Below are 72,089 nucleotides of genomic sequence, written 5' to 3'. Positions count from 1 at the left end.
GAAAGGGTGCCCCTACTGCGGTAACAGTTTCCCTTTTCTACTGCAATGTTTTCCCTTGCTGTTGCAATGGTTTTCCTTGCTGTTGCAATGGTTTCCCTTGTTGCTGCAAAGGTTTTCCTTACTGCTGCAAGAGTAATTGAATAGTTCCTTGGGATATACTTTGCGGGTATTGGTAATTCCCGAATTGAATCTGACCATATCCACCATGAATAGCAGATTGACCAAGCTGGACATAAGCTCTGGCTTGAAGAATGTAAGACAGATTGACCAAGGCTTGTAAACCATATGGGACAAAAGCCTGTTGGAGTGGAACCTAAGCCATATAAGGCTATTGATATTGGATGTTACCTGACCCACATGGATCAACCAGTTAGGAATACCATATGGGAAAAAATCCTATTGGAGTGGAACCTAAGCCATATAAGGCTATTGATATTGGATGTTACCTGACCCATATGGATCAACCAGATTAGGAATACTTCCATAATAAGGTTGATTAACTCCAACCATGTAAGTTTGTAATCCACTCACAGTGGTCTCACCTAATACAAGAGGAATATTCAAATTTTTCCCCCTCAGGCAGTGGCACATTATGTCCACTTGACGAAGGGGTAGAAGAACTAACTAAAACTTGACCTGAAACAGTCAGTTGTACCAGAAGAGTCAGTTGAAATGACGATACAGGATGCGATGGAATCGTAGGTTGTACAGGAACTAACGTGACAACAGTTTGTACAGAAGTTTGAGAGGTCATGTTTGGAATGAATGGAATGGGCGTAGGCATCGCATTTGAAGACCAAATGGGATTTTGATACAAAGACGAAGCACTAGGAGTACCCGAAACTAACTGAGCTAAGGTTGTATAACCGGGTGGAAACATGTGTCCACTAGTTTTAGGAAGCATGAGAGATGGGACTCTTCCTGTAAAAGGAAAGCCTTCTAGAGGAAATTCATACCCTTGTTCATCATCGAAATGAGGAGTATGGGTAGAGGAAACTTCTGAATGACCTAGAGAAGAGGTTGGAATTTCACCCTCTAACACCATAGATGGAAACATCTAATGAGGAGGAATCTGAGATGTGCAAGGAGATAAATCCAAAGGAATACCATGTCGATCGTAAGGACTAGACAGACGCTAAGGAGATATCACAACAAAATCGAATAACGGATTTAGTAGATGAATAACAAGCCTCTGCGGACTCTTAGGGGTTTGCGAACTCTCAGGGGTCTAAATAGAATTTTCTGGGGTCTCAGGATTAGATTCTTGAGGTGGAAAAGAATCCGATGGAGGTGAACGAGAAGATAGGGATTGGATACTTGGAACAATCCCAAGTTCAAAACCTTGATCTTTAAGTGACCCTTCAGTATCAGACAATGAAGGGGAACTGTGAGATGAACTCAATGATCTAGCCACGATGACTTCCTCTCAAGAGCAGAAAAGGAAAGGAGATTCATTGAGGGCTTATCAACAATCTTGAAATTAACAGGGAATTACTCAATATTGGTCCAAGAAGCAACTACTTGGGTTCGACATGTTCATCGTGGGCAGTTATTTTTAGAAACAAAAACTTTCCCTTTTCATCGTTTAAGAGTTGAGAAGAGGACGAAAAGGTGACTCTAGTCGCTTTCAATAGTTTAGCGAGCTTGAAAGGACAAGTGCTCGATGATCTCTTAAAATTTAAGGGGTCAGAAAAGATCCAAATGACCACTTAGGTAACTCTAGGAAAAAAGGAGTACCAAGTAACCGTGAATTGCAATATACACCTCAGCAAATAAACTTACCAAGGACTTGACATACGTGCAGGAAATCTCCCCAAATGTTGTGTTTGGTGTATCATGTTTACAGGGCGGCAGACTCGGCTTCCTATGGATAAAGGTTTGCAACCTATGAGGGTCTCCCTTTATATACTCGACAGTACAGGGAGCACAAGTCCGTGCTAGTGTTGTCTAATGCAAGAGTGAATGACAGTTGATAAGTTTTATAGATGCCAAAACATGTCTCTAGCCTAGACCACTAAGTATGAACGTTGTTTCAAATGCTCCTTAGATTAATTGATAGATTTCAAAGTTGATCTTGAAATCGTGTTTTGATTTCAAGGCCTTAACGATGTCACCTGTTCCTAAAATGCAGCTAAATGATGAAATTGAAATCCTTTCATTCAGTGAAAATTACCTATTCAGGGAAGAGAAACACCAAAAGCATGCATCAAAACAAGCAACAATGCATCAATGACAATTTTCAAATACTAAATTCAAAACATGAAATCTAATCTTTCATATTATAAGCAAATGAAATGCCAAAACAAAATCCTAAAGCGTACTACCTTAAGATATAATGATGAATTCTTTTTCACTTTAATGTAATCAATGTAATCTAGTGCAAAAATCAAAAGAGAATGGAAAAAACTTCAATAATCATGAAAATATCTTTCACATTAATGATTTTGAATGCAACAAATGCTTCGAAAACTACTTAAAAGATAATCACTTTCGCTTTCGTTTTTCGAAACACAAAATTCAAAGAAAATATTTCCTTTCAGTTCAATTGAAACAAACAATTTTGTAATATATTTCTTGCCAAAGGGAACTAAAGGGAATTTCAAATCATCTACTCAATTCGACACTAATGAAAACAACTTAATACCCAAGAACCAACAGTGATTTGCAAAAGACGTCCAAACACAAAAAGACTCTTTTAAGAAAGGTAATTGATCTCTGAAGAGAAGACCAATGAGTGAATGAAGGATGACCTAGAAGACCTAAAACCCTAGAAGGCATATCAAGCTCCAAACACACTTAAAACCAAATAAAGAGGCAATTGTAATCAGAAAAACATGTCAAACAAGACAAGGACACTAAAATCACACTGGTAAGCCACTAACAGAAGGAAAAAAACTAAAAGCAAGAAGACAAACCCTAATTTTCTTTAACCTTTGTTATCATTGCACCTGTTAAGAGAAAAGCGTCGATCATCACTAGTGTAATCAACATATCCACGATGTCATCATGATTGTGAGGGATAAAACCGAGATGGTCGAGAAAGATAAATAAAAAACAAAAATTCTTCAAGAGCAATACAAATCAAGAACCTTCAAGCAATTACTAGGAAGTGAAATAGTTACAGACAAGCAAACAAGTCTAGAATTGGACGGTTGGTCAAACTCATCACAAAAGCGAGGTGAAGGATTGGATGGAAAGGATCATAGGGTCCCCAGTGGAGTCACCACTTTATTGTCTAGATAACTCCTCTCTGTGGATAGAGATGAGCCCTCTAGCCCAATTAGTGGTTCTAGAAATCGAAGTGACAATCTACTAGACACTTTCCTAAGTTGCAATTGAAAAGAGGGATGAAGAAGATGGCCTACCTCATTCTAATGTTATCTCGATCTCCTTTGTTGAAGACCTTGAATCTCTTGTGCCATGAGCTCGTTCCTACTTCTCTCAATGTTTATGTGCCTGCACAAGAGATCAAGACACAACAAGGCATGCAAATGTGAATAGCATATCCAAAAGTAACCTACTTAACTGATAGAGGAATGTTAAGCTAAATGATACATGAGCATACGCATTTAGTGAAAATGAACTACCAATTGTGTATTAATAGAAAATAAGGGGAAGCATACAACCAAGCCTTGATGTTGATAGGCTCTCCTTGAATGAATACCAAGTCAAAGCTAATCTCTCCAACCACTCCTTCTCCAAGCCTAATGAATAGCATATAGGCACAATCTTAGCATAAGGGTGCAAATAGGCATAGACCAACCATTTGGGAATGGGAGAGGTTGAATATATAGGGTGGGAAAGGGAGTTAGGACCTCTCCAAAGATAGGATTAAGCCCTCATCTCAAGGAGGTATCTCATAGGGATAAAACCAAGAGGTCAAGTTGGGATAATTTGACCTCATTTATGCCAAACAACCTCCAACTCACCGCTCTAGAAGCTTCTAGATCACGAAGCTTCTCATCCTCTTAAGAAAAGTTTCCTTTTCGGGATCATCGCAAGTATACAAGGGAACAGAGCGTTACCATTGTGGATCAAGTTCAGTGCAACATGCGATCATTTCCATTTTGAGTCTCATAAGTGTGATGATGCTCAAATTAGGGTTTTAGAGGTATTTTTTCCAGGGAAAGCTCAAGGTATTTTCCAAGCAATGACTTCGGAAGGATCTGAGTTGCATGTATGAATGAGTACACTACATAATGATCACATTTCAGGCACTTCGGGCTATGTCACAGGGAAGTGTAGGAGGTGTGACAAAATACTATGTAACAGAGAGCAAGAGGAATCTTATAAGTTTCCTTCCCCAAGAGTAACCACGAAAATATCTTCCTATCTTTTTAGGGTAGAGCTACCAATTTCAGATTCTTACCAGATACCAAGGACGACTTATATGAGAAAAAATTCCTTCTTCCACAATATTGTTACATAATTGTATCATGTAATAAAAAGGGAAGAAGCATATAGTTGTAGTGGGAAGGTTCCTCATTCTTTTTGAGGAAATTATGATGATATTAATGAGTATTTTTGGAAAAACAAGTGTTTTTATAAATTAGGATGGCTTCTCAAGGAAGGGAGTAATATTTTTTCTTAGGAACAAATTTTATACACAGCCATTTTGATGCTTGGAATCAATTTGAAAATTTTCATCATTTTTATGAGCCAAATAAATTGGATGGAAATTTCATTTCTGAGATGCATCTCAGGTTGCAGTATTTGCTTTCAAATTTTACACCGGGATTGTAGATGATTGTGGATTGTTGACTCCATAATTCAATGAATAGAACACTACTATTGATTTATTTTATGCTTAAATATATCAGTTCACAATCCATTGCAATAGGTGGATGTTTGCAATGAAATTTCAAATTCAAAACAAGATACAAGTTTCAGTGGGCAGGTTGCATGTTGCAGTATATGAATTGGCATCAGTTTGATTATATGAGATTGCAAGATACAGGTGGCAAGTGATTGATTATTTTGTGACAATGACTCCATGCCCAACATATTCAAGGCACTTGGTATACAAGTTATCTACATTCCACAGGGGAATACTCCCCAATTGCAGCAAATATTGTAGCATTTTCTTGCACCCATTATCGAGTGAAAATGCTTTAAAATTTTTCAAATTTGTTTCTGGCCATAATCTTGGGCATATGAAAATTTTATGGGAAAAATGGTTATTCTACAAGTCACTAGGTTATTTTGAATAATAATTTTAATTTTAGTTTTAAATAAATATAATTTTATAAAAATGTCATTATATTATTTTTATCAAATTATTAGTTTAAAACATAAAATTGTTGCAAAAAATATTGAGTTGAGCCCAATCTCTAGGTCTAAGTCTATTTCAACATAGAGGGTTCATCATCCAAGAAGTTCACCTAAATTTCCACAATGGTGAAAGCCACCAATCACAAGCTAAGGTAGTGCCCAATGCCTCAAGCACCAAGTTGGGGAGAGTACACTTTGCACTACTTATCGAGTTGGTTTTGAAGGGAATGATGTATATAAACACCATGATATTTGTTTACACAATAAATGTGTGATTATTTCCCATTGTTGGCTTATAGGGGCTTGACCCAGGTTCAGAAGATTTATTTAGCCCAACAAATCCCGCAGCTACCGGTCCTTTTGGCAATAGCCCGCGGAGCGTAGACTGAGGCCTCACTTGACGTAGTAGGGGAGGGTGCTAGAACCAGGTTTCCGCACCCTTGGGATGTCTTGATGTGGTCTAGAGGCTTCGCGCACTGTTCCGTGGCTTTGCGCCTCTGCTTCACACAGATCCTTCCTAAAATACTCCTTACTACTTATAAATGCGTTGTTTATAGATTCAATTACGTTTTATGGTATTTAAGCAAACATTTATTAGGATTAACCCATTTGTGCACTTAGAATAGATACAGATTCACATATATTCATAACATAAGAATATGTGCATAGACCAAACTATTATATTAACCATACATTAGCCAGATCCGCGATAATTCATATTTAACAAGGAATTTCAGAATCAACAAATACATCCAGATCCGTCCTACGCACTCAGCTGTAGGGATCCGCGCACATAGTTGCGAACTCTTCTAGGCCTCTGCACACACAGTTGTATAGCCTCTATCTACTACCCAATACCCTTGACTCGGACTTACAAACGCTTCAAGACCTTTCCTCTCAAAAACCCACTACATATCAAATCCAAGATTACATACCAAAAAGCTACCTTCTACCCATAGAACCTCGCTCTATTTATACCTTCCTATGGTCTGCGAATAGACTTACTTCCTATTATTCTATATTATTTCTTGGGCGGGCAACCCTTTGACTTGACCTTTTACATTTCGCGCTCTGCATATTTCAGAGTTTTACAATATTTTTACCCTAACTTATAGGCTCTCAGCCCCAAAACTATTATGTGGGACCTGTTATGCTCCTATACCAATAGGTGTCATATTTCATGATTGACTAGTAAAAGTCCCCAATATGTTCATCCTTTCTTTACAGCAAAGATTTTCATATTTTGAAAAGATCAAAAAATTAAAAAATGAAAAGAGGGTATGCCCTAAAAGAAAAATCAAAGGGCAAAAAAGAATGAAATGGTCAAAAAATCAAAGAAATGAACCCCAAATCAAATGGACCAAGAAAGTGTGCAAGTCCAAATGCCACTACCACTTCACTTCTTGTAAATAAAGCATCATGTGCAGTTTGCTAAACTTTATGCTGCAATTGCTGAATGGCCAAACAGTTCAATCTTGGCTAGTTCATGTTTCAATTTCTTGTTCTAGTGATAGAGAATAAAATCTGTCCAAAATGTTCAATCTTGGCAGAGAAATAGTTAGGTAGAGAAGCAAAGGATCTCAACTGTTAAATCTGAGCCCTTGGAAGAAATAACAGCAGGCTTAGATAGGATTCCCATGAAAAGAAAAGAAAATTTGTAAGGGATTGCTAGTCCAAGTGCACCCATATAAGAAGAAGAAGAATGTTAGGTAATAGGCTGGTGTTGTGTTGTACAACAACCCCCCCATTTCATAAAATTTTTCTTAATCATCATTATATGAAATGGGTCCCTTTTAAATATAGGTGTGTGAATAAATTGGTATTAACTTATTATCAAAAAAAAAACCCTCATCAAAAGGTCCGACTGAAATATGATATCCCTTTTAGACAATGATAAAAGAGGCCTTTTAAAACAAATCATAAAGCTTTTTATTATTATGATGAAGTAATCGCAAGATCACATATCGCAATAATAAGAGAAACATAAATAAAGGCTCATTCAATTACTCCGATCCGAAAATGGAAATCGCTATCGGATATCGGGGAAAGTCAAAGTGCATCAATAATAAGGCACCCCCTCCTATTCCTCCGATGCGATAAAAGGTATTGCTATCGGCAATCGGCTGTGGCAATCTATTTATTAACCATGACACTTTCAAATCCTCCGATGCGATAAGTCGTATCGCTATCGGAGATCAGCGATTTCGCAGTGGCATAAATAAAGTGACCCGAGCCCTGTCCCGATTGCAATGCATTAAATTAGGGCACGTGTTTCTAAGCATATTAAAGGTTGGCATGTATTATATCACCTTTGGTGATTGACGATACTTTGGACTATTATGAAAACCCTCCCTCTCACGTCGCCAATCATCAAATGCGATTAACCGCCAAAAATATAAGTCACGCTTGAATCAAAAGACGTTATGATAGATTATTTAAAAGCCCCTTATCATGATTGACAGGCGAAGCGGCCAATTAATGAAGTAGTTATGCCGAGATTTTCCACTTAGATTCTATCTACAGCAATTTTACCACGATCTTTGGTTATTCATTAAAAGATATAACTCTCTCATATTGGCTCTTACTATCTATTTCTCTGTATCACGCTGGTTCCCTTCCTTGTGCAGAATTCCGTCGAAGAATCAAGTGTGAAGCAAATGGGAAAGAAATATAAGAGATCTGCTGCGGCAGCAGCCCCTGCAGTAACAGTCCAGACCACCAGTGACCCAGGACCAAGCAAGAAGGGCCTAATTTCAAACACTACATGTCTCGGCCTTGGAAATACAAGCTGGCAAAGCATCTATAATTTGATTGAGGCAGAAGAACCGGAGGAAGTGTCGGAAGGAGCTACGGCAGATTCAACTAGCAAATCAAAAGCTTCACTGAAAGATTTGGCCGACTCATTTTTACACAGGATAGCAGCTCGGGAGAAAATTCTTCCTTACACTGATGTGGTCAGATGGGTGGTTGAACAAATTCCTGTTTCTAATAGGACCTTTTGCACAGTGGATGGAAGAGTTTTTGGTTCATTTCAGCCCGACGACTTGAGGAAAATGTACCATTTGCCCGAACCTGAAAAGAAATATAACAAAGCATTTCTAAAGAAATTCGCAGAGGAGAATGAGACGGAATCAGCCCCGATTAGACAATGGAGACAGAATCCCGCAAAGCACAAACATGAATCATCAGGTAAGTACTTCGTGGATTCCTTGGCATCTCCTTACTGTTATGCTGGGGCAATGATGTGCAGGATATGGAGAATGCATGATTCAGCAAGATTTACTATCGAAATGGTTCCTTTAATGGAAGCGGCAACTAGTAGTTATGTCATGGATTGGGCCAATATATTGTCTGATAAGTTGGCCTCTGCAATTCTTCATTGTAGATTTAATTCATGCAAAACCGACAGGACTATTTCCCCCTTCTATTACAGTGCTTATGTTATGGATATGCTTTGCTTTAATTCCGAGTACCCGATACTTGGGTGGAGGTGGACATCACAAGACCCTAAGCCAATCCACATCTATCATCAGATGTTATGGAAGGCACATTATAAATACCACTTGTATCAAATCTGTAATGGTTTCATGTTGCCTATCTATTATGCCATTTTTGATAAGCCCGCCCCAAATATTTCCGAGGAGGCAGAAATTGACTTAACTGCTGTGGGGAGTTGGTTCGGGGAAGATAAATTTACATATATATGGGTGTTTGGTAGTACTACAAAACCCCATGTTCTCCCATTGTATGTACTGGATAAACTATTGGCACGAGAATTAGCTTACCAAATCACAACCGCTGGAACGTCCAAAACTCTTAGGACTTCCAAAAAGAAGCTATGGCCCGTATTCCCTTTGAGATGCGGTGTTTATACCATACTTGATTGGAAACATGCTGAGAAGGAGGCAGGAAAAATAAATATGCTCAATCTTGCGACCATCCCTAGCAGGCAATACGATCCCCGGAAGGTTGCCTATAATGTGCTTAAACAGGCCAAGCTTACTAAGTTCAACCATGAAAAAGATGAATTTGATGATTTATTTTCTTCAGCGAAATCATTGTCTCAGGTTAAAACATTGGCCAAGATGAAATATAATGATGAAGGGCTGGTAGAATTCAATAGGCTCAGAGAACAAAGGTTGCAAACTCTGCCTCTGGACTTGTTGGCTACTACACCAACAACTAAGTCAAGCAAGCCTGGACAAAAGAGTGTTGATTAGTCTCCTGCTACAGAGAAAGAAAAAGAGCAGGAAACAGAGCAGGAGAAAGAAAAAGAAAAGGAAACAGAGCAAGAGAAAGGAAAGAAGAAGGATTGTGAACTTATTGATTTAGAAACTCAAATTGATCCCAAAATCCTCGAAGAGTGGCAACAATTTGACTCTATTATAAACAATCCTGAGAATTCACAAGAATTCAGCACACCTTGAATGACAATTAGTAAAGAAACAACCACAACTACGGCTCCGATGGAAGGAACTAGCTGCCTACCCACTAGTAAAGATGCGGAAATAATTCCCAAAGATCCATCCGATCAGATAGTTTTACAGATAGAAGACATACCACCATTAGACGTCTTTTACAGTCCTAAACACAGGGCTGTAGTGAAAAGACAAAGGAAAAGGAGAAGACTTGATCAATCTTCCCTTTTGCCAGATCAAACAGAGATGGCTAATGTTGTGTGGAAGGAGGAATTGAACCCTTCCGATGACCTTACAAAACTCTCACAATATGCCGGAGCATATTCGGCAGCCACCATGGATAAAGCCTCGGAAGTAAGCAGTCTCCTTAAGGAAAAAGATCAAATGATTGATTCATTGCAGTTGCAGGTGTCTGAAGCACAGTGGGAAATAGAACAATTGGAATAACAGCTATCAACATAGCAGCAAAACAAACAGCCAACTAAATGAGCAATTACTCAAAGAGAAACAAAGGATAGATATGAGTGCGGTACAAAAACAGAAGGAATTGTCCGAAGCATTGGCCAAATTAAAAGCAATGAATGAACAAATGAGTAACACTAAAGATGAGCGAATCGCTCAACTGTCACAAGAAGTAGAAAAGTTCAAGAGCCTTCCTCAAGTAGCAGAATTCATAACAGAAGCTCTACAAATCAATAAGGCATTGATTACAGAGTTAAAACTACTATGTCGTAACATTTCTCTAACAGAACCTCTTTGTGAGATTACTACATCGATAGTTGACAAATCAGTTGAAGCTAGGCAAGATTTAGAACAGGCCGATGAGACCTTAACCAGCTTCCTTTCTTTTCAAGACTCCACTGAAGGACAGGCTTTGGATCTGCCCAAAATTCTAGAGTCACACAAAGACATCCTGTTCCTAGAATGGCAGATGCAACTAATGAAGGCAGAAAGAGAAACCTCAAGATGTCGGTTATCTACTAGCAATTTAATTGAATTTGTCAATAACACTCTTTATCTGTCTAATATGATTTCACAGTGTAATCCAGGTAAATTGACATCGGCCAAAGCCTTGGAACAAACATGCAATCAAGAATTGGAAAAGAATGGAAGACTAATCGCTGGCATCCAAAGTTTAACTTGGGATGCCTTTTGGTTTTTCTTAATCAAACCATACAGTCAGAGGGCTGCACTCAAGTGTTTAACTGATGCCATCAGTTGTATCATCCCCGAGATCCAAGATGCCACATATTCAGCTCAACTGAATTCTCGCCTAAGTTGCCCTCTAGAGTTGCAACCGATGTTAGATATCTGCCAGCTCAAGCTGAAGGGAGATCACCCGAAACAATGAATCATGCTGCCGACTGTGAATAAGCAGACTTTGAGAAGATATTCATAATACAGTTATACCAATTAAATAGCACTTTTATTTTGTAATTAGTTAGATTAATTAGTATTTATATGCCCTTTCATGCATTTAGAATGGGTCCTCAGTTTTTGTATAAACTCAAATTAGGAAGTCACACTATTGTGCTTCTGATCTATATTTTTTTTAAAGACTGGGCCAGTGTTCTAAATTTTGATGAAGAAAGATTTAATGATATGTGCACTATTGCCTTTTGTGGAAGTATTTCTAAGTTAGAAGAAGGAATTTGAATGCGATTGATATCGGGAGTGATTCAAATAACATATGGTACTATTATCTATTCTCTTGTGTCATTCTTTTATGTGAATCAGCATTTATTTAATCTTGCTATCATTGGATATATATATGTGTTTAAACAGCAGTCCTTATGCTTATCACTATTGAATGTTTAAGGAATGTTATTCTTTCATTCATATCTATGTTTATGATATATAGGAGGATAGTGTAATAATGTTTGCTTAATTGCTTTGTTCAACTATTTGGGCTTAGTAATTATCATATGAATAAACATCTTTGCTTGCAAACAAGAGTCATCTATATGCCTGTTTGTGGATGAAGACTATCACAACTTACACTAAAAAGCAGCAATCTCCCGGGATAGGATAGTTGTTTATCATTTTAGATTAGATCATTCATCCATTATCATTAGATATAGAAGTAACTCTGATTTATATGGAATATGGGAATCCAACATGCCCATATACTACCTCCCCTCAGTCAATGTTTTCCCAGATATTATCCACCTATGCTGTGCTAATTATGAACCTGCCCAGAGAGCAGTTATGACTCCATTTGGAACTGTCCTCTTTTATATAACTCCTGAGTCCATCAATGAGATGTTACACTTCAAACCCACTCAGCCTCTGGCTCCTCTTTCTATGGGATTCTTGCTTGAGCAGGGCTCTAAACTGCCCAATTCAGAGATAACCCGTATTGCTCAAACGTTTATGAGACCAGATTGCCAGCACAGAGGCCCACCTCCCTATATGCATGTCTGGTTCAATGAAGCTGGAAAATTCATTATTGATATGATATCCTACATCCTGGGATTTAAGACAAGTGAATATGTTGATGAGACCACCTTATTTTTGTTGTCCATGTTTACTCCAGGACAGCCCCCTGCTGTCCAATATGACTATGCTACTTTCATTGCCAACAAGATCCATGACCAATTCATGAGTCTAGATAGAGAAGGAGTCTTCAAGTATACATCTTACATATATCATCTGTTTCTATATTATCAACCAGACAGTTTCTAGTTTCCCATCAGAAAATTGGATTCTAAAGGAGAGCGGAGGTCTGTGATCTTTTGGACCTCAGTCTTCCACAATGTCCATGACTCCCCTTATACCTACTGTGAATTCATTGACTTGTTTATACATCTGGTCTCCTCTCTACTGATGAGAACTCCTCCTCCTAGACTCTCTGGTGATATGCAGAAGATTTTACAGCTCTCCAAAAACTACAGAATAGGTGATTGGTATCTTTACCAAAATCACACTGAAATCAGAATATATGGCTGTGAGTTGTGCCCTTATAAGCTGCCCAAATATGTGCCTATGAGACTGTTTGCACTAGAGTATTTCAGGCAGCTTATCAATGCAGATTTAACTCACTTTTGCAGTGCAAAGAAAAAGGTTCAGCTGAGAATAAAAAACCATTTAGGTCCTTTTATCATTAATAAGAGGGAAGCATGGGAAGATGCTGATAGGATATTGGGGGAAGAAGTTGAATTGAAGAAAAGTTTCTGGTGGGTACCATATGACCCAAATAGCTTTATAAATGACAGAAAAGTAAAAAATAGGCTATTGGCCTATAAACATTCTAGGATCCTTGAAATAGAGCAATTTGCTAATCAGGATGAGTGGGTAGAGGGTACATTGATAGAAGAACTTACTGAACAAGAAAAGATGGAAAAGGCCATGAAGGATCTTGAAAAAACTCTTGACCTGGACTCTTTTAGACAGGTATTTTTCAAGCTGCCTCAGCAAACCGGAGTGGGTACATCTTCTGCTGGAACTTCACAGCAACCTGTACAAGAAACCAGCGCAACAGACACAAGGGCTTTAAAGGGCAAAGAGATAGATACTACACAGCTGCCAATACAACTGACCAGCCAGCAATGTCAAAGGAACAAAGTCAGGGGCAAGTTTCTCAAGACCAAGCCAAAGCAACAGAGATCCCTGCATTAGAGAATCCTCTAAATGAGGAAAAGGGAAAGAAAAGAGATAGGGAAGAGGCCACACCTGTCAGTGGGCCTGCAGAGAAACCAGGTGCAAAGAGGCAGAGATTAAATCCTCACTCTGAAGAGGAAATCTTTGAGGAAACAATAGACAGTTTGAGAGGTGAAAATATAGCCAGCCAACAGACATCCCTGGTGGTGGACACATCCACTAGCTGGCACAGACAAGAGCTAGAAAGACAGCATAGTGTGGAAGTTTCATCTACTAGGCCGCAAAGTAAGCAATGTTCTGATATCAAAAGAACATTCACAGAAATAAAGGCCCAGAATGACCCACTGAGGCTGCAACTTTATAATCAGTTTCTCAAGATGACCCCCACCAACCAGCAAAGGTTAATGTCTGCATATGACATTAAAGAAGGTAAAATGATTTTGAGCCACTTTAAGCCTAAAGTACAACAGCCACAATCAGCAGCTAACTACATCAGAACAAATCTTGAGGTCCTTGCCAAAGACATTCATCCTATGGACCAAATTGAGCTGCATAAACAAACTAGAGAGATGGTCTACTCCACACTGGCAGATAAAGCAATGCTAGCTCACAAATTGCAGAACTCATTGAATAACACCTCTGCTCAACTGGATTTGGAGAAGGCTTCCTCTCTAGCCAAGGACAACAGGATCAAATCCTTGGAAGATATTATTATTGAACTGGGACATGATCCCAAAGATGCCAAAGGCATAAAGGCATTGATGAAGAAGAAGGAAGAGGACATTGCTGCCCTCAGGAAACAATTAAAACTACCTCTTACTATGCATCCACAAACCACAGAAGTTGTACAGCAGAAGTCAGAGGAGGACATGATGGACCTGCTTATGAGAATGAATGAAAGATTAAGTGAGACAGAGCAGGCTTTGGAGAAAGCAATAAGAGAGAAGCAGGGAGAGTCAACCTCCCAGCCACCTGAAGTAGCTCCAATAGTCACAACTGCCCCTCCTACAGTTATAATAGTAGTGCCTCCCACTGTCCCGTCATCAACAGCAGAAACCACCACAGGTACCCCAACAATAGCACCAGGCAGCAGTACAGCTATGACTATAGATCAATTAATAAAAGCCATGGAGGATTTAAAACTCAAAGTATCAGAGCTGAAGCAAGTCAAAGAACATTTGGCAAAAGTTGAACAAAGCTATGACAAATCCAAGATGACTATGGCAGAAAAGACAAGAGAGGTAAAAGCATTAGAGAACAAAGTAAGAGCCTTAGAAAAGGATCTCTCTCTGCATAAACCCCTAGCAAAAATCAAAGGAATCTTGTGGGCCAACATTGATTAATCCCTTAGTGATGTGTGGAGATCGATACAGGTGATTCATGAGCAGATTGACTTGGTAGCAGCAGCCCAAGTGGAAATTCAAAAAGCCAGAACTTTATTGGAACATATGCCCGAACAGGGCAACAGGCTAATACATTTTTTGAACACCAAGACCAGTGAAGAACTAGTAGCACTGGACATCAGAGACAGGACAGGCACCAGTCTAATAGTCAAAAGAGCTCTGACCATGAGAACCTTGATGCAAATTTGGAGAGGAGGTGCCAGGACATGCAAGTGGAAATAAATTCTTTTACAGAAAGGTTCACAGCTTTGCAGAAAAAGGGTCTGCCTAGTTTATTAACCAATAATTACAGACTGATGAAACATGCAGATTATGCACACAGGTTGAATACATATGTTGCTGATCAAATCACTGCATCATCAAGTACTTCAGGAGAGAAAGCACTCCCATCTAGCCAAAGCCTCTACAACAACTTAGAAAATCTATTTTATATTGAGCATGAAGTGAAACATCTATTTACAATCCAGCCTAATTTCTTCAGGTAAATAGACGCTGATGAGACTTTGAGAAAGTTGCAAAGACATAAGTTACCAGAAGAGCAGTGGTGGAAAAGCATGTTAGAGATCTTATAAACTTATCTTTGGTCAATTCAAAATTTTGGATCATCTGCTATAATATGGAGAACAGAAATAAATCACGCTCATGTGGGTCAAAGCGCATCACATAGCGTTAAAGAAAATCGGCCAAGGCAGAATAACCAACAAAGAGGATCAGTAGAAGACGGCTGGGAACCGACTTGCAGCACCTACCTCTAGTACATCTCATAAAGACGAATCAACCAGCGCAGCTTTCATTTATTTATCCCTGTTTTCAAGATCATTTATTTCTCCTTTTAGTAGGTAGGAGTTATTGCTAGATATTATCTCCTTCAGATATTTTGTAAGATACTTTTTTTATAAATACCCCCCCCCCAGAAGAAATATTTGTGGTTGGTTGGTGAGCAATGAATGTTCATAGTTTTGACTGTAATACTGAAGAATTTTGGAATAAAAAGCTCTTGGAACCATTTTTTTCTGGCTTACTGAATGAGGAATTACTGTTGAGGACTATGTCATAGAATTCTTGAATCATCTTATGGATCAATAAGTCCCTTCTAACTTATGTCTTACAGTTTCTGTGTTTACTACATCATATATGTTTCATGATCTAAATAATAGGGAAAAAGAATAGATCAGAATTTGCTTGTTTGCACTCTGTGTTCAGTCTCTGTTATTATTAATGTTTTCTTCAGAATTAGCATAAACTGGAATTCTTAATTGCTCCTGTTTCCCCTGGTTCTTTCATCTTGAATATTAGCTAAGGAATTCTTAATTGCTCCTTGGCAGTAATCATCCATTTTCCCTCTGTCAACATGATGAAGGATTCTTGATTGCCCTTCACCCATTGACTCCATTCCATCTTATTCCAGCCTATAAATTGTTCCATATTCGAATACCTTTCTCTGTGATAAATCCTCTAGTAAGAAACCTAACCCAGCAAGCCATTCCTCTTTGACTCCATCATGCCCAATGGACTGAAATGTTTCAGTTTTACTTCACTGTACTATTAATTCCCCATCCTTCCAACCAAACTCAAAACAAAACCCTTGTACTTCATAACTAGCCTAATATACCTCAAAGCAAAGCTAAATTATAAAGAGAGAGCCCTCTCTGGATGCAGGTTGGCTAGAACCTGTGTCTAAAAGATTGGTCTGTGATTAACTCGGCCGTATTCCCTTTCTTATAACTTTAGGGAACAACCTGAGTGATAACAGGACCTCCGCTACCCAACAGCTCCCCAACACAATCATCGTGACTCATCCCGAGTCACTCGTCGATGTGGCAAGAAGCGCCACCTTGGCATCGCTGTTCACCTCCCTTTGAGTGACGCTCTTCATCCTACTGCTCCTTCGTTGTCTTCTGCAACACATCATCCAGCTCCTATTTCGTTGTGTCTACCACGTCGCGCAACCGAAAATGTTCATTTTTCTCTGCTCGGTTAACACAGAACACCCCCTCATAGGATTTTAGCTCTAGCGGGGGAGCCGCATACGGGACATCCTTGTACCACTGCAACCACTTCCTATCTTCGCATCTTCTTTTCGCATTGTCTGCTACAGCTTGTGTTACGATTTTGTAAGACCCGGGCTACTATCCACGAGATCCCAATCCACAAGGTTCATCAGAGATGACTTATTAACTGCACTTCGACCAATGGTCTCCATCTTTCCATCCTTCCTTTTTTCTGTTGTGGTTCGTCAACCCGCCCATGGGCGAGGCTACGGCATCCGGACCAGTTCTGCTTCGTGTCTACCATTTTCCGGTACATCCCCTACCGTCGATGTTGAACTCTGCGTGGTGCCCGCAACTGTCAACACCATATTCTTCAAGGAGCCCTGCATCTCCATCGTCCATATCACCACCCTCGGGCTTACTCCTTGTGCATAGATAATAAAAAGTTCCATAGCGATAGGGAGGCACAATAGCTTGCGGTTCTCAGAAGTGTAGCTCGCTCGGTGGAGGCCCCCTTGTGATTTATAAGTGTTTCGGATTTCAAATTTGCTAGCTCCCGCCTATTCTGGCGCCCTCACATTAAACCTGTGGCATATCGTGCCATATCTGGTTCGTACTCCTGCTCTTAATGTTCCGTCGCCCGCTCCCTTTTTCCATGAGGCAAACATATTGTCATAAATAGTGACAGCAATGGTCACCTCGTTTCCTATCCACGCATCAGCGCAACCCTTTCCACGCAACCGTGACCCTTGCGAGATGAAAAATCTATGCCAATCCTAGCAGTCACACCTCTTTCCCCCAAACTGCTTTATCGTCCCGCGCTCTCTTTCAACTAGTTGGAGCGGTGAGACTCTCCTTCGAGCAGTTAGTCAGGCAGTCGGCCCACCCATGTAGAGTTTCAGGCGACTACCATTCACTCGGCTCGGGAAGGGGTCTCCATTGATCTTGGCCAGCTGAACCATGCCCCCATCTGTAACTTCTTTGACAACATAAGGTCCCAACCAATGCATTCAAAGATTGCTAGGGAATTTCGTGAACTTGATATCATACAGCAATACTAGATCATTTTCCTTGAAAGTGCGCACCTTGATATGGCGATCATGCCACGCTTTCTCTCGTTGTTTCTATACTTGCTGATGGAATCCAGCCAAAAATCGGTCCTCCTCCAGTTCCTCTAGTTGCGCGAGCCATTCCTCCAAAGCCCCGCAGTCAGCCATGCCTGTTATGGCCGCTATTCGCAGACTAGGGACAATGTATTCCATCGGCATGACAACCTCCTTGCCATAGACTAACCGGAAAGGTGTCTGGCCTATCAACTTCTTGCACGTAGTTCGGTATGCCCATAGCACAACAGGGATGTGCAAGTCCCAGTCGTTTTGCTACGCATTACAGACCTTGGTCAACATGGTCTCCAAAATTTTATTGAATGCTTCCACGGTCCCATTCGCTTACGAGTGGTAAGGCGTACTCTGTTGATGATATATCTGGAATTCCTTAGTGAGTGTGCTGATCGTTTCATTTAGAAAGTGCATACCCTGGTCACTCATGAGGATTTTGGGGCATCCAAACCTGGTCAACATGTTCTCGAACAAAAACTTCGCAGTTGTAGCAGTCGTGCAATCCTTAACCGGTTGTGCCTCCGCCCACCTAGTCAAATATTCGGTTGCGGTGATGATATAGCGCGCTCCCGTCTTCCCTCGAGGGGCGATAGGTCCTACGAAGTCAATTTCCCACTTCTCGAATGGCTGTAGCATCATCTGTGGTTTGAGCGGCATTTCATCCCTCCGCGATGGTTTCCCGGTGCATTGACAGACGTCGTAGGCCCGACAATACACTTTTAAGTCCTGATGTAGAGTTGGCCACCATAGTCCTGCGTGAAGAATCTTTTTTGTTGTAGCGCGACCTACAAAATTTCCTCTAGCCACCCCACCATGTGCTTTGGCCAAGATTTGTCTGTGCTCAAATTCAGGCACATATCTATGTAATATTTCGTCGTTGCCCATTTTGTAGAGATTCCCTGCAATCACAGTAAAGTCGGTTGCACGTATTGCCAATTCCTTCTTCTACTGAACAGAATATCCTTGCGGCGTGGTTCACGATGCGTCAACAAGCACATGAAATTCAATGTCCCATTTCGGAATGACCAATATAGGGGCGGATTCCATCTTTTCCTTAAGAGTTTCCAGACTTTTGTTACATTCCTCATTCCAACAATAAGTAGCATCCTTCTTCAGAAACTGTTCCATTGGAGCCGTGATCTGGGCGTAGCTTTTGATGAACTTCCGATAGTAGCCTATGTGTCCCAGTGTGGCACGTAGTTGTTTGACACTTCGCGGCGCTTGCAGATTGAGTATGACAATGATCTTTGTCGGATCCACCATCAGGCCTTGCTTACAAACCACATGGCCAAGCAGGTTCCCGAAGGGGACGAGGAAAGTACACTTCTTTAGGTTTAGCACAATCTGGTGTCATTGGCAAGTATCCAGCATTAACTGTAAGCTCGCGATATGTTTCTTAACCAGTCTGAATACGGTCCAGTCATCAAGATAGACCTCTAAGAACTTGTGTATAAATTCCTTGAATGCTGCTACCACAATGCATGAGAATATCGTCGACACGTTCTTCAGTCCAAAGGGCATCACTGTATACTGAAAAAAACCCCATTCAGTGGTGAACGTTGTTTTACTCCTGTCCTCTAGTGTGATCTTGATCTGGTGGTATCCTGAGAATCCGTTAGTGAAGGAGTAGGCTTCCTGCCCACCCACATTTTCCAGTACCTCATCTGTAAAGGGTGTTGGAAACGGATCATTAACATAGGCATCATTGAGCTTCCTGAGATCCACGCAGATGCGAATCTCACCCTTCTATTTCTTCTCTTGCACAACCATAGGACTTACCCAGTCAGACTCCTCAACTGGTTCAATGATTCCTGCTGCCAGCATCTTGTCCAGTTCTTCGCAGACCTTTACTTTGTATTTTGGATTCAATCGGTAGGGTCGCTGCTTAACTGGCTTTGCATCTGGCTTCAACATTATCTTCATCATTCCCAGGTCTCCTAGGATCCCTTTTAGCTCTGTGATTTTTGTTGGGAATAAATCTCGATATTCCCGAAGCAACTCAACAACCTTTTCCACCGTGGCGTCGTCCCAATAGTCCCCAAGCGTTGCATACTTCAGCTCTTCTTTTGTTCTGATATTTACTTGTTTCATTTTCAACAGCGTCGTGATATCTGGATCTTCGATTTCAAGTCCACGCACCTCATGGCTCCCCTCTGATTCTGGAATATTGATGTTTCGCGGGTCGTCCTCATCATCTTCTACCTGGACATTGTAACATTCAAGGGCCTGGCTCAGTTATCGCGACCAGTTGGGCTACACGGTTTCTTCTGGTTCCAGTGGTGTTTTGAAAATGGCGGCCTTCACTAGCTGTAACGTGTCATCCACAGTGTCCATCCATTGATCTTCAAAGAGGAATGTCGACAAAAACCCTTCACGCAAGCTATCCCACTCGCATGTGCCGTGTCGGAGCTCTGCCTCAGTAAACTAGTTTCTAGGAATGACGTCCAGGGTTTGATAAAATAAGTGTACCCACTCTAGTTGAGGTTCCGCTCCATAGGCTTTGTTCCATCTGGTAAGGTGCATGCGCGGGTCATCACGTCCATCACATTTCTCTGTTATTCATAGTTTTGGCTTTCCAAATCTTATCTACATCATGCACCTGCAGCCGCACCAATCTTCGAAAGTCCCTTCATGTGTACCCCACCATGGCACAAGTGTTGCACGCAACACCCATCTCAATGCCTCAAACCGTTGGTGCTCTGGTACCGTGCTTTCAAATTTGTTCAGGAATTCATCTATTATTGTCAGCTCATCATACATTGGAAGTTCGTGATCCTGGGCCCTCACACAGTACAGAGATTTCGTCACCATATTGCAATGTAACGTGGTTACTCCGTTCAACCTGTTATGCCATCGCTCACCTTCTTCATCTGAATTGGTGGTGCAGGACTCTGCATAGCCCCGTGATATTCTTCTATCCTTCGTTGGCTTAACCCATTCTTGCCTTTGTGCAAATATTTTGAAGATACAGTCTAATTTGTCGTCACTTTCTTTGTTGCGTACAGGTTCAATGTAGCGCGGTCCTTCAGTCGGGTCTAGCGGAATGACTACACAGAGCGACTTCGTTTCAAATATCATTGTCCGCTTCTTTAAATTAATAACCCCATTCATGTCAGTGGCCCAGTATATCCCTAAAAATGCAGGATAAGGCGTACTTTCATCCACGATTTCAATTACTTCAAAGTCTATTCTAGTACTCGTGCCTTCTATATCTACCGTAACTCCTTGCAACCTTCCCATGGGCAGGATCTTCTGTTGGTTCGCCATCCGCAATTGAATAGGAGACCATTGTAGTGTAGGCCTACCCATGAGCTCCTAAGTTATTTTAGGCAGTACATTTGCATCCAAGCCCAAATCCAGAATGATCTGATCCATCTTATAGTCGCCAATCTGTGTCGTTAATCGCATCTCTCGCCCCATCCGTGTTGCATTTTTTCCTAGTTTGCAAACCACACTAGTTTCTCACGTCCCCGCACACCTGTTTATTAATTCTTGCAATCCTGTAACCACCCTATTGTTGCGCAGCAATTTTATGCATGTCTCTAAAAAGGTAGCTAGCATCAAGGGATCCCTATCCTGCTTAGGTTGATCCCCGCTACCTAGGGTAGAGACCTCCATGAAGCTCTCCCTAGCTTCCAGATATGTCTCCTTACCAACCCCTGTATCTTCCTTACTTAAGTTCCTTTTATCCTCTCCTGTGGCCGTGCCACTTCATAGTACCATGTTTACTTTGGGGTCTTAGTCACGAGGTTCGGACCTCATCATCTAAATGTTTTAGGTCGTCATCGGTTGCGCTGCCCTTTTTTCACGAATCTGTGCTATCAGTGTAGGGAAATCTATCAGCTCATGATCGAATTGCTCACAGTAAGTGCATGAAATTCTAGTTGGGTTGGTACAATCCCGTGCGTAATGTCCTGGTCCTCCGCAGTTATAACAAACTAGCTGCCCGTGACCCCTTCCTGGCCCCATTTTGCCCTGCCCTCGTCCACGTCCCTGGAACCCACCGCGCACGATCTGACCTCGCGCCCCAGTCTAAATTCGGTAGGTAGGTGACTGGTCCATTAATAATTGATAGCTACGATAGTCTCTTTCCTCGTGGCCCACTGATCTGCAAAAGTTTCAAAAGAGATATTGGGGGGTCTGGTTTAATTTTGGCAATAGATGATAGTTATATGTGTTAAGATTTCCTCCCACCTGACAGATTGTGCACCAGAGTGGGGTTGTCGTGCTTGGCGCTGCTTATGCCTCTGGTCGCAATGGTGTTGGTCCTCCTGTTGCCACATAATTCGCCAAGACCGAGTAGTGATCTTTATCATGCCCCTGGCTCCTCCACTTTATGCACCATACTTCCTCCCGGACTTCTGGGTGAGATACCTATTCTTGTTTTAGTTTCTTCATTTCCAAACACAATTTTTGTACCTGTGCTTAGATTTACTGAACTCCCAACCCCGAGTCCTGTAACGGAGTTTCATGGAACCTCATCGCTGTCTCCAATGCTTTGGCCTAGGTTGAGATTTTTTGTTGTGACAAAGTCGTCCTAAGATGTGGTGTTAATGATGCCATAAACCAAGCGCAGTGCTACGCATCCATTAGTGTCATGTTTGCTTCGTGGATGGTACTTTTCAGTCTTTGATCTAAATCCCATGGGGTTTCACCAGGCATCATCGCGATCTCCTTGAACCCTATGATCGATTGTGTTTCTGACTTCAGCTGGCTAAATTCCTTCTTTAGTTCAGTCTGGATCTCTGTTGTCCCTGCAGTCGGGTGATCACTTGAGTACTTTATGTACCATGTCAGCACTCGATCTTGTAACGTGCTAACTAAGGTAGCCTTTCTAATATTATCATCCATAATTCTTTGTGCATTCCATACCGATGTTAACACGAACCAAAATTGTTCTGGATCTTCACTTCCTACTCCTTTGAATACCGGTAGTTGGATCGCACTCGTCATTGTCAACCTCGTCAATGTACTCTGAACTACTACTGCTCCTGGTCCATTCGATCCTTCAATTTATTCTTTATAGAGTCCCTGTGTTCCATGTCAGACACCCCTTAGGCAGATCCCGGTCCCGGCAACGAAACCATTTTTTGGCTTATAGGGGCTTGACCGAGGTTCGGAAGAGTTATTTAGCCCAACAAGTCCCGCAGCTACCAGTCCTTTCGGCAACAGCCCGCAAAGCGCGGACTGATGTCTCACCCAAGGTAGCAGGGGAGGGTGCTGGAACCAGGTTTCCGCACCCTTGGATGTCTTGATGTGGTCTGGAGGCTTCGCGCACCGTTTCGTAGCTTCGCGCCACTCTGCTTCGAACAGATCCAATCCCAGAATACTCCTTAATACTTATTAATGCATTGTTTATAGATTCAATCTACGTTTTATGGTCTTTAAGCAAACATTTATCATGATTAACCCATTCGCGCACTTAGAATAGATACAAATTTCACATATATTCATAACATAAGCATACGCACATAGACCAAACAATTACATTAACCATACATTATCCAGATCCGTGATAATTCAGATTTAACATGGAATTTTAGAATCAACTTATCTTTATTCAATTTCTTCACCAATACATCCAGATCCATCATGCACACTCAGCTACAGGGGTCTACGCACACAGCCGCGGACTCTTCCAGGCCTCTGCACACACCGCTGCATAGCCTCTATCTACTACCCAATACCCTCGACTCAGACTTACTGACGCTTCAAGACTTTTCCTCTCAAAAACCCATTACATATCAGATCCAAGATTACATACCAAAAAGCTACTTTCTACCCATAGAGCCTCGCTTTATTTATACCTTCCTATGGTCCGTAGTCCGACTTGCTTCCTATTATTCTATATTATTTCTTGGGCGAACAACCCTTTGACTTGACCTTTTACATTTCGTGCTCCGCATATTTCAGAGTTTTACAATATTTTTACCCTAACTTATAGGCTCTCAGCCGCAAATCTGTTACGCACGACCTCCACTACCCAACACCCATGAGTAATCAAATAAAAAATTTGGGTTTGTTGGAGTTGTTAATAAAGTAAAACACACCCAAATTAGCTCCCATATGGAGTTTCAAATGAACTCCAACAAAGGAATGTTTAATGCCAGTAGTAAGTCACCAATAGATTAATGCAAGATGTCAAGTATGTTAGATAAAATTTCCCAAGTATATTATCCAAATGTCGAGTGTTAAAGGCCAATGGTAGTAGTGCACGAGTAAATTGCAAGCAAGTTTCAATGGTGATTAGATGCACCTGTAAATCAACATAGGTGATTTCGCTGCGGAAAACACTGGTGGTTCCACATATAACATGGCTCAATCTAGAGAAATGCACACCCCCTTAGCAAAAACCACTCACCAGCTAGCCCCCCCTCCCCTGCAATCCACTTCTGGTTTTCCTCATACCATGTTTTGATTTTGTCAACTTCTACAAGTTTTGAATTATTTGCGAAATAGGTGTATTAGTGTTGGTCATAGTAGATCATGCCTCTATGACATCGATATATCCATAGTGATCACACAATGTCTATAAGAAACAACACCTTCACAAACAGGTAAATGAAATTTGATAATGCAGAATTTCACAGGTTAATGGTCAATAAACCAAAAAAATTGATGGATTGGATCGAATAGATAAATTAGTTCTCTGAAGATTAAGAAATTGTTGAAGAGAATCCAAGGAGATTAAAAATGGGAAAGACGAAGTTGAAGCAAGAAGCAACTTATCATAAGATCACCTGTAGAAGAGGCAAGAAAATCATGAACTTGTGCCAAGTTGGTGGAGCAATCAGGGAGAAAACATTTTCCTACAAACTATTGATAAGCATTCTCTAAATTTGAGACGGAGTGATATGACAATCTAAAACAATATCAAACGAAGAAGCGTTTTGTAAGAGGAATAAGAGAATTTTAATACTATATATCTTAATAGTTTAAGGTACTAGATTTAGGATGAGATTGTTGTGAAGTTGATATCATGTACAAAATTTAATGTGAAAGCACCCAGTTCTAGACACGAGGAAATCTGCTAGAAGAAGTTGTTGCAATAGATATGAAGCATCAGGAAAAAGAAAAAATCATCTAAATTCACCTAGCTTAATGAAAAATGTGTTCCTTTCAATTTTTTTTGCACAAGTTGCCTTTCAAAAATATCTCTCATAGATTTGGCTTGGTGGGAAACCTAACTGTTGTAGCGACTATAGCCACCCTCCAAAATTTTGGCTCACATGAAAATTTTGGAGCCTACCTCAGATCATGCGATTGATTATCATTGGTCACTTGATTGGTAAGTTGATGATTTCAATCTCCCCTCCTTGATCTTAAGCATTTTCTGTGTTCTCATCTTCATGCAACATGTGTCAAATTTGGGCACAAGGGTTATTGTTTGTCATGCAAAGAGGATGTTGTCTTGCTTCAAGGGAAGTGTGTGCGTATGAGTGGTTTTCATCACATATACATGTTTCTCACCCACCTCATGCACTCAAATCATGAAGGTTGTTGCATCAAGAAAAATATGTCCTATGTATTTTGGATGGTCTACGTTGTGTCACTAAGTGTCTGTGTGTGATCATAGTCGAGTCCTATCAATGTTTGCATATGTTTCACTAATCTCACACTTAGCCATTTTCCCAAGCAACCTAGCCTCATCCAGCTTCCCAGAAATATGCGCTTTGTTTCCGCAACCATCAAGCTTGCTCCCTTTCCTACTGAAACCCTGCAATGTGTAGAGACACCAACCTATCTTGCCTGCTGAAACCCCACAGCCCACAGAGGCCCCAGCCTACACTTCTCTCCAGAAATGTGCAGAGAAATCCAGCTGCACTGCACTCAGAAATTGCGCAGACGTGTCCTCTCAGGTTCCCGTCCCGCAGTAGTTCTTTGAGCCTCAAAACTATGTAGTGTTTTCCAAGTTGTATTATCGATCTTGCATGCAAAAATTGTGCAGAAGGGCCTCCTAAGGCCTCATTCTGGCAGCAGTCATTGTCTGCTGAAATTGCGCAGATCTACCTCTTAGTGACTATAGGAAAATGTGACATGCTGAAATTTCTTCCAAGTAGTTGAGGAGAAGGACCAAGGAACCAATTAATGGAAAAGATTAAGACCGCATGCAAACTCCGTCAAATGCATGGTCATCTTGAGGGTAATTATGGTAAGTACGAAACATATTTCGAAGTACACTTCTTAGTTGAGTTTACAGGATTGCTTGTGATTGTCATATCACCCATTCCTCAGTAACATGCATGTTCACAAACACGAAAATTCATCTTATGTGTTTCTTCTACATGTCTTGCTTCTTTTTCACTTGTTCGACCAACTATTGTCTGTTGCATGTTGATTGCTATGTCATTCTTGCGACCTCGTTCTGTTGATGTTAGCAGTTGTGTTTTAGTTGTGTTCACTATGTAAACATATATCGCACTCACACACGATGTTGTATGCATTGTCATGCAAGCGTCGTCGTGGTCGTTTGCACTTATCACTTGCACCGTCAGTCGGTCACACTGAGTATATGTTGTCTTGATGGTTTGACGTTTCTAGTCGTCAAATCATGTTGAATGTGTATTTGCAAGCTCGTGTATGCACAAGTTCAGTCGCTCACAGACTTGGTCATTTTTCTGAAATTTTGACGACCGAATCACCCTCCAACAATTGGACCTTCGCTGAGCTGCATTGTGCATTTTCAGCCCTCGGTAAACATGTAGTGCTACCCAAAATTTCACATAGCTTGAGGCCATCTATTATCACCAAAAAATTGATTATATAGCTTAATTTACTAGATGGATCGAAGTACACCATGTAAATCCAATTTTACCATAGTAAAATTTCTTTCACTGTGAGAAATTACTTAATAAACCAAATTTGTTAAGTAATTTATAATTAAACCCATGAAGAATAATTAAACAAATCACCATTTATTTAATTATCTTCTAGGAATAATTAATTAAACCATTGTTTAATTAATATTCCTTGTCACATTTGACCCAGTTATAAAAAATAAACAAATAAATCATTAATGATCTTATTTTTCGCTAAGGATAATTAATTAGTATTCCTTGTCAAGTTTGAGTAAATCCCATTGTTTCCCTCGTCTCGATGAATTTCGTGATTTCCTTGAGGCGCTTTGAGAATATGAGACCACTCGTAGTGGATCACCTACTCCTCTACTGTGGATTCTAGTACCATTAGTAAACTAGAACAGGGGGACTCTGGTCCCACTATCGTGGTCCCTCCACCTATGTCAAGATGATAGAATCCATAGGCCATATCCTTTACTTGTCGTCATCCTTGAGTTCCTCGCAGGAAAACCTTTCTGAGGTTTCTAAGCGTGCTTTTATCAAACCACTTTCGATAGAATCCCAGGTCTCAACATCTGTTTATCCTCCATCTCCTAGCTCGTCGTCTACCATTCAAGATGATGCATATATGAACCTTCTTTCTCAAGTTGATGCACCAGGTACCTCCACCGCATCATGTATTCAGCCTTCCTCCTGTGCCCATCTTCCATTCTGATGAAGACATCATGGAAGTTATGACTACCCTTGATTACCCTTGCACTTAAGCAAGGGGGCATATCTTTTGGATGATTCTGCAGGCCATTTCCTTCCTAATTCTCCCAATGCACTCTACCTCAAGAAATTTGTCTCATAACATATCCCTATGATTTGCATGTCTTTATTTCTATCATGAATTTAGGTAGGCCACATCATCTCATCCATTTTCTTTTGCACCTTTCAAATGGATCCATCATCCACGTCGTATATCGGTCATGTCGACGGTGCAAGTCCCTTCTCCAGGAATCTAGCCTCAGCAGCCTGGGCCATTTTTATCTCCTTACATACATTAGTCCTTTCAAAGGGCGTGTGCATTGGATCTACCACCAATAACTAGGTCGAATATGATGCAATGATAGGTTTGTTAGTCGATTCCCTTGCTCATTGCATCCTTCATCTTCATGTTCATTTAGATTCCTTGCTACTTGTCATGCAATTGAATGGTGCGTATCATGTGCATAGCCAAGTCCTATTTAGAAAATATCTACGAGTTAAGCTATTGGTACGTGAATTTGAAACCATTACTTTCAGTCATGTTCCTAGAGCCCAAAATAACTATGTAGATACCATTGCAAACAACATTCTAGATTGGAATTTATCACATGTATACCACATAAGGTAACCATAAAACGCAACACATGGTGAACCATCATTGTCAAATAAAAATGCATAATCATATTATGTATCACATAAAACATATAATTGTTTGGAGTCCACCACTCTAAATACATCCAGTATGCCCATAGCATACTGGGGGGCACATAGGCCCCTACATCTCCTTATCATCCTTTGGAGGATCTCGTGCCAAGTTGGGTCGAGATGCTTGAATCCATTTTTAGAGCACTCGAAACACAATGGTGCTAGGGGGCATCATTCCCACCTTTGCATACCAGATCAGTCCCCTCCATCACCTATGTTTGTGGGTAGTATCCCATGCTTGGGGACATGATGGTTTTCCCCTGGCCATCTTCTTAATTGATTAACATAAGTCTCAGCCTAGATCCCACTGGATCTAGGTATGGTCGATTATCCTCCCATTCTTTGGATAGTTTGTCCTGCTGACCTCTCCAGTGAGCCATATGCACATCACATATCATATACGTTTGATACCATATCTTCAAATATTCTACTCTATGTCCACATAGTCCCCATTTTTTACTTATTGGGTGAGAATGGTTCTAGACCTCCTTTAGTAGTTCATTCTCATTTTCCTCTTCCCTTAATTCTTCACCAGGAACCATCATTCCAAGAAGCATTAAGGCCATCTTTAGACAAGTAAGGCCACTTTCTTGAAAGTCAGAAACCCTGATTCTGATGGTTGATTTGTTTGCTATGATCTCACCAAGATTTAGGGCCTTGTCCTCCACTCCAAATTCACCATAGCTCACTTAGAAAATTAATTAAATTGGAGGGAAAAAGACCTTTTCTAGGAAATCCCATAGTTTTTCTGTTGCACATTGTGAGCAGAGCATAGCTTCATCTGGCGAACTCACAACACCATTGGAAATATCTCACTGATTACTCTAATGGGTCTCTCTTTGTTTTTGATGATTTAACACCTCACCCAGAAGCCATTGTTCCAAGAAGGGTCACTTCGTCACCTCTTAAAATTGAATTTCTTCATATGTGACACTTGTACCTTAGGGATCACCTTCCCTTAATACTAGTTGCCCCATGTGTCAATTTTCATCATGAGTAACCATTAGTCGCTCATGTTTTCATGGTCCCCACCAGGCCTATTCTGTGTGGCAGCATCATCGATCACCCTTGTTCAGAGCATCTGCGATGAGTCACCTTTGCATCCTTGGAGTTTGTTTCACATCCCATTATATCATGTCATAGTATTCCATCCATCTTTTCATATCGTTCATCATGTATTGCCCATTTTGACCTCCAGTCATACTGTCGCCCATCCCCTCCGAAGTCAAGTTAGTCATTGTCAGGTCAACCATGTACTTTATGCTCTAACAAGGGAAGTCATTTGTTTGTCCCTCAGTCCCATTTTCTCCATAGTCCCTAGTGGCAGTCCATCAGTCACATTGTTATTTTCCCTCGTGCCTTAGTCAAGGATCCTCATTGCCTCACCTATCGTGGGCCCTATTCTGTTGACATCAGCTAAATTATTCCAGAAGAATGGCCTAGAAGGCGGTGTATCTTGGTTCAAGCTTTCATTCTTTTCCAATGCCTCGAATCAAGCAAAGGGACTCATCATTTCCCTTTGACTTGGTTGTTTCATGTTCGTGATTCATACACTTGATGGTCCAGTGATGCAACAAATTGTACCAATGATGCCCAGGAGTGTGTGAGATGATTCAGACCTCATGAGGGGGTGGCCCTTCAGGTAGCCCCCAACATGCTCAGATGCCTTCATATTATTTTACAACCTCATATGCAATTCTGAGATTTGATGGTTTCAGTTCCTACTGATCACAGTGTTCATAGCATGCACGTCTCCTTCAAATGATCCATTCAGTTTTGCATAGCCCTTCCCTGTTCAGCAAGGCTTCTTCGGTTGCTCTAACCTCCCTCGCACCCATTTTTTGAGGGAAGGAGCATTATATCTCATGTACTCACATATTATTATATTTAGTCATGGCTCATTTTTTTTCTAGGTGCATTATGTATATGGGACACATTGTATTATTTTATGGCTCAGTTATGACAGCGTGTCATGTACCATTCAACATGTACTTCATTGCTCAATTTTATGTTTATGGGTGCATCAATATTTTTTTACTAAGTTATCTTGGCAGGTATATGTATGCCTCCCTCGCCTCACTGAGATCTGGTACCACAACATGAAAGGAGACTTGCATTGTCTCGCCCCCCTGTCCCTATCCTCTTTCACTTTAGCTCTATTGGTCTCTCTCTCTCTCTCTCTCTCTCTCTCTCCCTCCAATTTGTTGTCTAGTGACCGTTTCTTTACAATGTACTTCAGTCATACATTTTCATCCTAACACTCGTACATTGGGGGGGAATCTGTTATCACCAAAAAAATGATCATCTAGCCTAATTTACTAGATGGATCGAAGTACACCATGCAAAGCCAATTTTACCATAGTAAAATTGCTATCACTGTGAGAAATTACTTAATAAACCACATTTGTTAAGTAATTTATAGGTAAACCCATGAATAATAATTAAATAAATCACTATTTATTTAATTATCTTCTAGGAATAATTAATTAAACCATTGTTTAATTAATATTCCTTGTCATATTTGACCCAATTATGAAAAGTAAACAGATAAATCATTAATTATCTTATTTTTTTCTAAGAATAATTAATTAATCACTAATTAATTATTATTCTTTGTAAAGTTTGACTAAATCCATGAGGAATAATTAAATAAATCATTATTTTTTTATTATTCCTTAACTAATTTCTTGAGATGATAAATAAATCATTTATTTATTATTATTTTTAAATAAAAGTTTAAATACTTTTTCCCTCCTAACTAAACATACTAAGATATTCCAAGTGGTTATTCCAAGAATAGGGTTAATAATATTTTATTATTGCTCATTATTCAAGGATAACTCAATATTTTGTTATAAATAGAAGGGTTTTCCATTCATTGTTCACTTTTGATTATTTTCATTGTTGCACTCACAACTGTAACTCTGATTATTATCATTGTCGCACACCATTTTTTTTCCATTTTGAGTTCCCATTGAGCTTAAACATTTTATTTGTTGGGTTTACACATTATAGAGGAGAGAGACTCTACACAAGCTGAAGACGTTTAAGGATAGCCAAGAACCCATCCCATAGAGGGGGACTGGTGACATTTATTTGTTCCCTTCACAGGTGTTATAATAAAATATATTCTTTGTATATCTGGTTTCCATTGGATTATTGGAGTTATTATTGTTTCATTTTGTTGTTTAACTATGATTGTGGCATAAATTAGGACTTTGGCAGGTTTTGTTTCTATTAGTTGTTGCAGATCTACAATGTTTAGTAACCATTTATATTGTTGAGACTGTTTGTCATCCACACTCTTAGGTGATTTATTTTCGTACACCTTTGAGAAGAAAACACTACAACACTATCTCCCAAGTAGCCTACACTATGCAATCCTGAAATCGACCAAACTGATTGTCATCCAAAAAAGCGCAAAAGTTCCTCAGCAAGCCATCTCAATCTGCATTACCCGCAAGAAAATCAACCAACCCTCCTGCTAGTCAACTGGAGAGTTTGACTGAGTAGTCACCCGAGACTCACTCCCCTAAAAAATTATGCAGAAATTGTAGACCTTGCCCGCTCCACTAACTGAGAAAATTGCGTAGCAGGCCAGACAAACACCCAATGCCCATCCCTGTCTCCCTCTAGAAATTGTGTAGTTTTTCTAGCTAGCCACCCAGACAGTTGGTCGACTACTCGCCCAGATAATTGCAAAGAATTCATGAGCAAGCCCCTCAGCAGCTCAACATCCTGCTCAACTAAGAAATTATGCAGAGGTGTTCAACAAGTCAGCCTCCCAGCAATTGCACAGTTTTTGTCTCCAATGACACCACAGCCCACTACCAACTCCCTCTAGGAATTGCGCAGTTTTTGCTACCAAGACCCTCTATTGCCCGAACTACTTCCCTCCAGAAATCCAAGCTAGATCCTGCAGACAGTCGTTGTTGATCTGGATTTCCTATCTTAATCCCCCAGTGACCTCTGCGCAATTTTCACCAGTAGTGCTCAGAGCTCACATCCCAACTTGAAACTTTCCTCATGCAGTTTTATAGCCTTTTCCTCTCTCCCGATCACCTACATCCAAAAGTGAACAACCATGCATCAAGGTAGACTAGGAGATTTATGGATTTGATGTCATCTCGTCATGAGTGACTACAAATACAGGTACATGAATAAACATGATGCGACGACAGATGGGATGAACAAGGACAATACATGCAAAAGGATGTGTTCGCAAACAGATGAACATACAATTGATGCAAGCAAATGTTTTTGTGAATGGAAGAATAGATGAACAAATGTTGGACACCTAATCCTCAATGGGTTAGTGTGGAAACCGAATAGACAAAAGGAGTCCAAGAGACCTTGGGATGTGAAACCCAACAGTCACAATATGTACTATAAATGTATATCTCCCGTTAATAAAAATTGATTCTCATGTTTTATCTTTCATATTCTATTGTAGCCCATGTGTGTTTAACATGGTATCAGAGCGGGCAAATTCTGGCCCTGCTCATATTTGAGTCACTGTTTTCTTGTGACCTTTTGTTATGTTTCTTTCACCAGACCTATGCATTGACCATTAATGTTATGTGGGTCGTGAACTCTCGATGCAGTGATAATGTTGGTTAATTAATTCATGCGTTGGTGTTGAAGCTTTACTCAGAATAGAGCATTGAAACAGTGGTACACATTTTGAAGTTTATATGCCTGCTCCTAATCAAAACTCTATATACGTGTTGCTCTAAATATTTATATATGATTGAATTCGTTGTATATATTTGTGCTGGCATATGTATAATTTTTGGTGCGTTGAATGAATACCATAATGTGGTGTATGGAAAGCATTGACATAGTGTGAGGCAGATGCGTTGGTCTTATAGAGGTAGATGTGTTGGTCCATATTTAAATATGTAACGTATGCCTTGGACTATGGAATGTGGTTATGAATATGATCTCTGCTATATGTTCAAGGCCGTGCAAAAACGGTGAGAGTTAAAAGTGCTAGCGCGTTGGCTCATTTCTGTTCAAGCTACCTACTCTAACCATTAATGTTATGTACATTGTGAAGTCTGGGTGCAATCATATTGCTTGTTGATTCATGCGTTGGTGTTGAGCTTGAAGTCTAAGTGAAATTCACAGGAATACAAAACGTTTGAAGGCATATATATCCACGTGTTGGAATGGAAAATCAATTCTCCTTGCGTTGTGTCTCTATACGCCGGTTAAAGAAATTATAAACATTTGAATGTCCCTGTGCCTGGTGATCTGAAGGTTCTAGGATTAGCTAAAAAAATGTTTATTTCCATTCATGCCTGTCACTATATCTCCGGTTCCCATGGAGGCGGGACTGTCCCTCTGTATATGTGTCAGTGTGCCCTGTCAACTATGTTGTTTCTTTACGAAGTTCTCTGTGGACAGATTTGAGTGATGGTGCAGTGGATGAGTGGAAGCATTTCATTCTTGGAATCAGTTTTTGCTAGAATTGCTCTCTCCCTGTGGCATACAGTATACTAGACTCTGCAGTAATGCGCTATGGCCAGCTGGTAAAATAATCTGTGTGTGCCTTTCCTTTGCCCATGGCTCAGCTAGACACATGCATGCTGACAGACTACAGCATTTTCATGACCCAATTTCACCACTCATTCCACAGCATATAGAATCAGTGCACTCCCTCTCCTCTTGTGTGCGTTCTCTCTGTCATTGTGCATCTTTTGTAGACTGAAACCTCTCTCAGCCAAGCATTATTCCATGACAGTTTTTCTCTGCTCCACTGCTACCTTGTCAGAATGCTAATGCTTACTGTTTCGCTGGAACGGACCCCGAATCTCAAAAGCGTTACTGTCGCCTTTACCTGCATATCAATTCTATCCTCTTCCCATTGAAATTGTTGTCATACCTTGTTTTCTCATCATAATTGCTGCCACGGCCATTTATTTTGGATTCTGCCTTGAAGAGCGATTTGTGATAATCCAAGTGTTGTCTTCAGGATTGTTATTATGACCAATGGTGAAACGCTGGCAAGATAAATCGTGTGTTTCAACTTCTCTTCAAAATTAACATACTCTTTTTGTTGTGTAGTAGTTAAAGACTGTTCTAAGTATGTCATATCTTATCTTGGAGACCTCCAAAACACCTCTTGGTGGCAATTGGAAAATCATTGGTAGGAGATAGATTGTTTATCGAGCCCACATATGTCCGTTATCCTCATTTGAAGTAACCGGAGTAGTGTTTGACACTGAAGAAACCAATATTATTTGCTGAATTTGGAAAATCATACAAAGACCCAAGATATAGCACGACTCAAAGGGACAGGTTTTTCTCAAAGGTCTATGAAAACATTTATGCAGTGGAAGAACAAGAGGAGCGGGTTTATTCTGGCAACCGATGGCAGAAGGAATGGATTCATTCGCAAATGTGTATGATATCATCTTGTCTGAAATTCCATCTACAGCATCAATTATTTCTTCACAGTCCAATCGGTTCTCTGCTCTAAGTCGTCGTGAGTTTGGCTTTGATCGAGAAAGATGTGTGCATCAACAATGAAAATCAAAGAAAATTGTTGTAATTTCACACAGAAATAACTATTCCACAGTGCAACTAATGTTCAATTGAGAATGATTGCTTGCCAAAATTTGTTTGATTTTGAGTATGGCCAGACATCATCAGTTTCTTCCATAGAAGTTGTTGCTAGTGTAAGACTGAGCTCTCTTATTGGATTTCAAACTTCAAGGCATTTGTAACTTCATTCGACAGGCACTCTTGGGCTATCGGTATCTCTAAAAGATGGTTTGGGCTATTGGTATCATAGAATTCTTCCACAGTTGAGTTGTCGAACAAAGCTGGGAAATTGGCGTGGTTGGAATAACTCTATTCGACAGAAGCAAAGAAATCTTTGGGGCGCCACACCAAGAAGCGTTAAGACATACAGTCATTGGTTGCTTAATGCCAATAAATGCAGGTGGACCTTGATTGAGGTTTGTGCATTACAGTTTAGTTTGTGGGGTTTCTGAAGATTTGAAGTAGTTTAGACATTAGAGGCCATTGAGGGTTTCTCTGTTTTGGCATATTGAAAAAAATATCAACACAAAGCGATAGAGCATTTCATCTGGGTTGTTCAGTAATTGATCCTATTAGGCTACTTGGATCAAGGCATGCCTCGAATTACTACAATGGAGAATATGCCTCGAATTACTGAAATATTAGAGTTCTTAAAAACTCTGATACATTCCTCTGATCATGGTACAGTAAGAATAAGCAAAGCTTCTCTGGTTGACATTAGAACCTGTTTGTATAATGTACAAGAGAATATTGAGTTTTTGCAGCTTGAGACAAAACTACAGCAGGAAGAATTACAGCGGTGGAGTCATCATTCTGAACCTGTTTCTGTTCAGAAGATTGAAACAGACTCCCATAAAAAACAAGTCAATAATTTTACAGTTGATTCAGATTTAGTACCCAATAAAGCAGCAGTTGTACATGCAGATGCAGAAACTCATTCTGCACTTCCCAAGCCCTTCATCAAACCTTGGGAACAGCTTGTCCACAACAAGCACAGAACTGGTCTTGGATATGACAAGGACTTGTCCTTTCATATTCCTGACTACTCAAAGCCCATTTAGTTTCAGAGTGTTGGATTCCTTCATGACAGTTCACCTGCTCCTCATGACAGTTCAGCTTCAGCTGTTCCAGACTCTGCCCCTCTTCCACAACAACAACAACAGATTGTGAAATGCCAACATTGTGACCGAGTTGGCCATTTGAAAGATCATTGTTTTGATCTTCATCCATGTAAGCACTGTCATAAAACAAGTCATTCTTCAAACAGATGCTTCAGACACAAACGTCCTGCAAGAGCAAAGATTCATCTTGGATGGATCACTTCTTGGCAATGGGCATCAACAGCCAAGAAAATATTCCAATCACCTGTCAGAACTTGTTCTGGAGTATTGAACAGTCTTTCAGTTGAGTTTTCTCCATCATCTCACCTTGTATCTGACAGGGGGGGAAATGATGGTCATCTACAAGCTTCAAAGTCACATCAAGCGAGCCTGAGCCACAACCTGCCACACCAGTTTCAGAGTTGTAGCCAGAGACAAAGATGCCCGTGAACATGCCTTTAGTTGGTAATCTGGGACACTTCCTCTAGCAGAAGACTTCAACTTCTTGCCAGTTTCGGAAGAATTCCAGGAACAAAATTGAGAACACTTCCTCTAGCAGAAGACTCCAGCGTCTTGCATGTTTTGGAAGAGTTCCAGGAATTGCATTAAGCATTCCAGAGTTGTTGGTCATCCTTAAACCATCACAGGTTGAGACTTCCCTTTTTAGGTTGAAGTTCTCCCTTTTATGCGGGGTGAGACCTCCCTTTCATGGTTGAAGGTTTCCCTCTTCAAAACAATAGGAGCACTTCCTCTAGCAGAAGACTTCAGCTTCTTGCCAGTTTTGGAAGAGTTCCGGGAACTGCACTAAGCGTTCCAGTGTTGGTGATCATCCTTAAACCACCACCCTTTGTACCAACATTTCAGAGAGCACATTCAGCCTAGTGTTGCCATGCATTTTTGCACATTTTGTATTACAGCTCTCTTTTTTGACTCATACATAACCCTTCAGATTAAGGGGGGGAATGTTGGACACCTAATCCTCAATGGGTTAGTGTGGAAACCGAATAGACAAAAGGAGTCCAAGAGACCTTGGGATGTGAAACCCAACGGTCACAATATGTACTATAAATGTATATCTCCTGTTAATAAAAATTGATTCTCATGTTTTATCTTTCATATTCTATTGCAGCCCATGTGTGTTTAACAACAAACAATGCATGCAAGGAGATGTGTTCACAAACAGATAACTATGCAAGGATGTGTTCGTGGATGGATGGACGAATGAACATGCGAGGAGATATTTTCGTGAACGGACAGACATGTCAAGCATGTCAAAGTACAAGCGAAGAGAAATGTGCACATGCAACATCAAGTGAACCCAACAACCATCAAGGACTCCACACACCTTTCCATGTGGAGGTGAAGTTGTGATACACTAAGAGGGCATCCATCACTCAACAACACTGCAGCTCGACATGCACACCTACAACAACATGAACATGCCAGCACTGTCATGACGAGTCGTGTCATGAGTCATGTCGACCATATCATTACTGTGGGCCATACTGTTGTCAATCAATGTAATGTAACATGGAAGTCTAAGAGACCCACTTGTAATCTGAAGAGTCATGTAATCTGAAAAGTCATGAAAGTCAAATAGTCATGAGGGAAGTCGAACAGTCACAAGGGCCAGTTTCACCCTTCGCTATAAATACCCCCTCATTTGTACATGCAAAGGACTTTTTTCACCTTGCTTCTTCCCACATAGCCTTGAGAGTCTGTAATATTTTCTTTGAGGAGTGAGTAGTGGCTCCAACACCCCGCCCACGGGGTTAGTGATGGATGGTGTACCGATGTGTCTTGGAACTTTTGCTTAATTCAGAAGCCTGCTCACAAGCCAGAACGTTTTCACACATGTGTTGTAACTGTTTGTAAGAATTAACCTTGAACACTTGTAATACATGTTGCTTTAACCTGCGTTAAACAATTGAACTCATTCAAATGTTCTAATGCATATATTTATGAAAATGTGTTGTATAATTTGTTAACTATGTCCTTCCATGTTGGTTACCTCCCCGAACATCAGACAGAACCTTTCACGTAAACTTGTTATAACGATTGTCGCACTCGTGTGGACTGCCCCGCTGGGTGTTGTACATTCTATCTTCCTTTGTGTGTTGTGACTGCCACATTCACATGGATTTCTCTTTCGAAAGTTGTGCATGTCCTATTTTGTTGTGTGTCTCTGACAAAGTTGGGACTTCCTCCCTTCCGACTGGAGACTCGCTCCCACCCTCTCTCTCTGTTGTGAAAGAACCTTGACACAAGTAACACTAACACTCACCAGGCACGTGAACCTCGTTGTTTAAAGACAAAGCAGACCACTCTCATGTGCTGACAAGCAAGAACTAAGGCATATCTTTAAGATAATGGCAACCGATCCATCATACCAGATGGGACTCCTACACCAAGCGATGTGAGTTCTAGTTGGGACTTCATACCAAGGAGATCCCCTGATGTTGGCAGGTCCAACACCGTCAACACTAACCAAAGATGATTTGCAAAATGATTCATAGACAAGGTCAAAGTGAAAGAATTGGAAAGCGTTCTTGATACTCAATGTTAAAGTGAAATATGGGAATGCGTAAGGGTGAAAGACAAGAAATATATGAAATACTCAAAATAATAAGAAGACAAGATATGTGGAGAGTTAAATTTTTTTTATGGTATTGTGTTCTTGGATTTCAGGAAAATTTCATTTCAATGACTATCAAATACAATCAGAATGCTAGATTAGAAAATTGATACAGAAAAGAGAATAACAACATAAACATTGCAGTTGTTATATCTATAGATGGAAGCTAAATATTGTTTAGAAAGGAAACAAAATGGTTGGTTTCTCAGATAAGCGTGTTGCATATCTATCAAAGGATATATATGTGTAAATTATGTGTTAAAGGATTGGGTTGGTTTATTAGATATATCTAATGACCAGAAATCATATTTTTCTTCTGAATTGGAACACATTTCGTGGTGGGCAAGATGGTGTATCAAGGTCATATGTGACCAATTGGAATTCATAATGAATATATGAAAATAATACATTTGGCATAAGAACGCCAACAACCCTTTTGTTAATTTGGAAAAAGAGTATAAGGTACATGGGATCATGCCAATTTTCTATGATGCACATGGATGGGTTCAAAATCTCGAAAGAAGAGCATGCTCAAGTCTCAAGGAACAATTTACCATTGATGCATGATTCTTGATAGTTGTTGAATTGAAATGGCATTTACTTGAATTCAATGATGAAACATTCACTGCAAAATATTGAATCCTTCAATTCATCTTATTAATGACAATAATGACCATGTTTACAGGTGTGTTGGGTATTCAAATGGGAGCTCTATGGTGATAAAGTGGATGTATTTTAGAAGTGAATAATAATGAGAAGTACTCAAAAAGGAGTGCCCATTTTTTTGAGAGAATTGACAAGATTACAAAGCTAGTTTTTTTATTTACAAATCCAATCAAGATTAGAGGCTGGAAATTACAGATAAATTTGTGTAATGAGAATATCATCACCTATAGATGATACTAAAAGTTGCAATAAAAGATAGTTTTTGAAGCAGTGTTAGAATCAAAAACTTGGAAAACCAGGGTTGTTCCCTTCTTGGTCTAAATGACATATGGTTTTAGATCAAACCATATCATTTTTTACAGATTATATGATATGATTTATAGGGTTATGTGAAAAAATTCTCAATTTTTCTACATGAAACAAATTCAATTGGAAATTCCTGTAGGAGATATAAAGGAATGTCTCCATAAAAGTATAATTAAAGACTTGTAGAATATCTAGCAAAAGAAGTTGCATATATTTACGAGTGTGCACATTAATGAAGGGTCGAAAATAAATCATATATTGATGATTAGAAATTGGGGATTAAATCCAATTTTTAGGGATTTTGTGAATGTCTTCTGCGAGTATTAAAGATTCAAGAAATATCTTGCAATAACATAGTATTCCAAGACACAATATGAAATATGAGATTCTTTAACAAAATATTAGCATTCAAGGATTAATTTAGCATATCCGAGAAGAATTTTAAATATTTAGAAGATTTATTCAGGATCGAGTATCAGTTCAAGAACATGAAATCTGGTGGATGTGGTAGCAGTTAATTAACATGTGGAATAGGTTGTCAAGGTAGGATATCAGTGAAAAAGTGTTAATCCCATATTCTCATGCACAAAATCACTACCAGTTGAAGGATAAGTGGAAGAACAATCATATTTCAAATGAATTTGGTTCCATTTTCAACCATTCGAGACACATTGTAACCATTTTATATTTAGTTTTATTTTTAGTCTTTAATTGATTTTATTTCCAGAAAGTTTGTAATAAATTAGATATTTTTTTAGTGCATTGTTAAGATTTTTATTCCCAAAATCTTGAAATAGATTCAGGAGTGTAATTATCTATATATACTTCCATTTCATTTGTAAAAGGGTTGGATTTTGAGCCCAAAAACACCCTCATATTGTTCTAAATCGGGATATTACAATGTTTTAATTCAAGGGTTCTTGGCTTCAGTTTATTGACAAAAAATGTGTACATGTGAATGCTACGTGTTATTACATAATATTTTATGTATATATTTGAGGTAGTATAGGACACGAGGAAGGGCCAAGATGAGTATCAACCTCCCTAATGTCCCTAATGTAGTGTTATTTTCTATACTAAGTAAAATATTGAACAATCTATTTAATTGGTCACCCAAAAAACATTAGATTATTGCTTCTATGCTATACTTGGTTGTATTTATGTTTAATATAGAGGTTCTTTTATATTTTTTGGATCCTATTAGATAATTGAATATTCAGGGAGTATATATAATTCTCTAATTTCTCCTATATTCCTCTATCAAAAAATTTTTAGCTATGTTTTAATGTCATGGCTGAACATTGGCACTTTGATTAGGCCTCAATAAGAGAAGGCCTTATTTGTTAAGCAGGGATTTGTGACTTATTAACAACCGCCTATACAACAAACCCTAGATTTGGAAATTGTGATTCATAGGTTGTTATTCAGTGACAATGAACAACGTTAAAGCCTCGTAGCACTTGAGGGAGCCCCCTTTGGTTCGAGGGCCAGCTTGAACCTAAATTTGGTTGAGTTGGTTTCTCAACTCAATTTCACAGCTAGGAATTGCCTTCGAGAAATAGATAAAATAGAACTATTTGTTACAGTTAGTGCCTCCTTTGAATCTGTGTTGAAAGTCATAATTTTTTTTGTAGATGAACTATTGATTTAGGGATTAGGTTTTTTGGTCCAGTTTAATCTAGAAATTCAATTGGAAATTATGTTGATCCTCATCTATTATAAAACATTTAAAGGTATCCTCTATAGTGAGAAAATCCTTATTTGGACATCATCGTCAAACAATCTCCATTTGGAGATGTTATCTGGAATTGATGACCTGAAAAGGATTTCCACATAAAATTTATCTTGAGAAAAAATTTCCATGGCAAGAAGTCTAGAGGCTACATTAGCTAAGAGATCAACATCTAAAATTTGTGAACAACGTACAAAATTTGACTCAAAGCTGTTGAAATTTCGAGTTAAATTCCAAACCTCCTAACTATACTTCTTTAGGTGATTAGAAATATGATGAATGGTTTTATTAACTTGTCTCACTGTGATTTTAGAATCACCTACTTATTTAAGTTTTTTAACTTTCATTTCTATAGATTTTCCAAGACCTTGTAACAAAACTTCATATTCAACAACATTATTAGTGCACTAAAAGTCAAGTCTACAAGATAAAAGAAATTTATTACCTTGAGGGTCCAAAAATACACAACCGACATCGATGCCTTCATCTGACTTTGAACCACATACTATAACATCCAAATATACATCAATAAAAGAAGAAGAAGAAGCAACTTGCATTGAATTAGAAACCCTTACTGTAACAAAATACAATTTTTTCTTATTTCTAACTCTTCTACAGGAGATTATTTAGATGCATATTTGCCAAGATATGTTTCAAAAGAATAATTGTTGAGTTACGCTTTAGTAAATATAATGGGTTCATTTTGATTTTGTAGATCAGTCACAATATATTTTATGCTTTTTTTCTTTCAATTTTGATTCTATTAGGTTTACTTTTTAGAGGTAACTATAAGTGTGATCAATATATTGAAAAGCACCCATTTAGCTTTTCGAACCAATCTCAACTCAACAACAAATCATATGATTCTGGAATACCAACAACAATTATATCAATAATCTAATAAATTTTGGGATTAGAAGAAGGCCTAATCAATACATGTTTAACTTCACCAAAAACCCTCACATTAGATCTATCAAGTTACACAATTTGTGTAATAGATTTTATGGGAACTAAAATTAATTTCTTGGCCATTGAGTATGGCATGACATTAGAAGAAGTCTCGAAATCAACCATACAATTTTGTACATTTTGATTACAGATTTCAAAAGTTAAAAGGAAAGGTGGAGTATGAGAGATAGACCTTTCTCCAATCAAAGCTACATTTATATTAGATATTTTCTTTGATGAGACATTCTGAATGTTTCCTATAGTAGTAGGTTGATTTTTAAGGTTATTGACCTCTGAAACATTTAAAATTTTATTCTTTTGTTGAGTTAATTTGGATAAATCAAATAAATAAATGTTTTTTTTCCCTTTTTATATCCTCTACTAGGTCATACTTAATGTTTTTATATCCTCTACTAGGTCATACTTAATATTCTCAACCTATGCAACTTTATATGCAATAAATGGACCACTTAATGTTCTTAGCCTATGCAACTTTACTATACGAAGAATAAGTTGTTCTTAACCTATGCAATTTTATATGCAACAAATGGACCACTTAATGTTCTTAGCCTATGCAACTTTACTTGACAAAGAATAAGTTAACCCATGCAACTTTATATGCAACAAATGAACCACTTAATGTTCTTAGCTATACAACTTTACTTGACGAAGAATAAGTTAACCTATGCAACTATGTAACTTTACTTACGAAAAATAAGTTAACCTATCCAGCTTTATATGCAACAAATGGACCACTTAATGACAAAAGAATAAGTTTTATATGTGCAACAAATGGAACTTTTATAAGCAATTTTGTACTTTTGGACTTCATGAGCACTAAGTTAACCTATGCAACTATGTAACTTTACTTGACGAAAAATAAGTTAACCTATCCAACTTTATATGCAACAAATGGACCACTTAATGACAAAAGAATAAGTTTTATATGTGCAACAAATGGAACTTTTATAAGCAATTTCGTACTTTTGGACTTCATGAGCACCAAGTTCACTAATCCAGAGTCACCAAGGGTAGCACCCATTCAAAGCACTAGAGGAGCAACTCACAAGAACTTGCCAGATCAAAATATTGTGTCGCCATGGGTGTTTATACACCCAACAAATCACATTGTATTATGAATATGGGATATTAGTATTTCAAAGAAAATATGTATATCAGGTATAACATTAAAAGAAGTCTACCAGTACCGGCTCATCACGAAGCTAGGAAAAGTGGAAATACTTAGTTACAGGAACCAAAGACTAAAGATACAACCTTTATCCATTGTATCTTGCCCCCGTGGAAAGAAAAAGATCACATATCAGAGCTGCATACACAAACATATTTGTAATAGTGTTATTTATCTTAACAAATTAGATAAGATCCATCGCTTTCCATCAGAGACGAACTATAAATGAATATGGATTCACCGCTTGATTTGAAGGTGCCCTTTTAAATAGTGTGCTCATTTTTTAATTATCGGATTATTGCTCCGCCAAATCAATACAGGCTAGCTCTTTTATCGGCATTTAATTCGTCCAATTAGTATAACACCATTATGGATATAAATAATACCATATGCTGACAAGAGACGAGGTTGTACATTAAAACTTATACTCTTGGCTTCATTATATTAAGTAAATGGTGGGTTGATTTGAACTAAAGGGGCAACTCTGCAAAATATAATCTTAAACAAAGGGTTGTAGTAGTGTTCTTCAACTCGCATTACCTCCTTTCTATTCTAGACTCTTCCGGATACTCGTTTTAGTGGCATATTGGTTTCATAATCAAGCGGCAACCCATCGCAATGATATAGAATGGAAAATTTGATTTATTTTTCTTTCAGTAAGAAAAAATCAGCATGTTATATATTGAGAGAAATATATGGATCATGGATACAATTGAAGACCGCAGTCTTGGTATAATGATCTGAATATAAGGCATCTTGACCTCGGTCAGAAGAGACGAGGGAAGAAAATACATATATAAATGGATCCGGATGAGCGCATATGATTGCGTAGAATAGACAGCAGCATGTGGAACATAAAGAGAGCATATGTGCGCATGAGTTGACATGGAAATCATAAAAGAGAGCAGCTGTGCGCTTGTGACTGCGCCAAGATAATGAGTGTGCCAAATATAAAGAGGGAACCAGAAAACAAAATATTACAGCCTTTGGATAATATTGAGAGAAACATTGACATATAAGAAAAATCCGAGCTTCAATGCGCGTGTTGCAGGAAGGTCTCGGCAGTCAGAATGGAAAATTTGATTTAGCGTAAATGAATAACAAAGGTTAACATCTATAGGTCATTGCATATTCTGTCATATTGAAATATTGTTTCCAAAGAGTTGATGCTCCCGTGACTATTTGTGGAGACATCCATGGTTAATTTTATGATATGAAGGAGTTGTTTAAAGTGGGGAGAGATTATCCGAAGACCAATTATTTATTTTTAGGTGAATTTGTTGACAGAGGCTTTTACTTTGTGGATATTTTCTTACTGCTTTTTGCGTTGAAGGTTCAATATCGTGATCAAATCACACTTATCAGAGGAAATAATACAGGTATACATATTCTATGATGAATGCCTTTGGAAGTATGGATCAGTAAATGTGTGGCAGTACTGCACAAATATATTTGAATACTTGATTTTATCTACACTTATTGAGAATTGTATCTTTCTGGATTTAAGATTTTTGTAGTTAATTATTTTCGACTTTGTTACCGGAAAATCCACAAGTAGAAAATTGTTCTTACTATGGATTCTCCAGTAACAAAGTCAAAAACTGTATCTTTACTATGCATGGTGGTATTTCACCTACGATATCAATTTTATATCATATTGGAACAATTGATAGAAAGCAAGAAGTTCCTCATGACAGTGCTATGTGTGACCTTCTTTGGTCAGATCCAGAAGACATTGTTGATCATTGGAGTCTAAGTCCAAGAGGCGCTAGATTTCTCTTTGGAGGAAATGTTGCCTCTACATTCAATCATACCAATAAGATTGATTTCATTTGGCGTGCTCACCAGTTGGTCATGGAAGCGATATAAATGGATGTTCAATAATTAGGTAGTGACAGTTTGGTCAACTCCAAATTATTGTTACAGATGTGGCAATGTTGTTGCAATATTGGAGTTAAATGAAAAAGTTAATAAGAAGATTATTGTCTTTGAAGTAGCCTCTCAGGAGTCCAGGGGCATTCCTTAAAAAAAAACCAGCACCCAATTACTTTCTTTAGATTCAAACTCTGAAATTGGTTTGCATCTAATTCACTAATATGATCATATATAACTGCTTTGGTACCCTGACATTGAAATTGAACGGTATATATTGCAAGTTGGCATCATACTGAGTACCTGGCAGGGGGATTTCTGAGGTCACTATGGCTATTTACAAATTGAACTATGGACATTTCCACTCTTAGCATAAATGTCTAGTATTTTTTATATTAAGATGGTCATGAACAAGTAATGAATAGATTGTTGTGAGGGTTCTCATCACTAATTTTGGCCTCTGGAGTTTTGGTGTTTGGAATCGATTTGCAAAGAGTCTCATGCATCACTCATAGGCTGTAGTGTAGGAAGATACAAGCAATAAAAAAACAAATCCTATCACCAACTTCAACTAAAATTTTAGTGTTTGAAATCGATTTACAAAAAGTCACACCAGTGTTCTAGTATGTGATGCCTTAATAGTACAAAGGTTTTGGGTTATCTGTTGAAACTTTGATCTTTATATAATACTTTGACTTTATGTTCCTTGACAATGCACAAATGCTACAGTCACTACAAACACACTTTCTACAAGTTGAAGATTTTGGTGCAATAGAAAGATGGTTGCATTCAATCTCTAGTTACTCCCTTTGGAGTTTGTATTTAGTGTTTACTTGATTGTATGGAGAATATTTGTAATTTTTCGAAACGTCATTTTCTAGAGTCAATAAGCGAATTTATTGACATAAATATTTGTTATATTGAATTTTGAATAAAATCCTTTTGGGGTACAAGTATTTGATCTCATTGCTAATAAATAATATCATTTTTATCCAAAACTGAAAGCGGAGGTATAATTTGGGACATTGGAAGACTATTTTAAAAGTCTTTGAGCAAAGATAGGAATAAATATTACTAGAGTGGATATTATGTTTCATGACCATTTTTTAAAGCAGTCGATTGTATTCTAGAGGAAACTCTCCTTGGTGCAGAAACAAGCCACGGTCGACAACTTTCATGCCCATATCCAATGGTATTTGACAATTTATTTATTTTTATTTTTTTACAACATGGTGAATCGGTAATTGTCTGGCCTAATCTAAGGGAGACCCGGGATCAAACCTCAACGCTGTCACTATAACACCAAGAGCATAACCAACCACCTGCAAGTCGGGTATACTAAGTCAGGTATTCGACAATTTATTGACCAACGTAATTTACCAAATAGTGAGGATGTCGAGGAGAGGTTTTCCCCGGAACCACTCATCTCCAGATCGAGGGATAGGATTTGTCCCAGGGTGTCCTTACCAAATTCCAAAAACTACCAAGGGAGGCCCTAAAGATGGTTTATGGTTTTCTCAACCACCTGTGGTTTGCTGACATACACAGTGGCGTGTATGTAATCAAGATCATGGGCCTGCACAACACTTGCTTCACTTTAAAAATATCATTTTTATATTTGGGTTTTGGGTCTAAGCCGAGTCAAAAATCGTGGCACAAATTGTAAAAGGGGCCTAAATGAAAAATTAATATTATCTAAGATTTTAAAGGAGAAGGGTTTTTATTTAGTAAAAAGCAACCTATTTTGTTATTATATCATATATTATGTATACGATATTAATTTTATTAAATTTTGTAACCTTTATCATGACGTACGAAATAATTTTATAACGGTTTAAAGAGTTAGTTTTTACAACTGATTGCAAAATAAGGTTCTGAGAATTAGATTTTGGATGGGTTTAAAGTCTAAAAAGAATGCATACAAATCTCTTATAAATTGAAGAATACAAATCAGCTTTGATTCCAGTTTTTTAGGTATTGAAACAATAATTTATTTGTTGTGTTCTTATTAATGTTTTCTTCTATTAGCATGAGAGCAATGAAGTTGTGGATATTTTTAAGTTATGATTGTGAATTTATCTTGATTGGAACTCATGTTTCAAATTTAAAGAGTCTTAATGTGCACTCTATAATGCTAGAAATTCTGGAAATTCCTCCATATCTCGGGCCTTTTCCATCATTCTTTCTGCAGGTTTAACACTCAGATTCTTAATTTCCCTAGTTATTAAACATTGTTCATCTTCATCCTTATTCTTTCCAACTTTATTTAGATCCCTGCAACCCTAGTTTATCTTGGTCAACCTATTTTTAAACATAGGTTTTAGAATTAGAAGATTCATTACAAGATCTCATGGCCTATTTCTCCAGCCACATATTTTAAAGTTTTCATCAATGTTTTAGATGTCCCAGGCACGTTCCCCCACAAACAAGAACTTTCTCTTGGGTTACAAGATCAAATTAGCCCCATTTACATGTAGTGGAATTGAAATATCTTCCCTGGGCTTCATTTGGAAAATTTATGAATCGGTTCTTGAGGGTGACAAGAATCAAATTTTGTTTATGTATCCTCACCTACTTTCTTCACTTTGGGTGTTCCTTTTTGGGGGTTTTAAGATGGAAACCCTCACATTCTCTTTTGACAAGTTTACTCCATGAAAAGAAGAACTAATTCAAATGCAAACTAACCCTCATAGGTCAGGTCTTGTATATTTTGTTAGTGCCCTTGTTTTGTATTCTTATGCTTGATATGAAGTGTTGGGGTTAACAGAAGATGATCCAAATTATGAATCATATGATTCAAAGGAGGAGGAGTTTGTTGCAAATTTTCAAAAGAATTTTCTTACTGGAAAATAGGAATAAGATGACCAACAACAATCCCTTCAAGAAGAGCCCAAAGTTGAAGAGCCAAGAAGTGACCATTGTTGCCCTATGTGAAAAGTTTTATGTCATGATATTGTTCAAGAAAATCAAGCAGCTAATTTTTTCTCTTATGTATTTTATGACCCAATAGCTTACTATATGATAGTTTTCTTTGCTAGGCCAATATCATTTTTTGGGTATGTATTAAAACTTGTATCTAAAGAATTCATATGTTACATGCCTATTTTTATATTTCGAATTTTAGGGAGATGACATAAGGTCCAACACTCAAATTCTGGAATGGTATCATTGGAAGGTGGATTACACATGGATAAGGTCAACCGTATGTATATAGGTAGAAACTTGTACATAAATAAGCTCAACTTGGGCATTTAATTTTCAATTTACATAAGTTTTATTTCATCTTGTAAAAGGAAGAATAAAAGGTTCACAAAATAAGTTTTAGGGAGATTTCCAGTTTTACAGTTATAGGGTTCAAGGAATTTTTTACTCCATAGCGTTGGCCCTGGTTGGAGCCAATATGTTGTAGCTCCATTTTGCACATTTAAAATGTTTGAGAAGGGAAACATTTTTATGGGAACCCATTGATATCAGATGTCATATTTTTATAATTTTTGTTAGAAAAAATAAAAATAAAAAAGTTTTAAATTTTGGGGCTAAATTTAATAAACAATTTTGTACTTTTGGCCTGAAGTTCTCTTCATTTAAAAATTATATATATTTGGCTAGAGTCCCAATCTACAAGTCAAATTTTCCATCTAAAAAACTAAGCACCAATTTCACTAATCTAGAGTCACCAAGGGTAGTACCCATACAAACACTTAGAGGAGGATCTCATAATAACTTGCATGACGAGTCAAAATAAGGTGGGGAATGGGTGTATATACACACCAACAAAGCACATTGTATTATGAACGTGGGATATTGGTATTCCAAAGAAAATATGTATATTAGGTATAACACCAAAAACAAGTCTACCAAGACCGGCTCATCGCGAAGCTAGGAAACCCTAGCATTAGTGGATTTATTTTGATACAGGAACTAAAGACTAACAAATTAGATAAGTTCCATCGCTTTCCATTAGATATGGACTTTAAATGAATATGGCTTCACTACTTTAAATGAACCCTTATAAATGATGCTATTTATCTTAACAAATTAGATAAGTTCCATCGCTTTCCATCAGATATCGACTTTAAATGAATATGGCTTCACTGCTTTAAATGAACCCTTATAAATAGTGTGCTCATTTTCAAGGTATCGAATTATTTCTCTGCCAAATCAATACACGTTGGCTCCTTCATCAATCTTTTATTCCTCCAATTAGTATAACGCCATTATGGATATAGATAATATCATATGTTGGCAAGAGACAAAGTTGTATATTAAAACTTATATTCTTGGCTTCGTTATATTGAGGAAGTGGGTGGTTGATGTGAACTAAATGGGTGGCCATGCAAAATATAATCTTAAACGAAGGGCTGCAGTAGTGTTCTTCCACTCACATTACCTCCTTTCAATTCTAGACTATTATATATACTAATTTTAGTGGTAGATTGATTTCATGATTAAAGGCACAAGTGGCAAGTTGGCAACCCATCAGAATGATATAAAATGGAAAAGTTTTGTTTCATTAGTGAGACATTGGCGTAAATGACTTTAAAAAATGTTAACATATAAAGGTTGTGGCATATTGTGTGATATTGAAATCCCATTGCCAATAAGAAATGTCATAGAAAACAAATTGTGTGTAACAACGAATAGTCAAAAACAGTTCTTATTCAATATATTGATTGATGAAAAATGCAAGAATAGGATATGTAGGAGTCCTGTAAGCTGCACAACAACTTATCTTAGCTTAGTTTTTAGTTTGATGTTGTTACATTTTGTACATTTCACAGAAGCAATAATGAAGATGGTCCTTTGACCGTCAACTTATTAAAGAAGTATGTGTGACTTTCTTTGGTTAGATCCAAGAGACATTCTTGATGGTTGGGGTCTAAGTCCAACAAGGGTTGGATTTCTCTTTGGAGGAAATGTTGTCTCTACATTTAATCATACAAATAAGATTGATTTCATTTGTCATGCTCACCAACTATTCATGAAAGCAACATAAATGGATGTTCAATAATCAAATAGTGATAATTTGGTCAGCTCAAAATTATTGTTATAGATGTGGCAATGTTGTTGCAATATTGGAGTTAGATGAAAACCTTAATAATAATTTTACTGTCTTTGAAGCAGCCTCTCAGGAAGCAAGGGGAATTCCTTAAAAAAAACCAGCACCAAATTACTTTCTTTAGATTCAAACACTGAAATTATTTTTCATCCAGTGCACTAATATGATCATATATAACTGCTTTGGTACCCTGAAATTGAAAGGGGATCGTATATCTTGCAAGTTGGATCATATTGAGTACCTGATAGGTGAATTTTTGAGGTCACTATTGCTATCTACAAAGTGAACTATGGACATTTCCATTCTTAGCGATAAATGTCTAGTATTCTTTATACTAGGATGGTCATAGAGATTGTTTATGGTTTTCTCAACCCCTAGTGGTTTACTGACATGCACAATCGCGTGTATGTAATCAAGATCATGGGCCTACACAACACCCACTCCACTTTATAAAAATGTCATTTTTACAATTTGGTTTTGTGTCAAAAGCCCACTGAAAATTCATGGCACAAATTGTAAAAGGGGCCAAAATTCAAAATTGATATTATCTAAGTTTTTAAAGGAGCATGGGTTTTATTTTGTAAAAATGGACTTATTTCGTTATTATATCATATATATTATGTATATGATATTAATTTTTATTAAATTTTGTAACATTTATCATAAGCTACGAAACTATTTTATAATTGTTTAAAGAGACTGATTAGACAATTAGCTAATGAGCCTAGGGGAGAAATAAAGGTTTGAGAATTATATTTTGGAGGGGTTCATTGTCTTAAAAACATGAAGACAATTTAGTAATGAAATCTCTCTGAAATTGAATAATACAAACTAGTTTTGATTCTAGTTCTTGGGGTATTGTGAAAATGTTTTCTTTTTTGTGTTGTCATTATTTTATTAATGTTTTCTTCTGCTAGCATGAGTGTAATGAAGTTGTGAATATTTTTATGTTATTATTGTGAATTTATCTTGAATGGTACTCACATTTCAGATTTAAAGAGTTTTAATGTGCACTCTGCGATGCTGGAAATTCCTCCATATCTTGGGCCTTTTCCATCATTCTTTATGTAAGGTTTACACTCAGATTCTTAATTGCTTGAGTTATTAAAATATGTTCATATTCATCCTTCTTTCTCCCACCTTTAATTAAAGCCATGTAACCCTCATCTATATTGGACAATCTCATTTTAAATATAGGTTTCATAATTAGAAGATTCATTGCAAGGTCTCATGACCAATTTCTTCAACCCCATATTTTAAGTTTTCCATCAGTCTTTTAGATGTCCTAACCACTAGTTGCCCCACCACCATGAACTATATTTAGGGTTACAACAAATATTTTGAAGCCTTTCTAAATATACAACCTCTTTTTTATTCTTTTCATCAACATTTTTAGAAGTTGTTGGTCTTTTCAATATAGTTATTAGTTTTTTCTCTTGAACTGTTACTTTTGAGGCTATGCTTAAAAATTATTTTTCAACATTCAAAGACTCATCAATTTTTTCTAAAAAAGTAGCTTTATTTTATGTGATTACAATAATAGAAATTGACAGAGGCAAAGAAATAGTATAAATTTCAATTTGCGTGCTATCAACAAGTCTAGGATCAGTAGTAATATTGTTCAACATATATAAAAAAATTGATTGAAATATTTGATTGATTCATTTATATTCATCTTGATACATGAATGTTCGATTACCAAAGATGTTGATGATTTTACTTCAACAAAAAATTTAAGAAATTTGGTTTGAAAAATATCCTATCTAGTAGTAGAACTATCTAGTAAATAAAAATACCAAATGGATGGTTTTCCCTAAAAAATATAAGGGAAAAACCTATATGTCCTCATGTTGAGCTCCCCTAAGCTTTAAATAAAGCATGAATTTGTTTATGTGTTCTTATGGGGATATTGGACCTTCAAGATTAAATTTAGGTAGAAATATTTCACGATGTTTATGCAGATCATGTTGATCTCCTGAAACATTAACAACACATGCAGATAACTAGGGTTGTTGTGCCATGGTGATGATAGGAGTTTGAGGAGGTGGTAATGGTAAAATTACAGGTTGGTGATTTGAGTGGAAGAAGATGTACATGTTTGAACATAAGTAGTTGAACAACAATATTTCCTGGTGGCACTAGTTGAGTAGAAACTACCTCAGAGTCCCGATCAATATCTTGAAAAGGAACAACTATTTGTAACAAATGAAAATTCTAATTTTGGTTCTAGATCTACTTGAGATGAAGAATCAAATTAAGTCCTTGTTTCCTTTTTAAGTTCCCTTTTTTTTTCCAGATAAAGTAAATAGAATTGTGGATAAACCCAAATGTTTACCTTGAGAATGAGTGAAAGCTCTTAAAATATGCAATTGAGGTTGAATGGGTGTAGAAATAGCTTGACAAGTGGATCTTTCAGACGTGATAGGATATTGTACAGTTGGAGATGATTCAAAGACACATGCTATTGTGGAAAATGTATTTTGCAGTTCACCTTGGTGAACATATATGGAAGGGGTACTAGAATCATTTGATATGTGTGGGATATTAATCACTAAATATTTATTAGCCATACATATTTTGGCCCTCCATATAGTGCAGAATTGTTGATAGGAGTAAAAATACCTCCTACAATAAGGGAGTTATCGTTTGATCAAGGTTCCAATTATACCCCTCTTCGTTTGGATGGAAATACTCTCTGGAACAAAGGAATGATTGCTTATGCTACTCTTTCCTAAAGAAATGATTAAAATTAATTTAGAAAGGGAAAATATATGACATAAAAGGTTATAATAATATATTAACAGAATTATACAAACTATTGTGTGTAAGATGGGCTTTAGTAATTTAAACAAGGGAAGGAAAATCACCCAAGTGTGGTACTTGAAAAGTCCAGTAGATGTTTGGGTAGTAATTTTCTAGACTGATGTGGGCTCTGTCAACCACCTTATAGATTTGGACTCCTGTTAAAAGAGCTTCTCAATGATCATATATATATATATATATATTCAAAATTTTATTTGCATGCAATAAATTGAACTAGATAATTCTTGCATATTGCCTTGATTTACTGAAGAAAAAGACCCTAGGGCTGATTGTTGTCTCTATGGCTCTTTCCTTTGGATCCCCCATTGCCAACCAACATAGTATTGATGACGTTTCAATTGAATCATGCTTTCTCTTTTTAGATATTCTAACAACATATTTTGGTTGAGAAATGTAAAAGTTATCACTAAGAGACACAATTGTCTCCTCTATTGGCTTTGATTCACTAACAAGTTTGAAGAAAGAACAGAAAATTGGAAGATTATTTGTTAAAGGAGTCATAGGGACTCCTAGAGAAATTACCTATATTATTTGATAAATGAAACAATACTTTGTAATTGTTCCTAAACTGTCTTTGTTTTAGCAAATTTTGGAATTTGTGATGCTATGGAAGTCATAATTACTTCAAGTGAGATTACCTCAGTTTCTTGAATGGAAGAAACTGGGAATTTTACAATTTCTTGGAAAGACTCTCTTATTGGAATTGACTAAGTTTCTTTACCTTGCTCTATCTGAGTTTGATTAATTTTCCTTTGATCATTAGAGTATTATATATGTTTAGGTGACTCGACATCTATTATCAACTTTTATTTTAAAATGATACCTAGTATCTGTAATTCTTCCTTTTGAATAGAAGGTTCAACTTTGTCTTTATTTTCTTTGAAAACTTTGATTGCTTTTTCTCCTCTGTATTTTTTCTTGTTGCTTTTCCTCAAAATGATGTTGTTATGTATGATGCTCTGATTGGACAAAATTTGAATGCTCATTTTCTTGAAAATTTTCCCTCTTGAATAGATTGCTTCATTTGTGATTCATGTGGTTCAAATTCCTTTATACCATCTACAAAATAAAACTTCATCCCTTCTTCCATTTGTAATTTTACTAAAGATACACCAAAAATCATGCTTCTTTGTTGAAGATAATAAATATAGGCCTCTCACTATATTCTTGTAATTTTTGCTTATCTTCCATGCTCATAAAACATACTCTAGAAATAACTTGATCAGAGTCATTATTTCTGAAAACAAATCAAATGGTGGTTATTGATGAACATAATTCTCTAAATAGTTAAACGATTTCAAATGAGCATTGACAATGCTTTGAGGATCATATTTGTAAAGTGGAAGAGAATGCAACCATAATTCTTCTAAGCCATTTGCTTATATTACGGCATGTCCTCTACCTTTGATGATCAACTAGCCAATTTTGATAAGAAAAGTGGGCCACAATTTCTTTAAATTCTTATGTAAAAACTTAATAATTCCATGTAAACCTATATGGCTAGCTATTTCCCTTACTGCAAGCCTTTCTAGAATAAACCTTTGAAGAACATGAGGGCCAATTTACATCCAAAAATCCTAAAATAGAAAAACTTCTCTTAACAAACCATTCTCCAACATATTGTAATCCATAATTAATTTCTTTGCTAACCCTCAATGTAGATTTTCCAAAAAGAAATTCATAGAAATAAAGCATAGCATTTTTATAGATGTCATAGAAGTGGTTTTTATATTGACTTTTCCATAGTAAAAAATAGAATTTTTGAACAAGTTGTTGACCGAGTGAGTAATTCCACTCCATTAATGGAGAACGGACTGAAGCTGTCGCTATATCCATAAAAAATGCAGACATGAAAAACCCTTGACCAAACCATGGTGGAGTTGATTGTGAAAGTCTAATGGAATTGGATAAATTCCGTCACAAAATATATTCCTAGTTGAACCTTTTAGAACTTTTGATAATTCCATGGATTAAAGGAACCCATTCTAGTTTATAATGCTTTGTATTAGGTTCACCATAAATCCATATCATAATAAGGAAACATTGTTGGTTTAGTAGAAATTTGGTGTAGCTTAGTCTTCTTAATTACTTCATAACTTTTAGAATTTGAAGAAGAATCCTCCTCTAAACCTTCTTCTGGGTTTTTCCATTCATGTTTCTCAAAGAAATCATACATTTCTTCCCAAGATAATGTACTTGTATCTTGAGTTTTGAATGTTGTACTGGAAAATAATTATGGCTTTTGGTTTTTCTCATATGACAATTCTACTTAGGTTCCTTTCATCTTTATCTTGATATTCTCTGCAATTATCTTGGTAACTTTCGTCCCATTCTTCCTCTATAAAAACACAAGAGAATTTGTTAAGGAAATTTGTAAATTGATAACAAAGATGAATCTGAAGGCAAAAATAGACAACAAACTAACTAGATAAGGTGATATCCTGCAAACAATTAGTAATTTTGTGAATTGAGCAATTGTACTATAGAAAAACACAGCTTGAGCTCCAAATGCCAAAAATGCTTTCAATGTGCGGGGGTTTGAATGTGTTTTGTGCAAAATATGTAGAAAACCTTATAAACTTCGCTAAGTAAAAGGAAATGTATCTCCTAAGGGAAAATGTTATTGTCCACCATGTATGAAATAAATGTTGAACTAACTGTCATTTTAGTTAATAAATCTAGATGATTTAGATATCCAAAAGTATGGGGTGATTTGCACATATAGTGTTTTCTTTGGAATCAGAAGCTAGATGCTTTATTTTCAAATTAAAAGATTCCAGGAGTCCAAGAATTCATGCATAAATTCTCATGTGCAAACAATTCTAGCAAAATTCTAGGCATGTTATTTACAAAGGAATTAAATAAAATAAATTTATTGAAAATTAAATGATAAATAGAAATAAATCAAATTGAAGAAATCCAAATAATTGGATGTATCAAGGATCTGGGATGTGAGTGATATCATGTCTTGTAAAAAAACACATGAATTATGGATATACAGTGGAAACACGAATTTTATTAAACAAATGCATAGAGGTGCAAAAATCAAACAACGAAAGCAAAGTGCAAAACACAAGAAAAATATTTATTGAATTCGTGCAGTCTAGAAGTACGGGAGTCTAGGGTAAAACAGAGTGGATTTTTGGAAAAAATTCTCAGTGTCTGGACTAAGTTGCAATTTGTCAAAATGATTTAAATATAACGAAATAGTTGTTGTCCTAATAAGATTGGATGTCGGGGAGTAAAAATCATATGGAAACTTAAAAAAATGTATGGTTTCTGAATATAAATCAACACAGTGATAAACTTAAAAGATAATAAAAATAAAATCATTTGAAATGTGTGGTCTACGGACATCTAGGATTTCGAGATTTCTAGACATGAAATTAATGAAAAATGTTTGATCATCGAGATATCGAGATCTGGATGCTTAAAAAGTTAAAAATATCATCCAAATGTTTGGATTTTTGTTTTAATAATATTTTTATAATGTTTTTTTTTTTAAGAAAAGTAAAATAAATCAAAGATGGTTTATTTTGCAATGAAAACTTTAAAGTGTAAAAGATGAAACATTTAGAAGAGTATCTTTTCTATTTTTATTTTTAATATTGGTGGCCACTCGCCTATTCCACTTGAATCCCCATCATTTTTTCTTTCAGTTTTTCAATTTTCTTATTTGTAGCACACTTTACTATTTTTGGTAGTTTTTCGGGTTTTGAACTTCTAGAACCATTTTGAGGCCCTAAACGACGTTTTTTTGGAAAATTGGGACCAACATGGGTGTTGTCAAGGTTAATCCTCTCTGCGAACAGAGAGAATCCCTCTAGCCCAATGAGTGGGTCTATCAACTAAAAGGACAATCAACTAGACATCTTCCTATATTATAACTGAAAAATAGAACAAGAGAGATGCGCTACCTTGCTCTGATGCTATTATAATTTCCTTTGTTGAGATCCTCAAATCTCTGGTGTCACGAACTCTTTCTTGCTTCTTTCAGCACTTATGTACCTATGTAAGTATCCAGGAGACAACAAAGCATACCAATAGCAAATCCAATAATAACTTACTTAGTTGATCAAGGAATGTCAAGCAAATACATACATGAACATATATATTGGGAAGATGAACCAACAGTTCTATTATTATTTAAAGAATAAAAGGGAAGCTTACAACCATAGCCTTGATGTTGAAAGGCTCTCCTTGAGTGGTAATCAAAGTCCAAGCCAAGAAGCTCTCCAACACTCCTTCTCCAAGTCTAATGAATAGCCTCTAAGCACAACTTCAACATAGGGGTGCAAATGGACATAGATCAACCATTTGGGAATGGTAGATGGGAAATTTATAGGTTGGGAGAGGGAGTTAGGCTTTCTCCAAAGATAGGATTAGGCCCACATCTTAAGGAGGTAGCTCATAGGGATGAGACCAAGAGGTCAAATTAGGAGGATTCGACCTCATCTATGTGAAACCACCTCCAGCTCGCCACTCTGAAAGCTTCTAGATCATGAAGCTTCTCATCCTCTTTGGGAAAAATTCCTTTTTAAGACCATCACAAGTATGAGAGAGAACAGAGCGATGCCATCACTGGCTTAACAAGGTGCAGCATGCAATCATCATGGTTTTGAGCTTCATAAGGGCGATGACCTTCATTTTAAGGTTTCAAGAGTCATTTCTTCAGGGAAAGCTCTATAGATTTTCCAAGAAAAGTTAAAGGATGGATCTGAGTTGTATACATTGATGAGTATCTTGTATTATGATCATGTTTCGGGCACTTCAGGGTATGTCACAGGGAAGTGCAGGAGGCGTGACAAAATATTTTGTAACAATGGATTGTCGACCAAAGTTGGACATTCAAAAGTTGTAGTCCTCGAATAGATCTTTCTAACGAGGTATTGTGTGCGTCAAACGAAGATCGTATGCCAAAGTTACGACCCCGGGAAGTTGATGGTTTTCTATTGTTTCTCAATAATAAATAGGCATGTGAGCCTCATTGTAACACAGTTCAGAGGCATGTAGCCGCCACATCTCTTCTCAGAGATAAGCTACCATTTCCCGAGCTAGTCTTATTTCCATTATGTTTGTAAGCATATTTCAATATTTGATATTAATGAAATGAAGTGTTGTTTCTACTACATCTTTGTATTTATGGTTATATCTGTAATTTGTTGCATTCCTGTTTAACTATGGATCAGTGGTATCAGAGCAATCTGCTCTTTTTTTGTTTTTCTTTGTATGTCCACAACGAGGTCAAGATATAAGGAGTTAGGGCTCGATCTAGTTGAACCTTTGCAAGATGAACCTCGCAAACCCCGACGGCCGCCCATGGGGGGAGAAAAGAAAGACGAGGGGGTAGGAGATCCTATCAAAATATTGCTCGAGGAGGCTCTTGAGAAACAAAGGAACACGATGATGGATAACTTGGCCTATATCCTTCAACGGTTTCCCATCGACGGTGCATCCACATACAGCAGCCACTTTGGAAGCTCCACTTCTTTTGAGGTACAAGTAAACTTTTACATTCCCATATTTGAGGGCCAAATAGATGCAGAAACGGTAGATAAATGGTTAAATCTGATAGAAGAATATTTTTCTGTTCATGATTTTTCCAGCCGAGAAAATATTACTTTTGCTCTTCTCAAAGCCACCCCTCACGTCAAGGGTTGGTGGGAAACCTACTTTGAGTAGAAGGATGAAAGTACGACCTCACTTTTTTCAGCCGCACCCACTTGGAATTCATTTCGGGATGCCATCAAGGAGCAGTACTACCTTGTCAGGAGCTATGAGGATAAATACATAAAGTGGACAATGTTGCGGCAGGGAAGGGACCAAGATGTGCCAGAGTTTACCAATGTTTTTCATACCCTTCACACAAAGTTGGGTATCAAGGATTCTGAGAAACATTTGGTACTCAAGTACCGCAGCTGCCTACACAAGTACATCCAGGACGAGATGGAGTTCCTAGACATCTCCTCGCTCGGCACGATGTACCGATACACCGTCAAGATCGAGAAGAAGTTTAAACAAAAGAAGTGAGACTTTGGATCTGTGAATCCAAAGCAGGGGAAAGGTGCCCCCAAACCATAGAACAAAGGACAAAGCCAAGGCGGGGCAGCCTAGGACAACCCGCCAAAGATGTAAGCAAAGAACAACACCACAAAGCTGAAGAAGGACATGGGAAAGTGGTGTGAGTTCCATAAGAGCTCCACTCACAACACAAGTGAGTGTCGGGCCAAGCAGTCACTAGTGGCCAAGTTGAAAGCTTTAGAATCAGATGCATGTTCCAACTCTAAGTTAGAACCCAACAAGGGGAATGAAAAAGGGAAGTAGATTATCAATGCGGATCCCAATGCCACCATTGCCACCACAAAGATCCAGAAGGAGGAACCTGAAGATCCAGAGGAGGAGGAGCACCTCTTCCACTCCCATATGTGGGTAAAGGGCTCCCTGCTACAGTTCATTGTCGACAGCAGGAGCCAAAAGAACCTCATTTCAGCAGAGGTCGTGAAGCGTTGGGCTTACCGGCAACAGCACACCCACAACTATACACCATCGGGTGGCTTCACCAAGAACAGGATCTTCGCATGAGCCAACAATGTCGCCTCCCATACAGCATCAAGCCCTTCACATATGAGGTATTGTGTGACGTTTCTCCCCTTGATGTTTGTGATGTATTATTAGGCCAACCATACTTATGGAAGAGACGTGCTTTGTATGAGTTAATGCCTTACGTTATTATTATTATTTTTGGAAATAAGTTGTACAGGATATCGGAGGTAGCACAGCCTACCGCCATCTCTTTGGTTACTACAAAACAATGCAGTAAGCTCATTTCCAAAACTAAGAAATTTGTTTTCCTGATGATATGCCCTTAGGGAAAGAATAAGACGGTGGCCACGGCCTCCAAACAGGGCCCCTCCGCACGACAACAACAGATGGAAAAGGTCATGGAGGAGTACAAGGACATCTTCACCTCCCCCGCAGGGATGCCTCTTCACTGTCAGGTGAAGCACTCCATCGATCTGATCCCAGGTGCGCCGTTGCCAAATGGACCAATCTATCGGAACTCCATTCTAGAGAATGAATAAATCAAGAGGCAAATTCAGAATTTGCTGAAGAAAGGTCACATTTGGCCAAGTTCATCACCCTGCGGGAGCCTGATCGTGTTGGTACAGAAGAAGGATGGGACTTGGAGACTCTGTATTGACTATCGGGCGTTGAACAAGATCACTGTCCAGAATTGGTACTCGATCCCACGCATTGATGACCTTCTGGACCAACTCAAGGGGGAAAAATATTTCAGCAAGATCAACTTGAAGTCTAGATATCATGAGGTACCAATTGAACCCTCCGATGTGTGGAATACTGCCTTCAAAGCCAAGGAGGGCCTTTTCAAATGGTTGGTTATGTTTTTTGGGTTGACGAATACTCCTGCAACCTTCATGAGGTTGATGGATGACATCTTGCGGCCATTCAGCAACTCATTTGTAGTGGTATACTTGGATGGCATCCTGACCTTCAGCCAGAGTTCGGAAGAGCACCTCCACCACATTCGACGAGTTCTCCAAACACTATGGCAACACAAGATGTGTGCCAATTTGGAGAAATGCACTTTTGGCATGAACCAGGTTCAATATCTGGGATACATTATTGATGAACGGGGGGTGCATGTGAATTCATCCAATATCCAAGTCATTCGAGATTAGCCAGCCCAAACCACTCTAATAGATCTCCGCAACTTTCTGGGTCTTGCCAATTTTGTGCACAGGTTCGTGTTGGGATTCTCGCATATCACTTGGCCCTTGAGTCAAGTCACTAAGGGAGGAGCGAAACAAAAATTCTTTTATTCTGAATCTCAATAGAAGGCATTCACAGAGTTGAAACATTGCCTCTTCTCGGCACCAGGGCTCACTTTACCAGACTTCCAATAGCCATTTGAGATCGAGACAGATGCCTCTGACTATGTTATTGGGGTAGTCCTTACTCAACAGGGGCATCTAGTGGCATATCACAGTGAGAAACAATCCAAAAGTATCCCACTTATGACAAACATATGTATTCCATTGTGCAGGCCTACTAACAATGGAAGCATTACATTTTGGGGAAGGAAACAACCATCCACACATACCACTGACCCTTGTAGTTCATACAGACGCAAGGGAAGTTGCAAAATGATCGCCATCAGAAGTGATCCACATACCTGCAAGAGTTCAATTTGAATATCAAGTATAAGAAGGGCAGCACCAATAATGTTGCAGACTGCCTCAGATGACCACCAATCATGGCGTTAACCACCGTGCTCAACTCTTGTGGGCACGAAACTTTTGATTGGCCACTTCTCTACAAAAGCGACCCAGAATTCAGCCTCACATACCAGATTTTCACCTCTAGGATGCCCTGTTATGCCACCTGGGACACCTTTGTGTTCCTTCAAGCGAGCGTTCCAAGATCATTTGGGAAGCACACTAGAGTCGAGTCGTTGAGCATTTTTGGGTCGAGAAAATGGTGTCAATACTACAGAAGTATTTCTATTGGCCGAATCTTTGACAGGATGTTGGGAAGTACATCAGATCTTGCACTGCCTGTTTCATTGCCAAACTAACCATCAAAAAGCAAGGCCTCTATACTCTGTTGCCTACCCTTAGTCGACCTTGGGAATCCATCTCCATGGATTACATGTCGGGCCTTCCTTCTACTAAGCATGGCAATGACTGTGTTTTTGTGGTCATCGACAGATTCTCGAAGATGGCCATTATAGCGGCCTGCAAGAAGAATATCACAGAAGAAGCCACTGCTAAACTCTTCTTTGAACGAGTGTGGGTACATTTTAGGATCCCATGCTCTATCATCTCAAATCAGGACAGCAAGTTCCTCAGTACATTTTGGTTTAGTCTTTGGTCGATGTTGGACACTAAGCTCACTAAGTCCATATCTTTCCATCACTAAACTGATGACCAGACAGAGGTCATCAACAGGATGATCATACACATTCTATGCATGTACAACTCAAAGCATCCACGCACATGGGATGAGAGCCCCCTCTATGTCCAGCACAACTATAACTAGGCTCTCCACAGCTCGACTGGCCACAACCCTTTTCAGGTGGGCTTGGGATCCCAACCACTATGTCCCATTGATGTGGCCATGCCATTTGTAGCTACTCAAGCAGATTTGGCTCATGTCCAATCTAAAGCCGATAAGGCAAATAGCTTCATTGAGCACATCCAAAATATCCGCAAGTAGGTCCAAAACATTATGAATAAATCAAATGCCTAATATAAGCAACGAAATGATCAACATCGGGTACCACACAAGTTTTAGGTGGGCAACAAAGTCTAGTTGCATTTGCAAAAGGAACGCCTTACCGGAGCCTATCAGAAACTCATACCACTCTGATATGGTCCTTACACCATTACCAAGGCTGTGGAAGACAATTCATTTGAGCTCAGCATTCCCCCATTCTTTGGCCTACACCCAGTGTTCAATATGGACCGCCTTCGATCATACTTCTCACCATTGTTGGACACATCATACATTGCAGAACAACTCACACCTACAGAGTTAAATCTAGGTTGCATAGAACAAGCCATAATTGATCAGATCATGGACACGTAGATCAGCAACACCCAAAAGCAAAGGATCCAACTATATCGAGTTGTCAAAGCAGGCCAACTCCTTCACCAGGGCAAGTGGCTCACGAAGGACCAAGTTCAGTAGAAGTTTCCTCATCTCATGGAAGAACTCAATGCAATGGGGACCATTGCTTCCTAAGGGGGGAGGAATGATCCAGGTGGATATTGGTGGCCACCTGCCTATCACACTTAGACCCCCACCATTGTTTCTTTCAGTTTTTCAGTTTCCTTATTTGTAGCACAATTTACTATTTTTGGCAGTTTTTCAAGTCTTGAACTTTCGGAGCCATTTTGAGGCCCTAAACGAATTTTTTGGGAAAACTGGGACCAACATGGGTTATAGACTGATGTTGGTCATTCAAAAGTTGTAGTCCTCGAATAAATATTTCTAATAAGGTCTTGTGCACGTTGTTACACGGCATTTTGTCACTGCCCTGTACTCCCTGTTCCTTGATCCTGGAGGACCTCTACAATGAACCCCGCATGCTTTGCCTTCATGAAGAAATTCCCATTATGTCCCTCTTCATGAGCATATCATTTCCCTTTTGCACCATTTTCCCTGAAGCTTCTGCTTTTCCCAGTTTACAAGACCGATGCTAATGGCCTTTGTCTCTCCCGCGCCGATGTGTAGAGATTAGGGCTATTCCCCACATTGATCGGTGCGACTGAGATTTTTTCCAATCGTGTCGGTCATGTTATGGAATTTTTTTTAAATTAGAGCCGAAGCTTCTAGCTCTAGAATCTTCGTAACAGAAGTACGGTAAATGGTTTGGCCGGATGGGGTCGAGGATGATAGTTTGGGTTCCTTTCCCCTATAATGATGGAACTACCTCAAGGGATAAGTCCTTCTCCCATGAGAAGAGGATACATCTCCCATCCATATTTCCTATATAAACCTCCCTTCTTCCCAAGCATAAACTAGTGTGAATTTTATAGTCACAGTTAGAGTGTTGGCTGAGTGTGAGTATACTATTTTGATTAGATAAGCAAGCTATTACTAGTTGTAGCCATCTAGTTGTGTGAGGGAGAAGTGTGTTTGGTTTGGAGTGAAGTCTAAAGGGAAGATCCTTTAAACTATTGTTGTTTGAAGCCATCATGGAATGCTAGCAGAAGTGTGTGGGAACTTGGTCTTGTCAGAGGAAGACTGTGACATCAAGATGAATGGTTGTAATCTCTCTTTGATATTAATATATGCAACTATCGATTGATTTCCTACATGTTTTGTAATATTACGTATTTGTGTCTTGATGCTTCTTGACTCATCAAGTAGGTTGAATTTCAATTTGTTTATTATTATGTTTTTGTTTTGTTTTTGTTTACTTGTTTCAGGAGCTTGAATAAGGAAGCGAGAGATTGCTGGAGCGAGAAAGCAAGGACATCATCAAGTAGGATAAGCGACCAAGAGGTAGGCCCTCTTGATTGATTCTAACCTAAGGAAATCTTCCATAGAATGTATCTATTGTGGCTAGACCCATTATTTGTCTAGAGGAATTCGTTCGTGTCCGCACTTATAATTTTACTTCACCATACACGTCAAACGGAGATCGTATGCCAAAGTTACAACCCCGGGAAGTTGATGTACCAATTTACCCAAACGGGGCCCATAGTTTGGTGCTTCATCTCCAAGGGTTAGGTTTTTGGATGTTTAGGGTTTTCCATTGTTTCTCAATAATAAATAGGCCTGTGAGCCTCATTGTAACATAGTTCAGAGGCACGTATCTGCCACATCTCTTCTCAGAGATAAGCTACCATCGTCCGAGCTAGTCTTATTTCCATTCTGTTTGTAATCATATTTCAATATTTGATATTAATGAAATGAAGTGTTTTTTCTACTGCATCTTTGTATTTATGGTTGTATCTATAATTTTTTGCATTCTTGTTTAAATCTGGATCAATATTCAGTGTTCATTGTTATTTGATGATATCTTGAATGAAGATCCAACTTGATGAAGTAAATTGCTCCATGTAGTTCATCCAATAATTCATCAATGACATGAATGGGAAATTTATCTTTAATAGTGATCTTGTTGAGCTCCCTATAATCTGGACACATGCGCCATGATCCATCTTTCTTATGCACCAATACTACTGGAGCAGAGAAAGAACTTTGAATAGGTTGAATTATACTAGCCTCTAGCATTTCTGCAACCATACATTCAATTTCACTCTTTTGGGCATAGGGATATCTGTAAGGCCTGATGTTTGGAGGAATACTTCCTAGAATGAAATGAATAGCATGTTCATGATCACAAATAGGTGGGAGGAATTTGGGAGTCTCAAATACCTTTGAATGATTGTCCAAGACTTTTTGGAGGTCTAGAGAAATAGATGATTTCAATGTTTGAGCCTCTAGTGAACACAATTGTGCAATTATGCCCCATTGTTCTTTATTTAGAAGTGTTTTCATGCCATTAGAGTTGATTATCTTTCCTATTTTCCCTATGATACCCCTTAATTCAACTTCCTTTCCTTCCCAAAAAAATTCAAGTAAATTTCTTGAAAATTAAAAGCTATTGTACCCAAAGATTATAACCATTGGACTCCTAGTACAACATCAACACCACCCATTGGAATGGAAAGAATTGGACTATTCAATACATATTCTCCCATGGATATCTTGATATTATGGAACTTTCCTGAGCAATTTATGGTTCCTCCATGTTCAACCATCACTTGAAACTCTGCTGTTGGATATGGGAAGCAATTTAATTCCTTGGCTATCTTACAATCAATAAAATTATGGGTACTACCAGAATCAATCAACACTATTACCTTTTTCTTCCTTATATGTCATTATCTTGAGAGTTTGAGGAGTGGTAATTCCTTCCAATGCATTACAAGATATGTTCGGATTCATTTCTTCTTTCTCTGGGGTTGGTTCCTGGTGTATATCCTATTCTTTTGGCATTTCTTGTTCTTTTTCTTCCTCCTCTTCACAATCAATGTAAAATAATTTTTTCTCAACACACTTAGACCTTTAGTGCATTTTCTATCACAACTGTAACAAATCCCTTTTTCTCTGTTTTTCTTCCAATTTTTGTGGTGTCAACCTTGTAGGTTGTGGAAGGCTAAGAGCAACCACACTTCCATCTTTATAGTTGTGAGTGGTAGGCTTCCTTGTTGCCATAATTTTTCTTTCATTTTTTCTTTCCAACCTGAATACCTTCTCTAATGAATCAAGTTCCCAAAGGCGAACCTCATGTTGGATTTTATCCTTTAAAGTCCCTATGAAGACATCAATACTATGCTCCTTTGGATTATCATTTACCCTTATATTCAATTTTTGGAAGTCCTCAATGTGCTCCACTATTGAACCCTTTTGTTTGAGATTTATCAATTGGCTAAAGAAGGTGTTTCTCTTTGTATCCTCATAATGTGCTATCATTTCCTCTGTAAAAATTGACCAAGTGACAATTTTTTTATGAGAGAAAATCCATAGATATTGTACAAACTAATTGGTTAGCTCAAAATTATTGTTATAGATGTGGCAATGTTGTTGCAATATTTGACTTAGATGAAAACCTTAATAAGAATTTTATTGTCTTTGAAGCAGCCTCTGAGGAAGCAAGGGGCATTCCTTTAAAAACCAGCACTAGATTACTTTCTTTAGATTCAAATTTTGATTTTGCATCCAGTGCACTAATATGATCATATATAACTACTTTGGTACCTTGAAATTGAAAGGGGATTGTATATCTTGCAAGTTGGAATCATACCGAATACCTGATAAGTGAATTTCTGAGGTCACTATTGCTATCTACAAAGTGAACTATGGACATTTCCATTCTTAGCAATAAATGTCTAGTATTCTTTATACTAGGATGGTCATGGATAAGGGAGGCCCCAAAGATTGTAAATTCAAAATTGATATTATCTGAGTTTTTAAAGGAGCAGGGGTTTTATTCTGTAAAAATAGACTTATTTCATTATTATATCATATATATTATGTATATGATATTAATTTTTATTAAATTTTGTAACATTTATCATAAGCTACGAAACAAGTTTATAATTGTTTAAAGAGTCAGTTTACAACTGATTAGACATTTGGCTAACGAGCCTAAGGGGAGAAATAAAGGTTTGAGAATTAGATTTTGGAGGGGTTCAAAGTCTAAAAAAATATGGAGATAATTTAATGAAGAAATCTCTCTGAAATTGAATAATACAAACTAGTTTTGATTCTAGTTCTTGGGGTATTGTGAAAATGTTTTCTTTTTTGTGTTGGCATTATTTTATTAATGTTTTCTTCTGCTAGCATGAGTGTAATGAAGCTACGAATATTTTTATGTTATGATTGTGAATTTATCTTGAATGGTATTAAAGAGTCTTAATGTGCACTCTACCAAGCTAGAAATTCCTCCATATCTTGGACCTTTTCCATCATTCTTTATGTATGGTTTACACTCATATTCTTAATTGTCTAAGTTATTAAAATATGTTCATATTCATCCTTCTTTCTCCCACCTTTAATTAAAGCCATGTAACCCTCATCTATCATGGACAATCTCATTTTAAACATAGGTTTCACAATTAGAAGATTCATTGCAAGGTCTCATGGCCTATTTCTTCGGCCCCATATTTTAAAGTTTCTATCAGTCTTTTAGATGTCCCGACCACTGGTCGCCCCACCACCATGAACTATATTCAGGGTTACAACAAATATTTTGAAGGATTTCTAAATATACAACCTCATTTTTATTCTTTTCATCAACATTTTTAGAAGTTGTTGGTCTTTTCAATATAGTTTTTGGTTTTTTCTCTTGAACTGTTACTTTTGAGGCTATGCTTAAAAATTGTTTTTCAACATTCAAAGACTCATCAAAATTTTCTAATAATGTAGCTTTATTTTATGTGATTACAATAATAGAAATTGACAGAGGCAAAGAAATAGCATAAATTTCAATTTGTGTGCTATCAACAAATCTAGAATCAGTAGTAATATTGTTCAACATATATAAAAAGTTTGATTGAAATATTTGACTGATTCATTTAGATTCATCTTGATACATGAATGTTCAATTACCAAATATGTTGATGATTTTTCTTCAACAAAAAATTTAAGAAATTTGGTTTGAAAAATATCCTATCTAGTAGTAGAACCATCTAGTAAATAAAAATACCAAGTGGATGGTTTTCCCTAAAAACTATAAGGGAAAATCCTACAACCAATGTCCTCATGTTGAGCTCCCCTAAGCTTTAAATAAAGCATGAATTTATTTATGTGTTCTTATGGGGATATTGGACCTTCAAAATTAAATTTAGGTAGAAATATTTCACGATGTTTGTGCAGATCATGTTGATCTCCTTAAACATTAACAACACTTGTAGATAACTAGGGTTGTTGTGACATGGTGATGATAGCAGTTTGAGGAGGTGGTAACGGTAAAATTACAAGTTGGTGATTTGAGTGGAAGAAGATGTATATGTTTGAACATAAGTAGTTGAACAACAATATTTCCTGGTGGCACTAGTTGAGTAGAAACTACCTCAGAGTCCTAATCAATATCTTGAAAAGGAACAACGATTTGTAACAAATGAAAATTCTAATTTTGGTTCTGGATCTACTTGAGATGAAGAATAAAATTAAGTCCTTGTTTCCTTTTTAAGCCCCCCTTTTTTTCTAGATAAAGTAAATAGAATTGTGGATAAACCCAAATGTTTACCTTGAGAACGAGTGAAAGCTCTTAAAATATGCAATTGAGGGTGAATGGGTGTAGAAATAGCTTGAGAATTGGATCTTTCATATGTGATAGGATATTGTATAGTTGAATATGATTCAAAGACACATGCTATTGTGGAAAATGTAGTTTGTAGTTCACCTTGGTGAACATATATGGAAGGGGTTGTAGAATCATTTGATATGTGTGGGATATTAATCACTAAATATTTATTAGCCATACATATTTTGGCCCTCCATATAGTGCAAAATTGTTGACAGGAGTAAAAATACCTCCTGCAATAAGGGAGTTATCGTTTGATCAAGGTTTCAATTATACCCCTCTTCGTTTGGGATGGAAATACTCTCTGGAACAAAGGAATGATTGCTTATGCTACTCTTTCCTAAAGAAATGATTAAAATTAATTTAGAAAGGGAAAATATATGACATAAAAGGTTATTTACAATAATATATTAACAAAATTATACAAACTATTGTGTGTAAGATGGGCTTTAGTAATTTAAACAACAAGGGAAGGAAAATCACCCAAGTGTAGTACTTGAAAAGTCCAGTAGATGTTTGGGTAGTAATTTTCTAGACTGATATGTGGGCTCTGTCAACCACCTTATAGATTTGGGCTCCTGTTAAAAGAGTTTCTCAATGATCATATATATATATATATATATATATATATATATATATATATATATATAGATATTCAAAATTTTATTTGCATGCAATAAATTGAACTAGATGATTCTTGCATATTGCCTTGATTTACTGAGGAAAAAGACCCTAGGGCTGATGTTGTCTCTATGGCTCTTTCCTTTGGATCCCCCATTTCCTACCAACACATTATTGATGATGTTTCAACTGAATCATGCTTTCTCTTTTTAGATCTTCTAACAACATATTTTGGTTGAGAAATGTAAAAGTAATCACTAAGAGACATTATTGTCTCCTCTATTGGCTCTGATTCACTAACAGGTTTGAAGAAAGAACAGAAAATTGGAACATTAGTTGTTAAAGGAGTCATAGAGACTCCTAGAGAAATCACCTATATTATTTGATAAATGAAACAATACTTTGTAACCATTCCTAAATTGTCTTTGTTTGAGCAAATTTTGGAATTTGTGATGCTATGGAAGTCATAATTACTTCAAGTGAGATTACCTTAGTTTCTTCAATGGAAGAAACTGGGAATTTTACAATTTCTTGGAAAGACTCTCCTATTGGAATTGACTGAGTTTATTTACCCTACTCTATCTGACTTTGAATAATTTTCCTTTGACCATTAGACTATTGTATATGTTTAGGTGACTCGACATCTATTATCAACTTTTATTTCAAAATGATACCTAGTATCTGTAATTCGTCCTTTTGAATGGAAGGTTCAACTTTGTCTTTATTTTCTTTGAAAACTTTGATTGCTTTTTCTCCTCTGATTTATTTTTTCTTGTTGCTTTTCCTCAAAATGATGTTGCTATGTATGATGCTCTGATTGGAAAAAATTTGAATGATCATTTTCTTGAACATTTTCCTCTTGAATAGATTGCTTCATTTGTGATTCATGTGGTTCAAATTCCTTTATACCATCTACAAAAGAAAAATTCATCCCTTCTTCCATTTGTAATTTCACTAAAGATACACCAAAAATCATGCTCCTTTGTTGAAGATAATAAATATAGGTCTCTCACTATAATCTTGTAATTTTTGCTTATCTTCCACGCTCATAAAACATACTCTAGAAATAACTTGATCAAAGGAGTCATTATTTCTAAAAACAAATCAAATGGGTTATTGATGAACATAATTCTTTAAATAGTTAAACAATTTCAAATGAGCATTGACAATGATTTGAGGATCATATTTGTAAAGTGGAAGAGAGTGCAACCATAATTCTTCTAAGCCATTTGCTTCTATTACGGTGTGTCCTCTACCTTTGATGATCAACTAGCCAATTTTGATAGGAAAAGTGGGCCACAACTTCTTTAAATTCTTATGTAAAAACTTAATAATTCCATGTACACCTATATGGCTAGCTATTTCCCCTACTGCAAGCTTTTCTAGAATAAACCTTTGAAGAACATGAGGGCTAATTTACATCCAAAAATCATAAAATAGGAAAACTTCTCTTAACAAACCATTCTCCAACATATTGTAATCCATAATTAATTTCTTTGCTAACCCTCAATGTAGGTTTTCCAAAAAGAAATTCATAGAAATAAAGCATATCATTTTTATAGATGTCATAAAAGTGGTTTTTGTATTGACTTTCCCATAGTAAAAAATAGAATTTTTTAACAAGTTGTTGACCGAGTGAGTAATTCCACTCCATTAATGGAGAAGGGACTGAAGCTATCGCTATATCCATAAATAATGCAGACATGAAAAACCCTTGAACAAACCATGGTGGAGTTGATTGTGAAAGTCTAATGGAATTGGATAAATTTCGTGACAAAATATATTCCTAGTTGGACCTTTTAGAACTTTTGATAATTCCATGGATTAAAGGAACCCATTCTAGTTTATGCTCTGTATTAGGTTCACCATAAATCCATATCATAATAAGGAAACATTGTTGGTTTAGTAGAAATTAGTGTAGCTTAGTCTTCTTAATTACTTCATAACTTTCTGAATTTGAAGAAGAATCCTCCTCTCAACCTTCTTCTGGGTTTTTTCATTCACGTTTCTCAAATAAATCATACATTTCTTCCCAAGATAATGTACTTGTATCTTGAGTTTTGAATGCTGTATTGGAAAATAATTATGGCTTTTGGTTTTTCTCATATGACAATTCTACTTAGGTTCCTTTCATCTTTAGCTTGATATTCTCTGCAATTATCTTAGTAACTTTCATCCCATTCTTCCTCTATAAAAACACAAGAGAATTTGTTGAGGAAATTTGTAAATTGATAACAAAGACGAATCTGAAGATAAAAATAGACAAAAAACTAACTAGATAAGGTGATATCCTGTAAGCAATTAGTAATTTTGTGAATTGAGCAATTGTACTATAGAAAAATATAGCTTGAGCTCCAAATGCCAAAAATGCTTTCAATGCGCGGGGGTTTGAATGTGTTTTGTGCAAAATATGTAGAAAACCTTATAAAATTCGCTAAGTAAAAGGAAATGTAGCACCTAAGGGAAAATGTTATTGTCCACCATGTATGAAATAAATGTTGAACTAACTGTCATTTTAGTGAATAAATCTAGATGATTTAGATATCCAAAAGTATGAGGTGATTTGCACATATAGTGTTTCCTTTGGAATTAGAAACTAGATACTTTATTTTCAAATTAAAAAATTCCAGGAATCCAAGAATTCATGCATAAATTCTCATGTGCAAGCATAAATTCTCATGTGCAAACAATTCTAGCAAAATTCTAGGTATGTTATTTACAAAGGAACTAAATAAAATAAGTTTATTGAAAATTAAATGATAAATAGAAATAAATCAAATTAAATAAATCCAAAGAATTGGATGTATCTAGGATCTCGGATGTGAGTGATATCATGTCTGGTAAAAAACACATGAATTATGGATATACAATGGAAACACGAATTTTATTAAACAAATGCATACAGGTGCAAAAATCAAACAACGAAGGCAAAGTGCAAAACACAATGAAAAATATTTATTGAAATCGTGTGGTCTAGAAGTACGGGAGTCTAGGGTAAAACAGAGTGGAGTTTTGGAAAAAATTCTCGGTGTCTGGACTAAGTTGCAATTTGTCAAAATGATTTAAATATAACGAAATAGTTGTTTATTGAATGCGTTGTCCTAATAAGAATGGATGTCCGAGAGTAAAAATCATATGGAAACTTGAAAAAATGTATGGTTTCTAAATATAAATCAACAAAGTGATAAA

General features: G+C 37.6%; 1 pseudogene; it reads left to right on the top strand.

The window, feature by feature from the left end:
- The first annotated feature begins 13,237 nt into the window (after window positions 1-13,237).
- On the top strand, window positions 13,238-50,234 carry LOC149184708 (serine/threonine-protein phosphatase PP-X isozyme 2-like; annotated as a pseudogene).
- The last annotated feature ends 21,855 nt before the right edge of the window (window positions 50,235-72,089 follow it).

The sequence above is a fragment of the Pinus tabuliformis genome, chromosome 3_2 (genome assembly GCF_031772625.1).
Source record: "Pinus tabuliformis cultivar Carrire ecotype Pingquan chromosome 3_2, CPIR1, whole genome shotgun sequence".
NCBI lineage: Eukaryota > Viridiplantae > Streptophyta > Pinopsida > Pinales > Pinaceae > Pinus > Pinus tabuliformis.
The sequence above is the reverse complement of the archived record's forward strand: the minus strand, read 5'-3'. Positions and strand labels throughout refer to the sequence as shown.